Source organism: Medicago sativa, chromosome 1 (assembly GCF_051527215.1).
Source record: "Medicago sativa cultivar Bolivia chromosome 1, Bolivia_mono, whole genome shotgun sequence".
NCBI classification, from domain to species: Eukaryota; Viridiplantae; Streptophyta; class Magnoliopsida; order Fabales; family Fabaceae; genus Medicago; species Medicago sativa.
The window spans coordinates 72,742,572-72,803,519 of NC_140749.1; the positions used below are offsets into that span (position 1 = coordinate 72,742,572).

At 34.2% G+C, this 60,948-nt stretch overlaps 3 protein-coding genes and 1 non-coding gene across 22 annotated transcripts; 3 read left to right on the forward strand and 1 right to left on the reverse strand.

The window, feature by feature from the left end:
- Positions 1-9,016: 9,016 nt before the first annotated feature.
- On the forward strand, positions 9,017-39,362 carry LOC146957155 (ARM repeat superfamily protein). 19 transcript variants are annotated; one of them, XM_085741143.1, is made up of 45 exons: positions 9,017-9,283; positions 9,747-10,026; positions 10,131-10,316; positions 10,664-10,753; positions 13,151-13,224; positions 14,092-14,247; positions 14,477-14,597; positions 14,787-14,842; positions 16,262-16,316; positions 16,427-16,483; positions 16,591-16,692; positions 17,002-17,082; positions 17,185-17,237; positions 18,858-18,927; positions 19,186-19,249; positions 21,465-21,613; positions 21,690-21,817; positions 22,221-22,278; positions 22,364-22,461; positions 22,575-22,662; positions 22,814-22,879; positions 22,962-23,021; positions 23,905-23,991; positions 24,230-24,416; positions 24,597-24,640; positions 24,727-24,858; positions 24,940-25,071; positions 25,166-25,218; positions 25,313-25,361; positions 26,318-26,376; positions 26,603-26,742; positions 26,832-27,001; positions 28,413-28,541; positions 28,627-28,712; positions 29,857-29,972; positions 30,060-30,172; positions 30,308-30,419; positions 30,590-30,711; positions 31,893-32,061; positions 32,161-32,380; positions 34,819-35,140; positions 36,338-36,477; positions 37,078-37,199; positions 37,293-37,500; positions 38,445-39,362. In XM_085741143.1, exons 2-45 carry the CDS (start codon positions 10,015-10,017, stop codon positions 38,536-38,538), a joined length of 4,830 nt encoding a protein of 1,609 aa, XP_085597269.1. In that variant the 5' UTR covers positions 9,017-9,283; positions 9,747-10,014; the 3' UTR covers positions 38,539-39,362. The 19 variants fall into 19 exon arrangements, 16 of the variants coding, with proteins under 16 accessions (XP_085597269.1, XP_085597267.1, XP_085597271.1 ...); XM_085741141.1 differs by having other exon boundaries at positions 9,753-10,026; XM_085741145.1 differs by having other exon boundaries at positions 9,753-10,026; positions 22,578-22,662.
- Positions 39,363-40,878: 1,516 nt separating this feature from the next.
- LOC146957156 (small nucleolar RNA R71) lies at positions 40,879-40,985 on the forward strand. Its single transcript, XR_015025183.1, has one exon. It is a non-coding gene; the product is annotated as a small nucleolar RNA R71 (small nucleolar RNA).
- Positions 40,986-43,760: 2,775 nt separating this feature from the next.
- Positions 43,761-48,368, forward strand: LOC146957157 (SNF2 domain-containing protein CLASSY 1-like). The gene is made up of 5 exons (XM_085750092.1): positions 43,761-43,818; positions 44,293-44,531; positions 44,655-45,659; positions 45,979-46,128; positions 46,420-48,368. Exons 1-5 carry the CDS (start codon positions 43,761-43,763, stop codon positions 48,337-48,339), a joined length of 3,372 nt encoding a protein of 1,123 aa, XP_085606218.1. The 3' UTR covers positions 48,340-48,368.
- Positions 48,369-48,535: 167 nt separating this feature from the next.
- On the reverse strand, positions 48,536-54,637 carry LOC146957158 (late embryogenesis abundant protein D-34-like). Its single transcript, XM_085734516.1, has 3 exons — positions 54,300-54,637; positions 49,026-49,334; positions 48,536-48,820 (listed from the first exon to the last, which is right to left on the reverse strand). Exons 1-3 carry the CDS (start codon positions 54,549-54,551, stop codon positions 48,656-48,658), a joined length of 726 nt encoding a protein of 241 aa, XP_085590642.1. The 5' UTR covers positions 54,552-54,637; the 3' UTR covers positions 48,536-48,655.
- Between the last annotated feature and the right edge of the window lie 6,311 nt (positions 54,638-60,948).

Below are 60,948 nucleotides of genomic sequence, written 5' to 3' on the forward strand. Positions count from 1 at the left end.
CATAAAATATGCAAGGTCCGAGTTCAAACCCCAACCACTACCAAAAAAAAATGAAAATTGTTGTTCACACATTTGAGAAGGCTGGGACACACATGTAAAATACGGTTTTGCCCCCTCGACAGTTAAGTACCGAGGATTTAAAAATCCGGCTGCAGTTAACTGCCGAGGAATTCCTCGGTAGTTAACTGCCGAGGAAAACAATATTATAAAAACCTCGAGGAAAACAGACCCTTCTATTTCTTCTTCTTCTTCTTCCACTTCAATCCCTTTTTTTGTTTTTTTTCTTTCACAACCACAAAAACTGGTTTATATTATAAGCTTGCTTTTGTAGGAGACTAACTCATCTTAGCCTTGGTCAAGTATTGTGTTGTTTCTGCTATCTTCAAGTTATTAATGTCTTCGACGCAAATGGATGATGATGAAGTTTATCAATTTTAGATCCACGTTCACGTTTGTTGTGTTAATTTCACCATGCTTGCTTCGATTAACAACTGCCATTAAGAAAATGAATCTTCATATCATGTTTTTTATAAAAGTAAAAAAAAAAAAATTAAAACAAATTCAACCGTAGAAGTAACGATTTTGTTGTGGTGTAAGCTTATTATTATATATATCTAAATTCTTGTTTGTGTTGAAATGGAATTCACAAGTGATATGGTTGAGAATTAACTTTTAAGCTTTGTGGGGCCTATCATGAATGACCATGCTTGCTTTGAGGGGGAAGAAGATAGCCGAAAAACACCAGTATCATTCCTCGGTAGTTAACTACCGAGGTTTTCCTCGGTAGTTAACTGCAGCCGGATTTTTAATTCCTCGGCAGTTAACTGCCGAGGGGGCAAAATTGTATTTTACATGTGTGTCCCAGCCTTATGCAATGTGTCAACAGCAATTTTCAAAAAAAATTTATTTGAAGTTGGTTAAATTTTTGTTTGTGTAACAAAAAAAAACTTTGTTTGAAGATTTAGACCTTGAAAATAAGAGGGGAGAGTATTGAAATTTAACTACAATTTTGGCTCTCCAAAAAAAAAAAAAACTTCAATTTTAGTTTTATCGAGCTTTCTCTTTTATTTTTTGAATTACAATTCTCTTCGTTCTTATTTCAAAAGTCTAAAACCTTCAAACAATTTTTTTTTAGAACAAATTGATTAATTATAACAACCAGTGCAATTCTCTCAAAAAAAAAAAAACAGTGCAATTGGGAACATTCATCCTTTGTAAAATCCAACATTATATAGTAGATATATTACTCAGCATAGGTTCAAAATTAAGCAAAACTACTACTACCTTCGTCCCGGTATAATTGACCTACTTTGGTTTTTCACACAGATTAAGAAAAGTGTATAAATAAAGGGGAAAGTGGAATATATTGTATTGAGAATGATAAAAGTAGTATTATTTAGTGTTATATTGTATTGGGAATGATGAAAGTTGTATTGAAAATTGAAATGGTTGTTTTAGCCAGATCCCGCTGTTTTAGCCAGATCCCGCTGCCTACCGTCGGAAGTAGTTTTTTGTAATTTTGTTTATAATCCTTCCACAAACCAGTGGCAAATAAGCAAATTTACAAAAAAAATATTCATATAAAAGAAAAAAAGTTCAAAAATGATGATTTTTTGACAAGAGTTCAAAAATGATGATGACAATGTTGATGAGAACCGACTAAAATATTTTTATATTAGAGGCATAGTGTGAATATATTTTGTGATAATTGTTTGGGACCGGCCCAAAAGATCTTTGGCCCATTAACTTAGGCTCAATATCTCCAAAAGCCCAAACTCTATGTTTGGCAACATTGCTCGCAACATACTTCCTCACCGCGAGGGGGTGCACGAAGCAAACGAGACCAGTTCAAAAGAACTCCAACGTCTCTTTGCACATTCTGCACTTTCCCGCAATAAACTCCCTAGCGGTTACACTTCCCACGATTTCGTAACCGCCAGGGCCAGGTGTGCCACCACAACGGCTCTGCAGCCCTCCACCTCTATAAATAGGGGACTCAATGCAGTCCCCAAGGTAGAACTCTCTCTCCCTGAAAAACCCTCACTCTCTGAATCTCTACTGACTTGAGCGTCGGAGTGCCTGCAGGTACACACCCCCCATCCGGTCCAACAAGCATTCCATCGCATTCTACCACCGTAGTAAGCACCGCATCCAGAGCACCGGCAGTCACCTTCTGGTCAGGTACGATCAATAATGATGATGTTTGTAACGCCCTCCTTTTATTTAATTATTTTTATTAAGTTAGAATCTATTTATGTGATTTATTTATATATATGAGATGTTAGTATTTTATTATGTGGCATTATGCTATTATTTATTAGAATATGAGAATTATTAGTGTAAGTAGAATTGGAGGTTAGAATAGAAATAAGAATAAGTTATTGGGCCTAATTAGATTTAGGAAGAGTGATTAGTATTATATATAAGGAAGCTTAGGTTAGAAAGAGTTTTTACATTAAACCGCTTTTTGGAGAAAGAGGAGAACTCAGAGAGAGAGAACCCTAGGAACGAAGAACGCTGCTTTTGATTTCAGAAAAACAATCTAAGGTAAGGGTGAGACTATCTTTCACTAATAATAAGTCTGTGAATCATTAGATTACAATTAACATGATTTAGGATGAGTTTGTAAGGGGGAGTCTCTATTCACCATAAGGGTTGTATGATCACATGAGTAGTGAAGGGTGTTGTCTTCTATTGTTCTGTATGATCTTTTAATAAATTCACATGCTTTACTTTATTGTTGTGAACTTTAATCTTATTATTCTTCCTGATTATCACTTCTTATTGCTGTTGTCGTATTGTATACGAATTCCTAGCTGTTTAATTGAGTTTTTATTGCTAAGAAATTAAAACTTTACCATGCGGATCCAAATCAATTACTTGTCGTTGCCTCTCTGTTTCAATTTTAGTTAAAGAGTTGTTCGATGCTTATTGCCAGCCGTGACCCATATTTGTTGCTTGTTTCTTTCATGCTGGTGTACCATTGCTAGTTCCTTGTTGCCATGCTATTTTATTTAAATTCCATGTAAACCGTATGATATTTTAATTGTTTACTTGATTTTCGTTTTCATATTTCTTTCAATCAATTACGTAACTCCATCTTGGAATTAATTAAAGCATGAATTGATCTATATTACTTTCACTATCATACTTTTGTGAATTAGTTAGATATTAATTGATGAGAAAAGATGATTTATTTGACGATGTGTGATATAAAAGTGTGCTATTTAACGATGTGTGTTATAAAATTATGCTATTTGAAGATGTGTTATATAAAGATGTGCTATTTGAAGATGTGTGATTTAAAGATGTGTTATATAAAGATGTGATATTTGATGATGATGCTATTTAAAGATGTGTAAATGTCGGTTCAAGTCAAAGAGTTTGTTAAGTCGTCGAGTCGTTATGAAGTCATCAAGTTGTTAAGATGTTATGTTGTCAAGATGTTAAGATGTCATAGATGTTCATGAAGTTTCTAAGACGTAAGATGTTGAGTCCATGCATACTCATTTAAAGATGAGGGCTCATGCCCTGGAGCTTTTGCTCAAAACACGACGATGGAGCTTTTGCTCAACCACGACGATGGAGCTTTTGCTCAACCACGACGATGAGGGCTTATACCCTAGGAGTATATTTATGCTCAACCACGACGATGAGGGCTTATGCCCTAAAATGGTACCACATGCATTTGCATTTCATGATGATTCAAGATGGTTTAAGACGTTAAGAGTTGCGTAGTCGAGTTTAGATGCATTGTCAAGTCAAGTTGTTAAGTTGTGATGTTTTAACGAATTACCTTGTGATGTCTTTTAGTATGATGATATGTGACAATGACTGTGACTGCTATATGATGATATTTTGCTAAGATAAATGATGATGTTTATGTGTTTAATTATAGTTGTTAAATTATAAGATGTTTATGTTGTTAAATGTAATTTATGATTTATGAGCTTAATATTATTGTTTGAGAAATCTCACCCCTTCTGCGTATATGTTGCCTCGACCGTGGGTAATGTGCAGGTAATAAAGACTAGCTGTGTTCGTGAGTAGACTCCTCACATTATGTCTAGGTGCTCTGATACGTAATGGGATGGGGATTGCTTTTACTTCTATTCCTTACGTGTCATTTTATGAACTTTTTATGAATAAGTATTGAACCAACCTTATGAGATTTTGATGAGGCCTGCGTGCCAAAGACTATTTTAGATGTTGAATTAATTCCGCTGCGAGATATTAAATAATTTGTTGATTGAATTTGAAGGATAAATATTTATTTATTCCATTTATGATTTTTAAGAAATGTGACATTCCGTTTTGTGAAGAAAAACTCTGATTTTATTAAGAAATTTTTACGTTGGGAAAACGGGGTGTTACAATTGGTATCAGAGCAGGTCGGTCCGTCCGGCCAAGTAGATGAGTCGTTGTGTCGTGTCGTCATGTTTTCTAGTTAGTAGTTATGTTTATTATAAGGTCATGTTTAACTGACTAACTTTGATGTGGTTTTTGTGTTTTATTTGAAGAAGCAATAATTAAATTTATTTTCTCTTGTGCTTTGAATTTCGAGTACGAAATTCTTTTAAGTTGGGGAGAGTTGTAACGCCCTCCTTTTATTTAATTATTTTTATTAAGTTAGAATCTATTTATGTGATTTATTTATATATATGAGATGTTAGTATTTTATTATGTGGCATTATGCTATTATTGATTAGAATATGAGAATTATTAGTGTAAGTAGAATTGGAGGTTAGAATAGAAATAAGAATAAGTTATTGGGCCTAATTAGATTTAGGAAGAGTGATTAGTATTATATATAAGGAAGCTTAGGTTAGAAAGAGTTTTTACATTAAACCGCTTTTTGGAGAAAGAGGAGAACTCAGAGAGAGAGAACCCTAGGAACGAAGAACGCTGCTTTTGATTTCAGAAAAACAATCTAAGGTAAGGGTGAGACTATCTTTCACTAATAATAAGTCTGTGAATCATTAGATTACAATTAACATGATTTAGGATGAGTTTGTAAGGGGGAGTCTCTATTCACCATAAGGGTTGTATGATCACATGAGTAGTGAAGGGTGTTGTCTTCTATTGTTCTGTATGATCTTTTAATAAATTCACATGCTTTACTTTATTGTTGTGAACTTTAATCTTATTATTCTTCCTGATTATCACTTCTTATTGCTGTTGTCGTATTGTATACGAATTCCTAGCTGTTTAATTGAGTTTTTATTGCTAAGAAATTAAAACTTTACCATGCGGATCCAAATCAATTACTTGTCGTTGCCTCTCTGTTTCAATTTTAGTTAAAGAGTTGTTCGATGCTTATTGCCAGCCGTGACCCATATTTGTTGCTTGTTTCTTTCATGCTGGTGTACCATTGCTAGTTCCTTGTTGCCATGCTATTTTATTTAAATTCCATGTAAACCGTATGATATTTTAATTGTTTACTTGATTTTCGTTTTCATATTTCTTTCAATCAATTACGTAACTCCATCTTGGAATTAATTAAAGCATGAATTGATCTATATTACTTTCACTATCATACTTTTGTGAATTAGTTAGATATTAATTGATGAGAAAAGATGATTTATTTGACGATGTGTGATATAAAAGTGTGCTATTTAACGATGTGTGTTATAAAATTATGCTATTTGAAGATGTGTTATATAAAGATGTGCTATTTGAAGATGTGTGATTTAAAGATGTGTTATATAAAGATGTGATATTTGATGATGATGCTATTTAAAGATGTGTAAATGTCGGTTCAAGTCAAAGAGTTTGTTAAGTCGTCGAGTCGTTATGAAGTCATCAAGTTGTTAAGATGTTATGTTGTCAAGATGTTAAGATGTCATAGATGTTCATGAAGTTTCTAAGACGTAAGATGTTGAGTCCATGCATACTCATTTAAAGATGAGGGCTCATGCCCTGGAGCTTTTGCTCAAAACACGACGATGGAGCTTTTGCTCAACCACGACGATGGAGCTTTTGCTCAACCACGACGATGAGGGCTTATACCCTAGGAGTATATTTATGCTCAACCACGACGATGAGGGCTTATGCCCTAAAATGGTACCACATGCATTTGCATTTCATGATGATTCAAGATGGTTTAAGACGTTAAGAGTTGCGTAGTCGAGTTTAGATGCATTGTCAAGTCAAGTTGTTAAGTTGTGATGTTTTAACGAATTACCTTGTGATGTCTTTTAGTATGATGATATGTGACAATGACTGTGACTGCTATATGATGATATTTTGCTAAGATAAATGATGATGTTTATGTGTTTAATTATAGTTGTTAAATTATAAGATGTTTATGTTGTTAAATGTAATTTATGATTTATGAGCTTAATATTATTGTTTGAGAAATCTCACCCCTTCTGCGTATATGTTGCCTCGACCGTGGGTAATGTGCAGGTAATAAAGACTAGCTGTGTTCGTGAGTAGACTCCTCACATTATGTCTAGGTGCTCTGATACGTAATGGGATGGGGATTGCTTTTACTTCTATTCCTTACGTGTCATTTTATGAACTTTTTATGAATAAGTATTGAACCAACCTTATGAGATTTTGATGAGGCCTGCGTGCCAAGACTATTTCTATTGTTAAACTAAATCCGCTGCGAAGTTTTTAAATGTTATGTTGATGAATTTTTGAAGGATAAATTATTATCTATTTTGTTAAGATTTTATGATAAAGAGATGTAGCATTCCGTTTATGTGAATTACTCTGATAATTTATTATGAAATTTTTACGTTGGGAAAACGGGGTGTTACAATGTTTGCATTGAAGTGTCTTATATTTAGTGCAAAAGTTTGTAAATCTCTTTGATAACTCAAAAGAATAAAGAGAACACATTTTGTATTCTACCAAATCAATTGTTCATACAAGAGGACTTGAAATTTTTTACATTAAGCATAATACACTTCAATGCCAACATTTTCGGCAAACTTTCATGAATTTAATTTAAATCCAACATCACGATGATACCACATCCTTTGGGAGAATGTAATGTAACACAACACTTCGTTTATTGTCCGATTTGAACGTAGATGAAATTAAAACTAAATAAATTTTTTGTATTCTATTATTTTGAAATTGATTTTGCATGCTTGTGTATTTTTAGTTAAGATTGACTTTGGAAATGAATGGATTGATCTTTCAAGGACATGTTTATCATTGAACAAATGAATGTTTTTAAAAAATGTAGAGAATGATTGAAAATTAAAAAAAATGAACATAAGATATTATGAATGAATGAATGAATGCGGTAAATGAATGTAGAGATAATCGATTATAGATATTGTAAAAAATACACGTTTAGGGCTTAAAAAAACAACATCTCTATCAAGAAATATTGTTCTATTAGCCTACCTAAAACCAACGATTTTTTTTTAAGGAACCTACAACCAACAGATATTAAGTCACGTTGAAAATCAACATATGTTAACTCACATTGAATACCAACTCAAGTTAACTGAGGCTGGATACTGAGTGAGTGTTGTTAACTCACGCTAAATTGTTTAATACTTTGTTTGGTTGTAAAGAGAAATTGTAAAGAGAGAAATAGGTGAGAGAGAGTATGAGAAGAGAGAAAGATGTAAGAAATAGAGTAGATTTGAGGTGTTGATTGTTATAAGAGAAAGATGAGAGAAATAGAAGAGAAAGAAGTGTTGATTATATATAAAAGTACCAAAATATCCCTAAATTTGAAAAACATCTATCTAAAATAAATTTTGCTCATTTAATAGTTAATATTAATTAAAATAATTAGTGATTTATTTTTTTACAAATGAAATGATTATTTAAAGTAAATAAATTATTTATTTTGATTTAATTAACTAATTAATTCACACACTTTTATGTGTTTTTGGAACGTAACAATGCTATAAACTATTCCTGGGAAAAAAAATGCTATAAAGTAAGTATAGATAAAATGAAAGACGGTGTGAGAGAAAGAGGGGTAACTATGGAAATAACATGGCCTCTCTCCCTTTCTTCGCACATCAGAGGAGACTCAAAAAGTGGGTGGGGCCTACAAATTATAATCTCTCTTCTGCATTTCACTGATGCTCCAAACGATAGAAATAAGCGGATCCGGATTCAGTAACTTTTTGGTGGGAAAAGTTATGTGACTTTGTTTAATATCCACCATTGGTTTAATCTCTTGGTTCTGATTTAAACACATTTTCCAACCTTTTTTTATTAAAAAACAAAGCAAAAATCAAATTGAGAAGTACCCATAAAAAACACAACCCGTAGCCATGATCCATCACCCCCCTTCCACAAACCTCCGCCTTCAAACTGCCGTTGCCGCTGCGCGCCGCCGCTTGCTCGCCGTACTCCGCCCATCTCACCGTCGCCCTGTGCGGTTGTTTACTGGATGAACAACAGAATATGGAGTAAGCTTCCACAAAGAGATTCTACTCTCTTCTCTTTTCCAACTCTTTCCTTGAATATACCTTCAAGTTTCACCTCATTTTCACTTGTTCATCTTTTTCAAACACAACCAGATCAAAGACTCACAAAACCAGATCAAAAACTCACATCTACAAGAACAGCAACAACATCAGTGATGGTACTTCCTTTGAAGGCTACCTCTTTGAATTTTACCCAATAAACAACCGCACAGGACGACGGCGACATCGAGATGGGCGGAGCACGGCGAGAAATCGGTGGATTGAGGGTACCGGGTCGAGGAAGGAGAAATGGGTCACGATATGGGTTTGATGGGTTTCTGATTTCATTTAATTTAATTAAAAGAAAAAAGTTGAATATTTGTCAAGATCTAAAACATAGGATTAATCCTACGGTCATTATTTTCCCAAAGTCATGTAACTTTCCCACCCAAAAGTCACTCAATCCGGATCCAAAATAAGCTATCTCTTTGCTTTTTCTCTCTTCAATATCTCTCTCGCAGCAAACTCTCGCCTACCAAACGAACCGTAAAGGAGCAAAATTCAAAGTGAGAAAAACAATTTTCTCCCTTAAAAAAAAAAAAAAAAGCAATTTTCTAAATCTTCTTACATCGACCCAACTCTTCCACACGTGAGTCACTGCGTTGCGGATCTCTGCATTTCGCTGACTCAAGACAAGATCTACGAGCACCACACTTCCTTCCCCGAGTGGTAAAAACTCATAACAAACTCGATCACCCTGACGAAGAGTCCTCACTCGTTCTTCCGAGATGGCTTTCATGGCGGTCTTGGAATCTGACCTCCGCGCTCTCTCCGCCGAAGCTCGACGTCGCTATCCAGCTGTTAAAGACGGTGCAGAGCATGCTATTCTCAAGGTGCTGGAACTTTTCAATTGCATTTGATTTAGCTTATAACTGAAATTCTTCTGCATTGCGATTGGATTTTTCAATTCGGAACTATGTGCCGAAATGTTTGGCTAGTTTATGAACTGATTTTAATGGAAGAAAAATGCGATTAACTGATTATAGATTTCAATTTTCAACTTCTAAGCTTTTAGATCATATCAATTATTGAAATGTCGTGCGAATGAATTCAATTCTAGGTTTTAGTTTAAATGTAAATGATGATTGAATCAATATTTAGGAAACTGTCAGTGACGGAAAATTCTAAGCTTTTAGATCATCACAATTATTGAAATGCAGGTTCTAGTCTAAAAGAAATTTAGCAATTATAAAATGTTGATGTCAATTGTTGAATGATGCCTGGATCAATATTTAGGGAAGTGTTTGTGAATTGTGACGGAAAATTCATTGCAACGTTCTGAATTTATTATGTTAGATGCAGGAAGTGTGATATTGGAAGCAGTTTTCGAAGTAGCACTTTTGTCCAAATTCATACACGGAAGAAATTCGATTCTATTGATTTCAATTTCAACTTATTTGCTAGTTGATCATCGCAATTATTGAAATGTCGCTTGTTATTGAAATGTCGCTTGATTGAATTGAATTATAGGTTTTAGTGTAAAGTAATGTAATGATGCTTGGATCAATAATATTTAGGAAGGTGCTAGTGACAGAAAATTCATTGGAAACGTTTGGAATTTATTATGCTAGATGCAGTAAGTGAAACAATTATATCAGAAGCAGTTTTTAAAAGTAGTGCTTTGTTCGAATTTTGATGATAAAATGTAAATGATAAAATCTTTACATGTCTTACTTGCAGCTTCGTACATTATCAAGTCCTAGTGAAATTGCGCATAATGACGACATATTACGAATCTTTTTGATGGCATGTGAGGTTCGAACCGTCAAGCTTAGCATTATTGGACTCTCTTGTCTTCAGAAACTGATATCTCATGATGCCATTTCTCCATCTGCTACGAGGGAGATTTTATCGACATTGAAAGACGTAAGCTTGAAACTAGTTAGATTGTGTAATGGTTTTGAAATTTGCACCGTGGCCTTACTTTTGGCCATATCGATTGCGTCATAGTGTTTATTTTTTGGCCTTGCTATGCTTGATTGCTATTCCATCTGGTCTCATGTATAAGAAAACATTGGTCAAAGAAAGTGGATCAAATAGATTAGCTTTCTTTGGCCAAGTTTTGCTTATATTTGAGACCAGAGGGGGTACTTTGATTCGATGGCTGAGTTCAATTATAGAGGATTTATGCAAGAGCCGGAATGTGATATTTAAGTTTATTCAAGTAAGGAGGTTTACTCATGCATTGATAACCTGCTGCTTAACCCTTGCAGCATGCTGAAATGGCGGATGAGGGTGTTCAGCTGAAGACCCTTCAAACAATATCAATAATTTTTCAGTCACGATTACACCCTGAAAACGAGGTTAGTTTCAACAGCATGAACTATGTGTGCTACTGTTTTCTGTTTCTAAACTGTATTATATCTTGGCTGGCCCTGGAATGTAGTAGGTAAGATAATTGTAGATAAACATTGTTCAAAACAAAAGTACTAGATCTAAATAAGGACCATGTATTATTGTGATATGGACTGTTGATACAATTATGACATTCTGAATTCGACAATTTTACGTGGTAGAAGTATTCAACAATGATGTACAAAAAACGTAGGACACCAACTTTGACACACACACACACACACAGAGTATTGAACAATGAAGATCTAGAGGACTTTGAAAGGGAAAGGCTTTGGAAGTTCATTTTTCTTTATAATACAAAATCCTCCCAATTCTCATTGGGTCCAAAGAAGAAAGATTGTTCTAAAAATTCCATTGAGGTTAAAACCACGTCGTTTTTGTCTGTTATCTGCTCGTATTTGCGGTAGTTGATACAATTATGACATTCTGAATTCGACAATTTTACTCAGTAGAAGTATTGAACAATGATGTACAAACTGTTAATGTCAAAAACATAGGACACCAATTTCGACACACACACACACACACACAGAGTATTGAACAATGAAGATCTAGAGGACTTTGAAAGGGAAGGCTTTGGGGATTCATTTTTCTTTATAATACAAAATCCTCCCATTTTGGGGGAACTCAAATTGTATTGGAGGAGGGTTTATATGAATTCTTCAAATTCAATCTATGTTGTTAAAATATTATTAAAATTAAAATTATATTAATCGTAAACAATTATTCATTATTCTCTAGAAAAACACTCTTTCGAAAAATCTGAAAGATTTCTCCATTTTCCTCTGTATTTCTCATCTCCAAAAGCCCTCCCCTCCCCTCAAAACTCCTAAACAAGGCCTTAAGGGGCATGAATTATTTCTTTGTTGCTTATATATGAGACTGGAGGGAGTATATATATTAAATAAAATATTAAATCATGTTCTAAAACGAGATATGTTAGTATTTCACCTTAATCTATCAATTTCCTACCAAAAAATTGAAAATAATGTACTCCCTCCATCCCAGTTTAATTGAGCCAGTTGACCATTTCACACAGATTAAGAAAAGTGTATAAATGAAAGAGAGAGAACAATGGTTTTGAGTGTCTTTGTCAAATATTGGTGCATTCTTCTTTATCATAAATGTAAAGTAGAATATATTGAATTGGAAGTGGTGAAAGTAGTATTAATTAGAGATAATTGGAAAGAAGTAATTAATGTTGTATTGAAAATGAATTGAGTCAATATTCTTGGGACAATATTTTTTTACAAATGGCTTAGTTTTTATGGGACGGAGGGAGTACAATCAAATTTAAGGTTTTTAACCCACTAAGTAATCACCATTCTTGAATACTGTAGAAGGTGAAGATGTTTGAATGTGAAAAAATGTGCACATGCAAGAATTTTTCAAATACCAAACTAATATACTATTATATAACTTTTAAAACCTTTTCTGTTCTTATTTATTTTAGACGCGTCCATTATTACTGTAGATGAGTCTATGGTGTGTCTGAGAAGTGTTGAAGGTGTGTCGAACCAAAGAAAAAAGGAGTTTTTTAGGACACTCCTTTGAGTTATCCGACACTTGTTGTACGAGCGTCATACAAGTGCCGGACACTGACGTGTGTCCAACACTAGGACGCGCCTAATCTGAGGAGTGTCCGTGCTTCATAGATTCAACCTTATCCTATTTTTAAATGACATGTTGGGACTAGTGAGTTAAAGCTGTTTAGCTATGGGTCTCATTAGAATTATTGGTTAAGTCAATACGCACGGTATAGTTATGTACTCCCTCTGGCCTCTGATCGCTGTTATAAGCAAAAATTCACTTTTCAGATAGTACTCTTGAGAAGAGTTTATAAAGAGGAGGCACTCCTCACCTTACAAGCCGGTTTTGTAAGGAGGATAAATACTAATTTGTAAAGCTGAACTAATTAGTATTCATCTTAGCTCTATAGGCTGCCCATACCTTTCACCTAATCCAATTTAAGCATTATATTGAATAGTAATTCACTATTTTTGGTGCAGACTTGTATGCTTCTGTGACTAGAATGAGCAAATCTGATGACCTAACAATATAAAAAATGACTGATTAAATTTTAAGGTTAATTTTTTTATACACTTAGGGCATTTGGGTCATTGGTGTTTGGACAAACCATGTAATACAACATCCAGCCAAATGGCCAAATCATTATGTGATTAATGAAAACACTGATAAAAATGATACAGCAGGCTAGTTTTTTAAATATTATGCAGTCCACGTTTGGTTCAATTTCAATGTTTTCATATATAAAAAGACCGACTGGAATCACCTTTACATGTGTCTGATTTTTTATTTTTATCACTATATCTTGTTAATTTCAGGATACTATGTCTCAAGCTCTTGGCATCTGTCTCAGGCTTCTTGAAAACAGTCGATCTTCTGACAGTGTGCGAAAGTAAGCACACACATGCATACCTATTGTATATACACTTAAGAGGACTTTTTATGTGATAATAGGAGAGTAAATCTCGATGTTTAGATTCTACTATAAATAGTGTTTTTTTTTTTTTTTTTTGAAAAAATTCTACTATAAACAGTTAAAATTAAAAAGTGTGACTTTTTAAGCAGTCAGGTGACTTCCAACCTTGGACCATGTATGATTATGTGACCAAGATCTATTCCTTCCACTCATATAAAAAGACCTCTTATAGGGACTGAATCAAATACACCGAGTATCAAACTCAGGAATTAAATTGAGCACTTCATGTAGAAAATAAATCTTACCAATCTGAATGTTTTATTATGTGATATTATCTCCACCATGATGTATATCAAGTTTCAAATAATGTGGATTCTTCTAAGTGTGTTATCTAATAAAGAACATTTACTTATCTATTAAACAATATAGTATCAATCTAAATATAGTAGTGCGATGAAGTGTCAAATGATTTTTTTATTTGCATGAAGGAAAATTCTTATTTACCCATCAATAAAAGGTGGGTAGAGTTACCCATGCTGAGTTGGCACCAATCAAAATCAGTGATAAATAGTGGAAGGCAAATGACTGATTTTGATTGGTGCCAACTCAACATGGGTAACTCTACCCATTTTATAAATTTGACCTTGATAATAATTCTGAATTCAACAGTCGGTTTGGTAAATTTCACCTCCTACATGAAGTTATTAACTGGTGTAAGTCTCTAAGTCTGACACCTGATGACTGTTATTGTTTGGTCCTGTCTACCATATATATAATGTTACAATCAGCTAGCTTTCGTGTCTTATGTGTGTGTGTGTGTGTATGTGTGCAATTGTTTTGCAGTACTGCTGCAGCTACCTTCAGGCAAGCAGTTGCCTTGGTTTTCGACCAAGTGGTTTTGGCTGAGTCTCTTCCTGCCGGAAAATTTGGTTATGGAGGGCAGCTCTCACGGACTAATTCAGTTACTGGTGATGTTAACCGAAGCATCAATTTGTCTGAGTATGCTTTCCCCTTTTTGAATGCAATTGCAGATCACTATTCCTTCATGGGTTTCATTTTCATGCACTGTCAGTGTAAAAAGCTTTATCCTGTCAGCACATTACAATAAGGGAACCAAAAATGCATTTAAACGTTTTTAATTCTATATAAGACCCGTTTAATAGTGTTTTCTCATGTAGACTATGTAAATATCACGATTTGAAGTTGTATTATGTTAATAATCATGCAGCTCATTAGATCATGAATCTACATTTGGAGGGCCTCATGTGATGAGGGAGACTTTGACTGAAACTGGGAAACTTGGGCTGCGTTTGCTTGAAGACCTGACATCTCTTGCTGCAGGTGGATCTGTATGTGCTTATTTGGAACTTTTTTCTCCCCCTAGCATGATATCCATTTTGTTCAAATTTCTTGTCTGTGTGTGTCTTAAGAAATCCGTTTAAGCACTCATATTTTATTCATTCAATTAGTGGTGATGCTGATACTTCGTTAAGTGCCATTGCTTACTTGATGACATTAGCTTCCTGTCTATTATACAGGCAATTTGGCTGCGCGTAAACATTGTTCAGAGGACGTTTGCACTTGATATTCTTGAGTAAGAAATATTTTGGAACTTGTGCTTTGTGCTATTTTGCAGCTACTTTTTTATTGGAAAAACCAAGTCCCACTTAGATTAAAGATAAGACCTGACTAGAGTTTATTATGAGTGGCACCCCTCACCCTACAAGCTGGTTTTGTAAGAATGTGTTAGGCCCAGTGTAAAATTCTAATATTTTTTGATCAGATATTCTGGTTGAGTTACCTCGATTCAACTACCTGTTCCATTGTTTTCTTGTGCTTAAATGTCACCTGATTGAACCATGAACCCATGATCAGTATTAGTATTCTTTTAATCACAAGAAATATCCAAAGGAGTGTTTATTTATTTTACCATGTCTTTCTTCTTTGGTTGAAAAAATGGAAATTCTTGTATTTCTTATTCACTAAAGCAAAACAAGAATCAAAATGTGTTGCAAGATGGAAATAATTATCTACACTCTTCACCCTTCAAGATGTATTTTCTAACTTGCCAATCTAGTCATATTTTTTTTTTTTGTCAAAAAAGAGAGAGGACACTCTTAGACCTACTTAACACAGACCATGTAGTCCACGTTGGTATCACATTATATTCTAATCTTTTTAAATGATTTTGGTCATTAGAATGTGGCTTAATATAGATAATGTCTGTGGCTTAATATAGATAATGCTCATCATACTCATTATGCATCATTTACTTTTTGGATGATATTTCAAATTATCCAATTTCATATGTATGTATAATTTGATTTGTAAATTAACATTTGAATTTGGTGACTGGAAGCATTAGAGGTGAAAGTTAAATTATTGGTTTATCTGTTGAGTGTTTCTTATTATACAGTGATGACTTTTGAAATTTTTGCGCTGTGATTGCTTTCCAGTTCCCCCCCTTCATAATGGTTTATCATTATCGCAAGCCTCATGCAGATATTAATTCCCTAATAGAAAATGTTCTCGTGTATTTTTTGTATTACGTTATAGTCTACTAATGTATGAGGCTGATTATATTCTTTGGGTCATGTTAACTTGTGCCCTTAGGGCACATGTTAAGCATTAATTTCATTCCATTAATGGTAAGAATTTATTGAAAAATAATTAATATTAAACATTTTGAACAATAAATTAACACAATTTCCAATATATAATTTCCATTAGTGGCATTCTTAACATGTGCCATTAGGGCACAAGTTAACATTTTGTTTTTAAATTTTGAATGTCTAATAAATTGTTTACATTATACATTAATTTGTTTCCACTTACATAGCGTTTCAAGCCATAGACATGTATGTTTTACAAATCAGGTCACCACAGTTCTTTTGAATTTGTTTCACCAGGATGGTGAATTCTATTTAATTGTTCTACTTAAACACTATATTAATCTGCAAGATTCTGCACTGCTCTTCAATCTTCGTGATAATATTCTGAAGGTGTTTTACAGGTTCATTTTGTCCAATTATGTGGCTGTTTTCAGAACCTTGATACCCTACGAACAGGTGAATATGTTTGTTGTAATTCAGAGTGTTGTTGCTGGTCTTTTAATCATACCAGGCACTAGCATTTCTTTTGTTCATTTATTTTAATATATTTGCACAAAACTTGTCAGGCTTTACGACGGCAGATATGTTCAATTCTCATGACTTCACTTCGTACTAATGCTGAGGTACCCTGAACCATGTAGTATGATGATGATATTACTGTTGAGATTCTTTATCCGTAATTTTATGTGTAAATAGAAAACTATTCATAATTTTTTACTATGTCAATCAGCTTGAAGGAGAAGCTGGTGAACCTAGCTTTCGTCGTTTGGTCTTGCGTTCAGTTGCTCATATTATAAGGCTTTATAGTTCTTCCCTTATCACCGAGTGTGAGGTAAGCTTCCATTTCGTTTTTCATCTTGCCACATGGCTCACCAATTAAGTTACAGAAATGGTCGGTGCAATTGTCTTTTTTTGTGTGGGTGTGTGGAGCAGGGGTAGTTGGTAATTGAATGATGTTAATTGTAATGTTCCGTGACTTCTAAGAGTGTATAAAGTCATTCCCCAACCGAGATCTAATTTTAGTTGTAACCTAAGATAAAAAGCTTTTGTTATGTTTGACGTTTATTGTCAACCCCCTTTGAAATATTTTAATAGCATCTCACAGAATTGACAGATGCTAATATTTTCGATTTATGTGCAGGTTTTTCTCAGTATGTTACTGAAGGCTACTTTTCTTGATTTGCCATTATGGCATCGTATTCTTGTTCTTGAGATTTTGAGGGTAATGTAGTTGTGTTGTATTATTTTTTATTTTCTTTTGTATGAGTTGTTGATTTACTCTTAAGTTTTTATTAATCTAACAACCAAAAATGGTGGTGTGTAGGGATTCTGCGTTGAGGCCCGGACATTGCGGATTCTTTTCCATAATTTTGATATGTAAGTTCAATATATATCTGTGTAGGGAAATGCTAATGAATGCCCTTAGGGAACTCTTTAACAACCTTTAAATAGTAAGTTTTTTATAGAAATGGACGCATTCAATGAATTGAAAATTGAATTATTTAACTTTTTCAATAAACATTTTCTTAATTAGGAATCCTTAAAGAGTGCCCTAAGTTAGCAAGACCCATATGTGTATGTGTGTAATAAACTCAACTATATTATGCTCAATGCTAGAGTCTAGAAGGCCTTGGTCTATGTATGTGCGTGTTTATTCTTGAAGCCTTTATGGCGACATGCAGGTTATGCAATTCTTTGGTGCACGTGGCTTGAGTTGAATGCTTGGGGTCTTTAAGGGTGTCTTATTGCCCCAGTACTTGTTATATTGGGAAAAACCCAAGTCCCACATTGGATAGAACTCTTGATAAGAGTTTATAAAGTGTAAGACACTCCTCTCCTTACAAACTGGTTTTGTAATGATGAGTTAGGCCCAATTTCAACATGGTATCTGAGCCTATCGATTTGGGCCACCCACCATTTATGCACGCACCAAGCTCAATAGTGTTGGGTGAGGGGGTGTATTTGGAAAAAACTCAAGTCTCACATTGGATTGATAGGATTCTTGTTAAGAGTTTATAAAGAGGATGCACTCCTCACCTTACAAGCCGGTTTTGTAAGGATGAGTTAGGCCCAATTTCAACATGGCATCGGAGCCTATCGATTTGAGCCACCCACCATTTATACACGCACCAAGCCCAATAGTGTTGGGCATAAGGGTGTATTGGGAAAAACGCAAGTCCCACATTGGATAGATAGAACTCTTGATTAGAGTTTATAAACAGTAAGGCACTCCTCACCTTACAAGCCTGCTTTGTAAGGATGAGTCGGGCCCAATTTCAACATGGTTTCAGAGACTATCGATTCGGGCCACCCACCATTTATACATGCACCAAGCCCAATAGTGCTAGGCGTGAGGGGGTGTATTGGGAAAAACCCAAGTCCCACGTTGGATAGATAGAACTCTTGATAAGAGTTTAAAAAGAGTAAGACACTCCTCACCTTACACGCTGGTTTTGTAAGGATGAGTTAGGCCCAATTTCAACAATGTGCTACAGTATATATACATGATTTCTTTTTGGGTAAAACCCAATTTCAACATGGTTTCAGAGACTATCGATTCGGGCCACCCACCATTTATACATGCACCAAGCCCAATAGTGCTAGGCGTGAGGGGGTGTATTGGGAAAAACCCAAGTCCCACATTGGATAGATAGAACTCTTGATAAGAGTTTATAAAGAGTAAGACACTCCTCACCTTACACGCTGGTTTTGTAAGGATGAGTTAGGCCCAATTTCAACAATGTGCTACAGTATATATACATGATTTCTTTTTGGTGCTCTACCGATGCATATTTTGAAGAAGCTAATTTTCTGATAAGCAGAGAGATCGGGCATCCTAGTTGGTTTCTTTAATTTTTTTTTCCTTCATATTTCTTGTTGTATGATAGAAAACATAGGCCAACAATTTAGAAGGACTCGGGGGTTAAACAGCTTGTCATTAGATATTTTTCACGACAGGATATTATTATCCATTAATTCTATCCATTGGCATTGTAGGCACCCTAAGAACACAAATGTTGTGGAGGGAATGGTCAAAGCTCTTGCTAGGGTTGTTTCAAACGTACAGGTATGATTTGACAGCTTAAAAATTCATTCATTTTCAATGTATTATGGTACAAAGAAAAATTGAATTGCATATATCTGGTTGATTGCTTAGAACACTGCCTACTTTCTTCAGCTGACTTTAATTAATACCATACATCTTCTCATCCTGCCTTTGCATACCATGCATAGACTTGGGGGGACAGGAGTCTGAGTTTCTTCCTTTTGTCAATATTTGAAAATAAAGTTTTTGGTTATTAAAAACTTTGTGTGCATTCTGTAGTTTCAAGAATCAAGTGAGGAGAGCCTGGCAGCTGTTGCAGGAATGTTTAGTAGCAAAGCCAAAGGTATTCATTTTCATATTTTGGTGGAACAATGCGTTGAGTTCTGTCTCTTTTGTGAAGTCAAATATTTGTTATAATTTCCTTTATTTTCTCAGAGGTTCATATTAGCTGAGTGGAAAGTCCGATAGTAATCCTGCTGCGGTGTTTTTGTGTTCAGGCTATTTTGTAATTTGAATGGATGATACTTTGTTGATAATACCAATTCCTGTTTACCGAATTATTTTTTACTATCTTAGATGAAATCGTACACTTTGTTACGTAGGTGTTTTTTTATTGTCCATTTCCATTTTTTTACATCTTTAAAATATCTAGCCGGTAACTCGTTTGCTGACATTGAATGTTTTCTGCTATTTCTATCTTTTGTTGTTTGGCTTTTCAAAATAATGCATTTTTGTCCATTTCTGTGCTATCTTCCCATTCTTTTTTTTTTTTTTTTTTCTTTCCGTTCTTTTTCAAATACTAGTTAAACTATCAACCCCTATTTGACATGATGATTTTAGAGCTCATATCTGGTCACCATTAGTCTTTTATTATTTTTTTGAAGAATTTGATTAGTCTATTTTGCTGGACAGCAGGAGTGATTTTTGTACAAACGGGTCCTTTGTATAAAAGAAAAAATTCATTGAGATGAAAAGAAAGAATTACAAAGTGTGAGGAGGATACGAAATTCAGTAAAACAGAAGAACAAAACAATCAAACACTTGCAAAAGAGAAGATTAATATAATAGTTTCTCAATCTCTCAACGTATCTGTGAAATAGGTCCATGATTCTAGGACATACCCAACGTTGACTGAAAACACCAAATACAGATTGATATATAGAAACAGAAGCAGAACAATTTGATAACAAATTAAGTGCAGATTCTGAGCAAACACAATGCATTGCACACCTATCAGTGGAAGTAGTCTTATGTGGCCTATGAACCTGCAGCATGCCATTAATATTAGTTCTATTATAAAGTACCACACTCCAAATAATATGACCTGACCTTAGAGGGAGATTTCGATATCTTCATTAGTTTGTCATGAAGACAAGTATCCCTACTCCATAGACGACTTTATTTTATCTTTTCAGATTAGAAAGTATCTTATTCAGGGAATGATTGAGGAATTGAAAAAGATTTACATGAAAAATCTCTAGAAAGATCAAGGGATTAACTACTCTTATTGGGGAAAGAAGATAAATGAAGAGTCTAGGTTTCGAGGACGCCCAAAAGGGACTCTGATTCAGAATTTTCCTGTCATTTGAACTTCCATGAAAAAAGGCGCTATAAAATCAGTGTAAGAGATCAATATTGAGAAGAAAGTTGATACAAGCATGGAAAAGCGCAACAAAAAGAAATATCTCCTAATTGCGGGATTGTCAAAATTTGATGAGAATTGTTACTGTCCTTGAAGAAACGCAAAAACTTGAAGGTAGTTTAACCTAGAGCAAGAAATTTCCAAAGACTAAATGAGAGGCTTGGACAACATCGACGGCATCCTATCATATAAACTATGGATTTCCTAGTGCTGAAGGGAGTAATGTTCCAATGAAAACCACCAAATCATTTTAGCAGTCGGAGCAAAATTTTTTACACTAAATTAACTAAGAATCAAAACTCCTACGGGAACAGACTGAAATATATTCCCATTAACATGTAGGGTATGTGGCCAAGAATGGAATAATTATTCCCATCTTTGTTTGTGCTTGGTTAATATCTGAAGGCTGAAGCTTCATGTAACACGATTCATTGTTGTGAATTAGTTTATTTGAAGTCTTCGGTTATCTATATGATCCATGTCTCCTAATTATGGTCTATTTGAATTTTTTAACATATCTAAAAATTATAAATTTTATATGACTTTTCCTCTGCCAAATTTGATCTAAATTCTTGACAAAAAATGAAGTGATGAACAAGAAAGAAATTGTTATTGATGTATATCAGGCTATATTTTGCCAACTGGAAAATGTTCCGTAATTTGAATTAAAATTGGTCTTGCAGTTCTCTGTAAAAAAAATAAAAAAAATTAAAATGTATGACATGAAATATTTGATGTGGTTGTCTATTCATTTGTAACAATTCTGAGCTCTTTCTGGATACTCATAAAAGTTACCTGTCTTCTTCTTCGTGGCTTAATTGTTTTGCACCTAGGGGTTGTTTAAGTTCAGTAGTAGCATGGGACATCATGATATTTGAGTGATATGATAACAAATTATATGCCATTCCTTCTGTAGGGGTTGAATGGAGTCTAGATAATGATGCATCCAATTCTGCAGTCTTGGTTGCCAGTGAAGCACATGCCATAACTTTGGCAGTTGAAGGACTCTTAGGAGTCGTTTTCACTGTTGCGACTTTAACAGATGAAGCCATAGATGTTGGAGAGGTAATTTTACATATTGCCTTCTTTTTTCTTTCTTTTGGTTATGTTGCTTAATGGCCAGTTGTCTGCTTCAATTCAGCTGGAGTCCCCTAGATGTGATAATAATCCACCTGTGAAATGGGCTGGTAAAACTGCAGTTCTCTGCCTCTCAATGGTTGACTCGCTGTGGTTGACGATACTGGATGCATTATCCCTTATTCTATCAAGGTTTGTGTTCTAACATTCATTTTTTATATAAATAAAAATTGATACTGGTGGAATGATCTTACACCGTTTAATAACCTATTATAAAACTGACTTCGTTCTATACAACAACAAGCAAGCCTTATCCCACTAAGTGGGGTCGGCTACATGGATCAAATGACGCCATAGTGTTCTATCAAAAACATGAAGTGTACAGATAGAGTACAAACTTATTCATCCGAAAATTTTGTGTGGACAACATTCATGGTGGCCATATTTAATAGTTTGCTGGATTTTGAGAAACTTGTTCGATAAAATGTTATCTAAGAATTATTTTATACACAGCTGGTTTCAATTTATCCTACTTCTATGTTGTTTTTTATGATTTCAGTATATTCTTGACATCTGACTTGTGGTTAATTTAAAGGTCACAAGGAGAGGCCATTGTATTGGAAATATTGAAGGGATATCAAGCATTCACTCAGGTACCTCCATTTTGGAGTTTTTTAGTGACATCTGAAATCAACTTGGAACTTTTAAAAACGTTATAGGGATTATATGATTTCACAGGCTTGTGGGATTCTTCGAACTGTAGAGCCTTTAAACTCATTTCTTGCATCCCTATGCAAATTTACCATCAATTTTCCCGTTGAAACTGAAAAAAAGAGGTATTGTGTTTAAATGTCGACTTATTTCTTTCTATTTACTATCATTTATTTGGCTGTCTTTAAAGAATTTAAGCTGACAGTACTGAGATTTTGGCTATAATTTGAGATATTAGCAGTGCTTTGCCGTCTCCTGTATCAAAACGGTCAGAACTATCAGTTGACCAGAGGGATAGCATTGTGCTTACGCCCAAGAATGTACAGGTATTCCTTCTGGTTATATGTATGGCAATGTGTATAACTTTCCTTGACTGTAATAATCTTTCTCCAAATAATCTTTCCTAGTGTATATTTGATTGTGTCATTGTAACTACTCATATATATACATCCCTCTGGTTGATTTTGTGAACTATAGGCCCTGAGGACTCTCTTCAACATTGCTCATCGATTGCATAATGTTTTGGGTCCATCCTGGGTTTTGGTACGTTATTATATTTTTCTCCCGTTTTCTGTTAATAAATTTGGTTTTTTACCTAATGAGTGGTCATGATTAATACCGGCAGGTTTTGGAAACTTTAGCAGCTTTAGATCGAGCAATTCATTCCCCACACGCTACTACTCAGGTATTTTTTTGTCCTATTGTTGTCCAGTCAAATGAGCTTCAATTGCCAAACAAGTTTTGCGGAATTCATGGATTAGCATTATTGAAGCAATGACCTTTTTTCTTGTTGGTGATAAGATGTGGTCACTATTATGTAGGGCCATGCTATGGCCATGTAAATGGATAAATGGGCTTGTTGTTTGATTTTGAATTGCTAAAAGATAAAGCACTAAAAGTAGAATACAGAGATAGCTTTTGAGTCCCAATGTAATTATTGTTGTTAGAGATGTAGATCAAAACCATTCATGGTCCTTCTCCTTATAGGTCAAGCGTTCTTGATAACAGCTGTTTTCTACTGATTGCTGCAAAATAGGAGACATAGAAAGCTATCTCTCTCTCTTTTTGTGTATCATGTGACTTTAGCCATGAAATGGTTGCTTGCCTTTTTACATTTTCTTATTGCTCAATCCATCTGGGTCAGTTCCCTAAGCTTAATTTGAAGGGTTTGTACCATAGCTGATGAAAGGCTCTATATTAATACACTATTTATGTTGTTCTTTGGTAGAAAAAATATCTTTCTTGCTAACAACTCTTTTTTAAGACATAATTGTCCTTTCAGCCTTTTTTAGTGCTTGGTAAAGGTTTCTTTTAGTGATTGTTAATAATGCTTTTAAGGATCGGAGCTTTATTGTTTTTGATTTGTTTGATTTTTCCAAGTATCATGTGCCTCTTCTCACTAGGATATCTTATCCTGTTGTACTCTATTCTGTTTACTTCTAAAACGACATTGCATAAAAAGTTTATCAAATTAAGTTTCATACGCGGCATAGTTTTGTTAAATTTCCTTCTGGACTCTGATGTCTTTCAGTAGAAGCTTACAGAGTACATGACCATCAAATCTGCAGGAAGTTTCTACCCCTGTCCCAAAGTTCGCAAGGGAGTTATCAACTCAGTACAGTGACTTCAATATACTCTCTTCTTTGAACTCTCAGGTGAAAATTGCTCAGTAATATTATTCATGTGCTTGCAGTCTTGTTATCGTACAAGTCCCTTAAAAAATATGTTTTCCTTGTTGGAACTCTTTCTTGAAATCCTTTTCACATTCAAAGTTGAGAAATCAAGTCTGATTCTAATTACTGACTAAGCATTCATTTTACTTTTCTGCAGTTTTCCTTCTAGAAAAATTTATAGCCCAGTTGATCTAACCTTGTATTGTTTTCTGTTTGAAAGCTCTTTGAGAGCTCTGCTTTGATGCATATATCTGCTGTAAAATCCCTCCTCTCTGCATTATGTCAACTTTCTCATCAATGCATGTCGAGTACTTCAAGTGGTGTGGGACCAACAACAAGTCAAAAACTCGGAAGTATCAGCTTTTCAGTGGAGAGAATGATATCCATCCTTGTGAATAATGTTCACAGTAAGTAGCTTCAAAGATTATGAACAGTGAATGTTCATTTGTGCTGGATGTTGTTTGTCCTTTACTGTTCACCACTTGTAATATTTAGGATATTCAGCTATTTAGATTTTGTTAATATATATTCACTCTTGAATGTTTTATTAAGGCTTGAATATTTTTGTCATCCTTTTTTCACTGTAGGGGTTGAGCCGTTTTGGGATCAAGTTGTTGGTCACTTTCTTGAGGTTTCCTTCTCTACCTTTTGTTTCTTTGATATGGCATTTGCTAGTTTCATTTTCATCCCTCCTGATATTCTCATGTGATTTTGCAGCTTGCTGATAATCCTAATCCACATTTGAAAAATATGGCACTTGATGCGCTTGATCAATCTATTTCTGCAGTATTAGGTTCCGATCAATTCCAAAACTACAAACAATTCAAGTCTCTAAAAACATCTCAGGAAGTGAGACCTTCTACCATTTTTATAACCAGAACCCCATATTTTATATATGGAGGATTTTTAATGTGTCCGAATGATATGCAGATGGAAGCCAGTCTCGATAGGATGATGTCTCTTGAATGTTCTGTCATATCTCCTCTAAAGGTTCTTTATTTTTCTACCCAAAGTGTAGATGTTCGTCTTGGATCTTTGAAAATTCTTTTGCATGTCTTAGAGGTAATGCTATTGCTTATTGTTCAAGTTTTGTTTTCTTTTTTTGTTTCGTTATTCTTAATTTCTTCAAGTGATGTTATTTTTAAAATTCTTCTAGAGATATGGAGAAAAACTTCATTACAGCTGGCCGAATATACTTGAAATGTTGAGGTTGGCCTTCTAATACCTGCGCTCCTGTTTTATTATTATTATTATTTTTTTGGTAATTCTTTGGTTAATCCCTGTACTTTTGTCTTGCTGTAAGGTATGTAGCAGATGTTCCAGAGAAGGATCTTGTTACTCTTGGTTTCCAGGTATCTTGAGTTAGTTTGCAGCATTTATTGTGACAGGGCTATTGATATATTGATTGATCATTTTTGTGATTTTGACAAAATAAATCCATCCTGTTCTATGTAGATGGAGTCATCTAAGTAAATTAAATGATTCCATAAGGCTATAGACCATTTATTTTAATGGTTTTGTTTTTAAAAAAAATCTCGATTTCTCTCTACCTCTAGCTGTTGTTTATTGGCATTGTCATGCTTTCTGATTCACGTGTGCTTCTAGGCATAAGATACGTATCAATTGTCATTACATTACAACCTACATGTTAATTCTGGGGTATAATTTGAAGTTATTATTACTTATTACAACAACAACCAAGCATTTTCCCACTAAGTGGAGTCGGCTACATAGATCAAATTACGTCATAATGTTCTATCATTAACCATGTTTCTGTCCAACTCATTAATTTCAAATCTTTCCTAATAGTTTCTCTGATAGTTTTTCTAGGTCTTCCTCTATCTCTAGTGATCTAGCTATCCTCCATCTGATCTACTCGCCTTACTACAAAATCTATAGGTCTTCTCTCTACATGTCTAAACCACCTAAACCTTTTTTCCACCATCTTTTCTAATATAGGTGCTACACCAACTCTCTCTCTCTCTCTCTCTCTCTCTCTCTCTCTAGTTTTTATGTATCAATTTGAAGTTTAAATATCTCTTGTTTTAGTTTCTTATAAATGTAGCCCATTCTTTAGGGCTCTTTCTTATTTCAAGTTTTTTGAGCCCTCTTGCTTGTTTAACTAACAGCAACAGCAACCAACCCTTATCCCACTTAGTGCTTGTTTAACTAGCACTTGTTAAATACTTGAACTAAATGATTCACATGTTTCCAAAAAATTGTTACTTTTTTTTTTATTTTTTTAATATATTCCTTTTGCTTTAACATTATAATGTTTTTTAATTTTCCAATTTTTATTTATGCTTAGAACCTACGAGTGATAATGAACGATGGACTGTCCGCCTTACCTAGAGACTGCCTTCAAGTGTGAGATTTCAAATTCAACTTTATTTACACGCATACTGCATTTATGCATAAATATGATTTCTTTTATCTATTGACTATATTTTGGGTTCCAATCGTAACATGTCTTTCTTCATAAATGTTGTATTCATGTTACATGTTCATGTATGCACAACAAACACAACTCGCCCACATATACTATTTCCTGGCAGCCTCTTTCTGTCATCTTATGTGGATACATGTATTACAGGTGTGTTGATGTGACAGGAGCATACAGTGCTCAAAAGACGGAGTTGAACATAAGCTTGACAGCAGTTGGACTTCTGTGGACTATGACTGATTTCATTGCAAAGGGCCTTCTCAATGAATCTTTTGAAGAAAAGGAAACAGGTTTAAATTACATTGTCAAGCCAGCTGTGCCATAAATTGTCATTATTCTGGAATTATACCAAGTGTTCTATAACGGTTATACCTTTCAGGTGTTGGTTCCATAGTCAATCAGATAGACAGCGAAAAGATGGAGGATCAAGCACACAGTGTTCCTAATAATGCGAGAGACCGACCTTATGTAGATGGTGTTGATTATGAGAAGCTTTTATTCTCTGTTTTTTCATTACTTCAAAACCTTGGGGCAGATGAGAGACCAGAGGTATGGTGATTAATTTTTTAATTTTGTTTTACCGTATACTTTTTTCCCCTCCTTTATTAAGTGTACTGGTGATGTTCATATGTATCTGTTAGGATAAATAATAAAGGCAAGTTAGAATAGTTAGAGGATTAGTTTGTTTAGTTTTAGTGTGTTATAAGTAGCAGAAAAAAGGACAGAGGAAACAATTTTGTACATATGATAGTCGTATTGTGAAAGGAGAAATCCTCTGTAAGGGGGAAGACCCTTGGAGGGGAGAACCGTCTCCTATTCTCATTCATTCATTAAATAAAACTATCCTCTTTTCATTTTTTTTCTTTCAATTCTTCTCCGTAGACCTATAGAAATCCATCTGACCACTCTGATCTCCCTAGATGTGCAAGCTTTAAATAGAAGCAACACAAAGGTCAGGCATCGGAGCCAACAAATGAATGTCTTTCTTTTGTGTATCTTTTAGTTTTGTTTCTTAATGTTGAACCTGTCTCAGCTAAGATAGTATCGATGCCAATCTTAGATATATTATTGGGCCGCCTAAATTTATCAACGCTCATGTCTAGGCCTAGGGGTGAAGGGTGGTTGACGGTTGTTAATGGGCCACCCAATTTTGTCGATGCTCCAAATGTCTAGTTTCAGGAACGAGGGTCGTTGATATCGCACATGACTAGAGTAGAGATATGGTCAAAATAATCCTTAAAAGACTTAAATTCTCACCTCTTAAGCTAGGTTGTGAGGTTGAGTTATGTCTAGCCCAAATTCTAAGATCTCTAAACTCCCATTGCTTTGTGCCTATACTTTTCCTGTGCCAATTAGGGAAATTTGGACAATAAAGCAAAACTTATTATATAACAACCTACTATTACTGCTGGACGTCATAGTTGTCAAAGCGGAAACGCGGCGCGGCGCGGCCACCCCAAAAATTGACGCGGCGCGGTAAGCGGTCGCGACGCGGGCGCTTTTACATGACGCGGACACTAAAACTAAATATTATATTATTAATTAAGGACTAAAAAAGTATGAAAAAAATATATTTAGTATTAATATAGATGAGAAAATTTTATTTTGCACATTTAGACTTCATCTTGATCATATTAATTCCTAGATCTCTAGATCTCTAATCAATCTTTCACTTCTTCCCTTTCTTCTTCATTTTGACTGTAAAAAAATGGATGATTAACAGAGAACAGAGATGAGATTTTGTGGTTTCTGATGAGATTTTTTTGTTGACCCACTTTTTGCCCGCATTGACCCGCTTTTTGCCCGCGTTGACCCGCTTTTGCCTAACGCGTGACTCGGTCGCGTTCTGACGCGCTAGGCTGTTTTCAGCCGCTCCGCGCCGCTCCGCGCCGCGTTAAACCGCTATTGACAACAGAGCTGGACGTGAAGGATTTCTAGCACTGAATGTTTTATTTTGCAGGTGAGGAATTCTGCTGTCAGGACACTTTTCCAAACATTAGGAACTCATGGGCAAAAGCTTTCAAAGAGAATGTGGGAAGATTGTCTTTGGAATTATGTATTTCCTACATTAGATCGTGCTTCTTACATGGTAATATGAAACTATTGTAGTTGTATTTTAGAGCTATGTTCAGCACTAGCGGATGTATTTTAAAATTTGGTTATATGGCAAGTAGGTTGCTACTTCATCAAAAGACGAATGGCAAGGGAAAGAACTTGGAACTCGAGGAGGAAAAGCGGTTCACATGCTCATACATCATAGGTATTTGAAGTTTTCGTTGATTTTGTTATACATCTTAGGTATTTGAAATTGTCGTTGACTTTGTTAACTTATTTTATTTATTTGTGGTCTTGGTGATACACATGGTTGAGAGAAAATAGTGAGAATGAGGATTTATCTAGCTAATCCCAGAGCAAAGCTCCGACACAACTCAGAGGATGAGAATGAGGATTTATTAGTAAGTGAGAATGAGGAATCTTACTCTGGCCGTAACAGAAACTTATTCGGTCATATTTTGCAACTCCTAAGAATTTCCCTTTATATATAAAGAGAACATTCTATTATTTAACCCAAATGGGCCTTTTATTATTTAACCCTAATGGGCCACTTACTAATAATCTACCTCACCCTACTTAGCCACCTGCTAATTACTTAAAACAACCTCTCATATTGGGTTCTAATAGACCCTTTAGTTTGGATGTGCCAAAACTACCAAATATTTTTAATTCCACATCCTGTGTTGTTAAATTGTGGCAATGGTGTGAAGGATTTTGTACCAGCCGCCATAGGAAATCTGTTAATTGCCATGGCAGCGCTATGGGTTGCAATCCTACATTTATATCAAGGAGTTATGCCGTCTGGCATAAACCGCCATCTGCCATTGATAACGCTTTTCCTTAAGCTGTAGCCTATGTAAGCCTTTTATTTCTTTTGAGCAAGCCAAAGCTGACAAATGGAAACTTAAAATCAGGTAAAATATAAAGAATTGTGATTTGCAATTTAACATGCAACTCCAGTAACAGCTTGTAACGAACTTCTAACAACTAAGACCAAACTAACAAAAGAAATGGATGAGAAACCACAACTTGCAATGAACAATAGCTCATGTATTAAACCACAAAAAAGACAGGATATAGTCTGATAGTTGGATCCACAAACTGAGTAAAAATTGAAAAAGGAGAGGAAAATGGCTTTAATAGCAAATTAAGGAGCACAGAAACTAAAAAGATAGAGAGAAAGGTAGGTTCGAAAATCTCTTCTTACACCTGTGTTTAAGTTGACACTATGACTGCATAATGCCACTTATATCTTTCACTATAGATGCACTCTAGGTAGCTACTTTGTTAGTTTCATAACCCACTCCACAATATCCTGATATGTACTTACATTCTAATTAATTTTGCAGCCGTAACACTGCTCAGAAGCAGTGGGATGAAACCCTTGTGCTTGTTCTTGGTGGAATAGCACGCATATTGCGATTGTTCTTTCCTTTTTTTACAAGCTTAAGTAACTTTTGGTCTGGTGCGTTTATTACTTAAACTTGATTTATCTGCTAGTTTAATTCGGTGTTATGTACAAGTAGTCCTGATTTAATTTGGTCCTGTGTAGGCTGGGAATCATTGATTCAATTTGTGGAAAATAGTATTTTAAATGGTAGCAAAGAAGTGGCGCTTGCTGCAATTAGTTGTTTGCAGACAAATGTTAACTCCCATTCCTTGAAGGTATTTAAGTAAAAGCTGATATTCTGTTTGTAGATGTAAAGTAGGCTGCCGAAATGAGTCGCTCACTCCTATTCCTTGAATGCAGTGTTAATTGAAATATACTCATTTAAGTACTGACAGAATTTCATGAATTAGGGAAATATGCCGATGCGTTACCTGATTTCAGTGATTGATGTTTACGAGCATGTTCTGAAAAAGCCACCCAGTTACAGCGACAAGGTGAAGCAGGAGATTCTGCATGGTCTTGGTAATGTATTGGTTTTCGTTTTATTATTATGTACGAATTTATTTTTGTATATGTACGTTACTCATAAGAGAATAGTCATGCCTAAGTTTCTATTTGCACCAGTCAAGTTAGTTTCAGATAGTGGTAGTAGCACGAGGCTGATTTCACTTGATATTTTGAACATCTATCAGGAGAGATTTATGTCCAGGCTCAAGGATCATTCAATGATGTCATATACACACAGTTGGTAGCAATCATAGATTTGGTTGTGAAGCAAGCCATGATAACAAATGATAACTTTGAAATGGAATTTGTAAGTCCATATTTTAACACAAATGAGGACAATTTATTGATCCTCACAGCACACAACAATTACCACATGTATATTACTTTTCAGCAATTTAATATTATAAAGTTGTGAAGTTCATGTACTGTTTCCTTGGAAAAGAAAAGCAATTATGCAATCAATTGCTGTTGACACTAATTGTAACTGTTAAGTGTTAACCGATGATTTACTCATCGGTAACAAGGTGTTATCATATTACTATGTATGGATGTTGTTTTTGAATGTATAAATATTATTATATTTTGGTAAAAAGAAGAAAATGAATGTGATGAACTTTTGTTGTTAAATTTTAGGTAATAATAAAAAAATTACAAAAATCATTTTTTTTTTAAAAAAAATGTTATCCAGGGACATCTGTGTATACCCGTGGATATCTCAAAATTCGTGGATAACCCGCTTAACGGATATCCGCGCGGATATGGAGAGGGCACAGATATCATTTTTTATCCAACGGATATCCACGCCCATGGATATCCATTTACATCCCTAGGTGTTAGCAAGGTGTGAAAATTCAGAGGTACCTGAAACGTTCACCAATTGTAAAGGTGGATTGAATAGTTCTTGAGTGTCTTGTTTTGTTCATGGCCCAAGAGAAAGTACGCGAAATTATTTGAAAACTATAATTTGTTAAAAAATGAAAAGGACTTTGGACTGTAAAGATAAAATGCAGCACAAGATGGAATGCTAATTTTATTTTAACATCACTGTTTCTTGTAATAAGTTTATTCATAAATATATTTTTTTGTAAACTTAAGATTGCTTTGTTTTACATTCTAAAATGTTTCCCTTAACTTCATTGACATCCTAATAAGGCTTTATACTCACTTAGTAGCAGAGGTGGTGGTTGTTGTAAAAACAGGAGTTGAAGTTGTAAACTAAGGAATATCATGAGGCATTCTCTATCTTATTTAGTTAATTGCGCAGTTGAAGATAAATAAATTTAATATCCGCTCTGCAGCAATAATAATTTGCTGTGAATTCCATAATTTGTATGAGCATGACCCTATATTTTTAAGTTCCATCATGTTAACTTATTTATGTTCCGAGCGACTTTTTTGTAGTTTTCATGTACGAGACATTGCTTCCTCACATTTTGGTTTTCTTTTTAGAAGAATCCTGTTGTTTATTTCAAAGAACCTATTTTGTAGGGTAATATCCCACCTGTGCTACGGACTATACTGGAAATCTTACCGCTGTTAGGTCCGACTGAACACATTTCTTCCATGTGGCCTGTTCTTCTTCGAGAGTTTCTGCAGTATCTTCCTAGACAGGATACCCATTTCAAGAATGAGGACGGAAAAATAGATCAAGCAAGAGGTTCGGATCTTATCTCAGGGATGGAAATATCTGATTGTATCTGAGCTAGTTCAGTTTTCCCTTTAAGTTAAAATAAAAAATCTATGCTCATCTGTGCAGATTCTCCAGTGAACTATGAAACAACTAATGGCACTATTCCAATATCACGTGATAAAGTATCTGCATCTCCTGGTTCTGAGTCAACTGCTGCTATAAATGCAGGCATTCCTAGTTATATATTTGCAGAAAAGCTAGTTCCTGTGATCATAGATCTATTCCTACAGGCACCCACAGCTGAAAAGTATATTGTATACCCTGAAGTTATTCAAAGCCTGGGAAGGTAGTAATATCTCTTGATTAATTTTTTCTTCTACTACACTGTTAATGGTAGATAGGAATCGGCTAGCTTGCATAAGGTTTGGAGAGTGTTTTTCAAAATTTTAGTTGAAATTTTTTATATAATGTAGCCAGAAAAAGGCTGAGATTGTGTTTTTGTAAAGAGTCAATTCAGGCAGAGTTCATAGTTATTGTAGCTACAAACATCATAGGTTTTATGATGTTTTAATTAGAAACTAGGGCAGAGAAAAATGGCTTGAATTGGGATGAATGTGATAGAAATTGACACCAAAATACAAATTAATATTATGGGTTAATTAAGTAAATGGTCCCTATAATTATTCAGAATTTTGTTTAGTCTCTACAAAATAAAATCACACTTTTAGTCCCTATAAAATTTTTCATAAACATTTTTAGTCCCTATAAAATTTTTCCATCACCATTTTTAGTCCCTGTCAAAAATTTCCATCAACATTTTTGGTCCCTAAAATGCTCAAGGAAAATGTCACAAGGACTAAAAAGTGTGATTTTATTTTGTAGGGACTAAAAACAAAACTGTGAATATTTATAGGGACTAAAAACTTAATTAACCCTAATATTAATAATACAGTAGTTCCCCATGAAATTCGAGAGAGTTGATAGAAACTGATACCAAAATACAAATTAATATAATAATACAGTAGTTCCTCAAGAAATTCGAGAGTCTTGGTTCTCTCCCCTCCATGCATTCGAGAGCTTGGTCTCTCCCTTCCAAGTAACCACTTTCTACTCTTTCAGAATCCACAAAAGCATGTGGCTTCCCTTTTATTCACACACAATACATAACTAACTTAATAACTACTTGTTGCATAATAACTTACACAATAACTGCCATAACTGCTATTATAAAATATAATATTTATTTCATAATAATGAATAGTCTAACAGAATGCTAACAATATAATATATGGGTGAGCGGCAGAGGATTGGAGTTCCCTGGAGGTGCCGAGTCGGGATGTCCAGCGACTCCTTGATGTCTTCCTCACTCTTGATTCAGTTAAAAAAAAAAGAATGCTAACCGTGGAAGTGCATTTATCCTCTGATGAGAAATGTCCTGCTTGCATTTCAGGAAGATGCGTGGTTGCCTAGTTTTCTACTTTTATCTCTTTCTTTTCCTCTACTTTATCACATTTATACTGCACATAATGCTTCAGTCATTATTTTCTTTACTAATAGGTTATTTTCATGAGAAGTCTTGAAATATTAATTATGAAGAGAAGTGTATTCTAGTTTCTTTGCTGGTATTAAAAAATAAAATAAAATGAGAAAGAAACGAATTCTGAATTTGAAGAATGCATATTCTTATTGGTGAATTTGAAGAAGCTGAGAGCACTCAGTTGATACGGACTTGGTTATTATGATATATGGCTTGGTGTTTCACCCTTAATAGCTGGCCGGAGAACCCCGCCTTGAAAGCTAGCTATTAAAGATGAAGAATCATGCCACTTGAATACTCTTCTGAGCATCCCATGTTACTAGATGTGGGGATTGGGCACTTCATACTACCCAAGTCCCTATCATTTCACTGCTCTGGGAGCCGTCATCTCAGCGGCTGCATTCTACGATGCTTTACTCGGCCTTTTAAGTGCACCCCTCTGTAGGTAGCCTTTTACTAGCCACCAACAACCAGCTCTCATCGTTTTGTACTCATAATGATAATTGTAGAAAGGGAATCCAATGTTATAGGGATCGAAACCGGTCCTATTAACTTCATTATAGATGATACATGGAATTAAGGAACATTTAGACAGAAGGAAAATAAGATGTAAATTATCCCGTAAAAACATTTTTTTTCTTTCAAAACTCGGTATCAGGCACAAAGACCGACTAATCCGGTCTGTGGTAGATTAGCAGTGCATGCATTTGCGGATGAAGATTCTTAAGACACATGTGACTCGTGGCCTGTACCAATTGTTTGATTTTGTATGCTAGTCTTTAAGATTGAGAGATAGGAAATAGAATAAAGCTATTATTCCAACCCTTAATCAACAACTTTTGAAATTGTAGCTGTCTTGTAGGATATTTTTTGCTCATGAAAATGAGAGCTGTCAACTTTTTACCACTTGATCAGATCTTCTTTTATGCAACAAAATAGGAGAGGGAAGTTGACCCATATGGCTCTAAGATAGGTGAGGGGGAAGAGGTAAACGTTACTGAAGGATAGTGAGGGAGAGTGCAGCGATCTCTTGAATACCATATTATGTCAGTTTTAGTCTTTTTCCCTTATTACAAGTTTACCCACTATTACTGCTAACATACCGATATCATTATTCACTTGGGAATGACAGTACATTTACCCCTATTGAGTGCTTTAATTCACCTTGTTGGAATGTGCATAATATTTCCCTTTTTCTCTATGGATTTGTGTGTATTGTGTAATTATACCTTTATGTTACTTCTCAGATGTATGACAACAAGACGAGACAATCCAGATAGTGCACTTTGGAGGTTAGCAGTTGAAGCATTCAACCGTGTACTTGTTGACCATGTTACCAAATCAACAGATGGTGCTCAACATTTGGGCATTACTAAACCTGTCAGAACACGTATATGGAAAGAAATTGCTGATGTTTATGAAATATTCCTTGTTGGATACTGTGGACGAGCTCTTTCTTCAAATTCGCTCTCGGTGGTGGCATTAGAGGCTGATGAGTCTCTTGAGATGACTATCTTAAATACTCTTGGTGACATTGTCCTCAAGTTGCCAATTGACACCCCTCTGGATGTAAGTTTTTTACCAATAATATTATGTCATCATATTTTCATGCCAGCAACCCAATATGAATACTTTGGTATTTAACCATACATGGAATTACGTGTTAACAGTTATGTAGATTTATCTACATGGCCAATAGTTTTCAACTTAATGTTAGACCTCCTATTAAGAGGGTGTACATTAGGAAGAGCGATAAGAGGATCAGGGAACCAACCCAACTAATAATGGTGAAACAAATAGGAACTTTCACTGCAGAAATAACAGATGCTTGCATGGAAGGGAGAGAGGTAGAGGGAAGAAATCAGGAAAATGGTGTTATATGTTGGGAAAGAGATAAATGTGGACATGGGGATCTTATCTTGGGGAGGTAGGAAATCATCGAATGAGGATTTGGGAGGGTTTTCTCTAGAATGGCCTGTGGTATCATCTCATTTTCTGTTTTGAGGAATTACAGGGGACTGCTACTGCTTTAAGAAACTTGTCTAGATTGTTCCCTAAATGAATATCTGTTTCTATCAGGTTCCTCAATCACTCACCCATACCCTCAAAATATATATAATTTTTTTTAACTTTTGATTATATCATATATGTATATATAGTTATACACTTATATGCATTCATAACTGTACAACAAGTGAATAAAACTTATCTAAAAGTTTTAAATATTTTATTCGATATCAGTTAATTTATCTCTTCAAATGATAATATATGTGGTGCTTAAAAAGTTTATGCCCATCTAAGAATCGCATTGCTCACACTTCTAAGTTTAATTATGGTTATGATTTAAAATGTGGTTTTAGTCAAATTTGGAATAAACTTCCGAGTCACCAACCATAAAGCTGCAAAGATATGTAAATATTGATACAGCTGATTCCTACTACAGGGAAAAAAAATTCTTTCAGAATTTTTAGAACAACCTATAAGTTTTATTTCGTATAAAATATGACTCTACCTCTCTACAATGGTTATTTAGCATGTAGTACTGCTCCTGAATATGGTAGCTTATCACCGTTTTGGAAAAGTAACATGTAAATTACTGATTATTACGAGTTATTAAGTTTCGTTGTCAGAGTTGGCTCTATGTCAGAGTTTTTTTTAGCTTTTTTTGCCCTTTAGTTCAGATTATATAGACCAATGGAAATGCCATTAGCATGATGTTTCATTGCAAATTTTACTTTTACTTTCTAATACCGTGCGTGTTCTCAGGTTGTCGAGCGGCTGATCTCCACATTGGACCGTTGTGCATCACGTACATGCTCATTACCTGTTGAGACTGTAGAGCTGATGCCTCCACACTGCAGCAGATTTTCCTTGACTTGCTTACAGAAGTTATTTTCTTTGAGCAGGTGCCATCCTTTGAAGGCTTATCATTCATGTTAATTTTCAATTTCTAATATCTGAGCATATAGCATTTTTGTACTTGATTGCAATTAACATGGGGAAGCACTAAATTATCTTATATGAGATAGTGTCGATGTCATGGACTCTTTTGCAATCTAATATTTTTGTGTATTGCTTACAGCGGCCTACTTGGTCTGGGATTTTTTTCTTCTAATGCATCTGTTACTTATGTACCTTAATTAGAAGAGAAATGTTCCTAATCCAATTTTTGATATATTTTATGCATTTTCCTTTTCCATATATCTTAGGCTCCTGGTTAGTAGTTTGAGTAACACCATTGGAGACCCGAATAGAGGCCTCATTCTATTGCCAAATTTTCCATTCATGAGATCTGATCAACTCTCCCTAGCTATAAATACGACTATGACGTCCATTGCAGATTCTCCCTCTTTGCTTTTTTTTTTTTAAACAATGATTTTAACCAGCTTTAATATGAAGTCCTTGTGTCCTCTCTCTTCACCTTTCAGTTTTCACTATATAATCTTAGTAATGTTGATCATCTCATCGTCAAAAAAGGTTGACCGTCTTTTATATAATGTTCTCAGTTATTCTAATGAAGTCAATTGGAATATGACGAGATCTGAAGTCAGCAAAATCTCAATTATGGTGCTTATGAACAGATGTGAATACATCTTGAGCAGGTTTCTGACAGATGAAAATATCTTAGGTGAGCTTCTTCTTTGATGAAAGAGTGTAGCCAACGATAATCTTTATTTCATCTCCCATGGTTTCCTGCTTAATTATTTTCTTTTTCCTGCAGGGGAGTATCCATTACCGAAAGCAAGACTTGAAGAAATTATTTATGTCCTCCAAAAACTAGCACAGCTTCTAATTCATCCAGATGTAGCATCCATTCTCCCTTTACACTCATGCTTGAAAACTGACCTAGCAGAGGACAAGGCGAAGCGTGGGAATCGTTTTCATCTGTTTGTGCTATTACCATCTTTTTGTGAGCTTGTTACATCGAGGTAAAGTTAATATAAAATGGGCGAACTATGTTTTTGGTTCTTGTAAAGTACAATAAATGTTGATTTCAGTTTCTATATAATAGTTCATATTTTTAGTCTTCATGTTTTAAAAAATAATATATTTAGTTCACCACTAGCCCCCATCACTAGGACTAAAGCACAAAGTTCTTGGATTTTTAGGGATTAAAAGTGTATAAATTTTTATATAGGGATTAAAATCTAACATTTTTTCTTTTATTGAGATCAAAAGAACTATGCTTAATATTTGGCATGCACACCTGCAAAAATCTTGAGTGGATTATACTGGGCTGGGTGGATATTAGATTTCATAGTATTCATTAATGTTCTATATTGTTAACCTTAGTATTCATTAAAATAGAAACAGTTTCTATTTTAAAAAGAAATAGCAACAGGGTTCTGGATAAGATATCTTCCAGGAACAGTAAAGGATGGGCAATAAATTAATTTAATGCAAGAAAAGGCATGCATCCACTAAAAAAGACGTGCCTCACCAATGAAAAAACACCCCTGATAATGTCGCAGCCTATATGGATGCCAAGAATAAAAGCTTGTCCACAAGAATCAAAAATCACAAAATCACCTAAACAAGTTCTAGTATCTAACAAATAAATCAGAGATGATCAAACTATTCTAAGGGAGTGAAGCAATCTCAACATTTCCCACATTGAGGCACTAGCTAATCTGAACTCTGAAAAAAATCAGATATATCAAGAAACAATGCATACTTTGGCCTACATTGTCTAACATATCGTTTTTTTTTTTTTTAATCCTATTTAGTTTTCCAATCAAAAGAAAAACTATATATAATCTTAGAATGAATTTAAATTTCTAGCAGAAAGAGATAAAACGTAATTTTTCCTTTTTCATCATCTACTCCTTTCTTCTTCCTTTCTGGTTTCTAAATTTGATATTTTGATGGACAGAGAATTAAGAATACGGGAGCTGGTGCAAGTACTGCTTCGGTTTGTCAGCAAGGAATTGTGTCTGGAAAAGCTCAGCTTAGCATGTGGAAAATAGACAGCCAGATAAGCCCACTATCGAAGTCGATTACTTCAACTTTTTAAGCTTATGCAAAGCTTAGGTTTTTTAACCCCCCCTTCATCTTCTTGGCTGGGACTGTATATTATTTTGTAGACTAGATTACTAGATTAGAATCACCTAGAGGTTTCCCCGGTCTACTCATGCCATATTGCCGTCAGAAATTATGTTCAACTGTTTCTCAGTTCCATCAAGTGTGTGCCCATAATTGGCTTACCTGAAGTTGTTACATGGATCAAAGTTTTCCATACACTCCATTGCTTCCAGCGCAAACACAGCTTATTTGGGGCCAGAACCAAATTGGAAAAACCAGTTGTGCAGGTGACTGAAATATATGTGGTTAAACACCCGGGTGATATATAGACAGGAACAGAGAGTGGAATGGAAAATACCTATTGAAATGATCCTAGTGAGCAGATCCATATTCCCTTGCTTGCCAATTTTGTTGTATCCAATCACACTGTGAAGTATGAAGGGCTTTATTTTTCAGAAAATAACTTAAGCCAGGGCTTTCTCTCTTCTTGTTTTTATATATACCAACAGCTCTTATACTTGCAATGGTCAAAGATATGTAAAAAGTTGGCTTGGTTTTAGACTGACCAACGGACTGACATTACATTACCGAACTCTTGAATTACAAGATAATCTGGTGAGGAATAGTTTGAAACTTTGAATCCCATCCCCACCCTTAACTGCAGTTATTGAGAAAATTCTTGTAGCATGGCTATATTGTATGTGCAGCTCAATTTCATTGTATTGATGGTTTTTTTTTTAATATAAAATTATGATGGTTAGCTGTTGGAGTGTAATCGCAAGTAATTTTAGGAAGGATTTTGCTCATCTCACATAAAAAATTGCTCCATCACACCCTGAAACAAAAACAAAAAAAAAAAACTTAAATTTTAAAAGGGTGATGTCACATATTGATGTAAATGATATTTTTTTCTGAATTGAAAATGTTGCAAATACCTTTGCCAAGTATGTTGATGTTAGCATTTGAAATTCTTGAGTTTGTCAAAACCGCAAATTGATATTTAAATGTTTCAATTGCTTGTCGTATTCTCTTAACTATGCCGATGATTATTGCATCTACATAAAAAAATAAAAAAAAAATAAAAAGGTTTTCAAAGTTAAAATTATTGAAAAACTACTTGGATCGTCAATGTCACAAAAAAAAAAGTTGAATGGTTTAACCATTTTATATATTGATTAAGATATGCTAGAACATATTGATGTAGACATAATTATTAGTGACTTGCTTGGTGGTTTTGGTTTGTAACTTTGGAGTTTGCTCCTCCTTAATTTGGGTGGGTTAGTTAGCTTTATAAAAAAAAATAAAATTATTAATGATTTTGCATGGATTTGCCTCCTCCCATAAAGCGCTTGTTTAAGGTCTTTAGTATGACCTTTGTTTTCTCTCAGAAGTTAGGGTGGACGAAACATCCGACTTGCTTTTCTCGTTAATGAATTTTCCTCCTTTGCAAAATTTTCGTTTCTATAGTGCCACCATTCTAGATTTTTAGTAGTTATAAGTTACCTTGCAAATTTTGAATGGACCATGTCACCTTGATGTAGAATTACCTTGCTAGTGATCTACGAATTTTCCCTTCAATTTGGTTGAACTCTGATCCATTTTGGGATGTGAATCCTATAGAACCTTTCTCAAAAACATGATTCATCAAATCAATCTTCCAACAAGAAGCATTCACAGCTAAGCTTTTCATTAGGTTAGTCGGATTAAATTCAATTGATTCATTTTTCTTTTATAACCTCTCATTAGTTTGTTGGGTTTTTATATTTTCCTCGTCGTCACTCTTTTTCATTTCCTTATTCTTTGCTTCTTCTAATTGTTTTTCAAATCATAGGGAGACAACATTTAGGTGATCTTGGGAGCTAGGGATGGGAGGGACATGTTTTAATCTTGTCATTCTAGATATAATTTCATCAAACTTTTTCATGACACTTTCTTCTAAATTTTTAAACTCAAAGTGAATGGAGGTCATTTGTCTAATAATACTAAGACATTTCTTAATTTCAATACTAAACATAACAACATTCTCACCCATCTTATTAATTTCATGAGATAAAGATTCGACTATAGAAGAAATTTTATTAAAAAAAATATCATCATACTTGTCCCCAATTTCGGGAGTAGATCTTTCATCCAACCATTGGCATTCGTTTTGCTCCATATCGTCAAGGAGGGAGAAGACATCTTCTACGCTTTTATTCAATAAGACGCTTCCGGCCGATGCGTTTACCATCACCTTAGGTGTGTCATGAAGTCCAATATAAAAAGTTTCAATGATCAACCATCTTAATCCATGTGGAGGGCATGACTTATGCATTTCATTGAGACGCTCCCAAGCTTCATATAACGACTCTCCCTCTTTTTGTGAAAAGCTAGTTATTTCTCATCTCAATTTCATAATTTTAGACATGAGGAAATATTTTGCAATGAAAACTTGTCTCAATTCCTTCCAAGTCTGCGGACATATAATGTAGCCAATATCTAGATATGTCCCTTAGTGAGAAAGGGTAGACTCTAAGTCTTATGGCATAATTAGAAATTCCTTTTATTCTAAAAAATTAACAATAATTAACGAAATTGTGGATCATCCGTTGGCAAATCGCAAAATTTACTACTACCTCCGTCCCTAAATATAAGAGTCTTTTGCCAAAATTACGGAGATTAAGAAAGTTGGTTGTAGTATTATATTTGTATATAATTATTATTGTTTTTACAATTTTATCCTTAAGAAAGCGAGTTAATTTATGTTATAATATTTATTGTTGATTGAAGAAAAAGATGCAAAATAAATAAGGGTATGTGAGTAAAGAAATGTACTTGGAAATACCAAAGAGGTCTTATAAAAAAAGACAAAGTTTTTTTTCAAAAGATCTTATAATTAGGGGTGGAGGTAGTATTTTGTATCAAAGAAATCCAATCATGGTTTATTGTCATAGGGAGTAGCATAATATTTCAAACTACAATTTTCAGCCATGTTCAATATTTTTAATTGTTTTCTTTTTGTTGATGAAAGAATCTCTAAATCTCAGAAATTCGTTCCAAACAAGAAAACAATCCAAGAACAGAAAATTAAAAGACAAAAATAGAAAGAAAAAAATTATTAGGAAAAAAATTACCTCAATTTTCAACAAGTTTCCGCCAATGGCACCAAAAACATGATAATGTTGTAAGTGCACAGTTTTATCGATCCCACATGCCCTTGTGAATCTCAAGGCTTTATTTTTTTGTTTAAGTATTTCAATTAAAAAATATTTTTAAATTTTTGAAAGATTGATGACTGACTTTTCATTATTAGAAAGAATTTCCAATCTCAGACCTCTACGTTGCTATGCAAATGAATGTTATAAAATATTTGTTTCACCTTACAGATCTGGTATCCACCTTTGCCTTTTAACAAGGATTGATGCCTAAGAATATGAATTACTATAATGTTATATTTATTCAATTCTTTTACAAAGGTTTGATTATAACTAAATGTTTATTTGATATTGTAATATGTATACCAATTGTCACCTTGATTGCCAGTGCTCAAACATCCATACCCATAATTCATATAAGCATATGATTATTTGGTCTTGTTATGCATTGTCACCTTGTTTGACCAAGCTCAAATAATCATATGCCACAAGGCTTTAGATTTTAGAGTTCCTTGTAGACAAAAATTAACTATAAAGAAAACAAGAAGTATAAAGAAACTAAAATTGATTGAAATTGCAAGAATAAGATAAAATACAAGGAGTTTCTAAATGTAATTGATGATGGGAAAAGCTTAAATTACAAGCCTATAGATAGCCACTAAGGTCACATAATTCGTGCATTATCAATCCACCAATGCATAAGTGCTTTTTATTACATGAAACCAATGGAAATCTAAAAGTGTAATCGAAAAAACTTCGTCAGTTTGGCCATTACGACATTGAGCTTCCGTTACAGGCGACCTGCATGGTTACTGAATAATGTGTGCTTTATAATTTTTTATCTCCATCTTCCGTTGAGTTATTATTTCGGTTATTTATCCAAGTTACACACTTTGGCCGTTTTTATTTGATTTTCCGCTTTCTTTGTATTGAAGAAGTTTCCACAATAACATAAATTGATCTTTTGCCATCAAGACTTCATCAAATGCATTGTTTCCCACTAATTCTTCATCATTTACTCCATTTCTTTTGATATTTTCTATTTATCGGAAAATGAAGAAAAGATAGTAAAATACTTCTAAAAAAATTATAAAAACATCTACTTATTTAAATAAAATATGAGTATAAAATACGTATAAAAAATATGCTATCATGACAGGATGATAGAATAGTCGATTAAATGAGATTGGTGGAAAATTATTTCATGGCTTAAATCTCACATAATCACTAGGAAGTTATGTCAGCGTACCAGAGTCGAATGCATTAAAAAAAAAAACATATTATTGATTGGTGAAATGTAGTCTTGTCATAAGATCTCTCTCTCTCTCTCTCTCTCTCTCTCTCTCTCTCTCTCTCTCTCTCTCTCTCACCACTTCTTTATTATGTCACATATGTTGGAAAATGGTTGTATAGTCTCTGGACTTGTCAAATCTACGTCGCAATATCTTAGACTTTCCGTGAACATCGTCACGACCCTAATAAGACCCTCCAAGTCCATTTGGACTCGGTAGCCATGCTTAATCGTCAATCGGGATTTGATTAAGTTGTTAGTCGATTCTGCACCACATGTCAACCAATTCAGCATTAGCTGATTCTAGAATTAGTTGATTGTGATGCAGATGATAACCAAATTATTCCACTTTAGTCGAATGAGAAATATATGATTTCATTGTTGATCTCTTTGCCTTTGTTGCATCCTCGCGTGTTTATGCCGCCGATCTCTGTTTGATGCTTCAGTTCAAGTTAACATATTACGTTGATCACATCTTGCGATTGATCCACATCGTTTGCTCTTGAAGTTCAAAAATTTGCACAACTTCAATGTAAGTCGATTTGTCAGATAATACTTTCAATTCTAGTATATTGATATTTTTATCTCTGATTTTTTCCAAAAAAAATCCGGTGCAATTGAACGATATTTAATATGTCGTGATTAATTTTAAATTGAAATTTGTGTTTAAATTTTTGCAGACATATCAACCACTGAAGACTCACACATCGAAGGATCTGCTGACTGTTAAAAATCTAATTCAATGCCGCCCGAAAAAAATTATTTGCATCAATCGAAACATCCATTCGATGCTAATTATCGTAAGTTTTCTCTCTTCTTTTTCTTGATTTATTGATTTATTATTATACATGCATGAGAAGAAAAAAAATCAAAAGAATAATATATAAAAAAAAATTATCAATGGATTACAACATTGACTTTGTGATATTGAAAAGATTGTCATACGATAATAGCGCTATAATGGATATTCATGGTGCACATAGTATGATACATGTGTCTAACTCGTTGGATAAATATGATATTTGTATGATATATTTAAGATGCCGGTAATTCATTAACATAAACTCAATCAATAAGAAATTAATCATGATTTTAAATGTCGTTTAACTAGATGTGCTATGCATTGGATTTTCAAGTGTACTTTCATTTCTAACAATGTAATTGACAATCTTGTAGGTACTAATTAGAACAAGTTTTCATTACTCGATGTGCACGTTCATTAATATTTATAGATTATATTATATTTGCTTCCTCTAATTCTTATTTCTAAACAGCATTTGAAGCAGTATTGAATGGCTCATGGGAACCTGTGGAACTCATAAAAATTGATTCTGGGAAAACTACCATACATTTCCTCCATGCACAACAAACTCATAGTAATTTGTCATCAGACATCCGGATAAGATCAAGAAAAGCTACTTCGACTGATTGCTCCAGTTTCCTAAGACCTGGAATTGACATATCTGTGCTATCAAGCTTTCGATACGATAAAAACTCACGTCAATCTAGCCCAGTAAGTTCAATCTTCTTACTTATATATAGTTATTATTAGACTATGTTTCTTACTGTCATCCTTCTGTATACATTTATTTATTATTCTTTAGTTTATTGATATGTATATTTTTGTAAATTGTAGATGTCGACTGATGCTAGAGTGAATTCCATACACAAAAAACCTCACAAATATAACCAATGTTCATGTCGATTTCATGTAAACTTTTATGATGATCAAGGTTCACTTGGCACTGAAATAAAAACTCTGAAGGAAGAGGATAATGTGATTGGAATTGAGAAAATTTTCATCCTCCAAAGACTTCAACGAAATAACTGTGAAGGATCGTTAAGAGAAAATGATTGTTCTGAAGTTAATTCTTTTAGAAGGGATTCATCAGAAGACTGCTCTTCATTGCCACAATCTAGGTTACTTTTCGGGAAGTTTTTGTCTGATCTTTCCTGGTTTGTTACCGCGTCATCTTTAAAGAAGGTTGCATTTGTCATAAGATCGGTTCAAAACAAGCTTGTGCATCAAGTTATGGGAAATGATCCTAATATTAGTAGTCCTATGAATGTTTTGAACTTCAAATCAGAAAACGGATCACTTGAGCATGATTATGACGGAGAAGGTGCAATGCGGCCAATGCCAAGAAGCGAAATTGGAGGTCTACGACGCTCAAAACGTAGGACCATACAACTTGAACATTACGTAGATTGTAATGATGAAAAGTTGGAAGGTGGTGATAATGTTTCTTCGGGACATGTTAATAATTTCTGCACAAAGAAGCTTAAGAGAAGGTGGTTGTTTAAGGAGCATATGGATTTGATAGCTTTATGGGAAGCGATACAATCCAAAGAAGGTGTTCAAAAGAAAACGACAAACAGTATCGATGATCATGAAGAACAGGATCATAGAGGCAGTAGAACGTTAAATGCTGATACCTGCGAGGAAGTAATCGATGCTTACATGGATAATTTTGATAGCCTACCAGAAGATCCAACTATCAGTGAAGAAAGACAGTTTGAGCAGGAGAAAGAAAACGTATCGAAAAGCGGTGATGAGGTAGAAAATCCTGATGATTTGGCTGGCATATGGGAAGAAATGAATACAGCTTTGACATCAAGTTATCTTCTTGATGGAAATGAGGTATATGACTGAAATTTGATTTCCCATCTCGTCTTTTACTTGTCATGTGATATCATATGTTTTTTAGTTTAGTTATGATATCCTATATGTATAAAATGTTTTACATTGTCAACAAAATCATAGTAAGTCATATGATTGACTGTTGAACCATTTATGGTTGAAGTCAAATATGTTTAATGATATGACAATTATGATTTATAGGCGGTGTAAAGAAGTTTTACACTCACAATATATATGATTTAAATACGTTATTTTTTGGTTTTATCGTCTATTTTAAGGCTAAAGGCTGATTATGTTCAACTATTAAATACCATAGCAGGGTGCAAATGCTGATGAGGTTTTAGCTGACACAAATAAAGAATCCAAGGAAACATGTGAACATGATTATCGATTGGATGAACAAATTGGAATATACTGCCGTACATGCGGCTTTGTGAAAACTGAGATACGATACATTTCTGAACCCATTGTACGTCAAGTAAAAAACTTAACAATGATCTATGCATGTTTTAATTAGCAACGAGTTTGGTAAAATCATTGTGCGCCACTGTGATTTTCTGAAAGTTACACTTTGAAACTTCAAGAAAATCATTGTGCAACTGTGATTTTACCAGATCCACCGTGATTTCAAACTTGTAATTATACATGTAAATTAAGTTCCTTATTTGGTTGGATATGTTTTCTATTGATGTTAACTATATTCTCATTTTGTTTGTTACATATTTTCTCTATTGGTTGTCTAATTTATATCCAATGGTAGGTGACAAGGCTAAAATGGTACGAACAGAAGAAACAATGCAGTGAAGATACGGAACAAGTTGATGAAGATGATAATAATGATACGTTCTCAACTGATGCTACTGATCTTGGTGAACCTATATCCAAAGAAAATGATAGTGTTTGGGAATTGATTCCTGAACTCAAAGAAAACATGCATGCACACCAGAAAAAAGCTTTCGAGTTTCTTTGGAAAAACATTGCAGGGTCTATGGATCAATCACTCATGAAAGAGAAATCTGACACAAGTGGTGGCTGTGTTATATCTCATGCTCCTGGAGCTGGAAAAACCTTTCTCATCATCTCTTTTCTTGTAAGCTATTTGAAATTATTTCCACAGAAAAGACCATTAGTCCTAGCTCCAAAGACCACACTCTACACATGGCAAAAAGAGTTCGAAAAATGGAATATTCCCGTGCCGGTGTATCTTATCCACAGCTGTCGAAGCCAGATACATTCAACGACACCAAAATCAATGGTTCTGCCTGGAGTTCCAAATTCTAATGGTGTCAAGCATGATTTGGATTGTCTAGAAAAGATCAAAAGCTGGAATTCACACCCTAGTGTTCTTGTCATGGGTTATTCTTCATTTTTAGCCTTAATGAGAACAGAAGATAAGAAAAATTCACACAGAAAGCGCATGGCTAAAGCATTGAGGGAAAGTCCTGGACTCTTGATACTTGATGAGGGACACAATCCTAGAAGTACCACATCAAAGTTGAGGAAGTGCTTAATGGATCTACCAGCAGCATTGAGAATTTTACTTTCTGGCACTTTGTTTCAAAACAATTTTGGGGAATACTTCAACACTCTCTGTTTAGCCAGACCAAAATTTATTCACGAAGTTCTGGAAGAGTTAGATTCTAAGTACAGAAGAGGCAAACTAGAGGAGGAAGCGCCTCATTTACTAGAGGCACGCGCGAGAAAATTCTTCTTGGAGAACATTGAAAAGAAAATGAACTCAAATATTGATGCGGAAAAAATGAAGGGTGTAGATGTGCTTCGAAAAATCACAAATGGTTTTATAGATGTTTATGACAGTGCAAGTTCTTCTGATACTCTTCCTGGTTTGCAAATCTATACATTGCTCGTGAATGCATCCGATGAACAACACGAGATTGTGCAGAAACTGCAAAAGAAAATGGCGGGCTGTACCGGTTACTCTCTTGAGGTTGAGCTTTTGATAACACTCGGGTCAATACACCCATGGTTGATCAAAACAGCAGAAACATGTGCAGCTAAGTTTTTCTCCGGTGAAGAGTTGAAAAAACTAGACGAAAACAAATTTGCTTTGAGAAAAGGTTCCAAAGTAAGATTTGTTTTGAGCCTAATCTCACGTGTGATGAGCAAGGAAAAGGTTCTTATCTTCTGTCACAACCTTGCACCAGTGAGGTTTTTAATAGAGTTATTTGAGAATCATTTTCAGTGGAAAAATGGTAAAGAGATTCTGCAACTAACTGGTGAACAAGACTTCTTAGAAAGAACGAATGTGATAGATAAATTTGAAGATCGTTGTGGCGATTCAAAGATACTTCTTGCTTCAATCAATGCTTGTTCTGAAGGTATCAGTTTAACATCAGCTTCAAGAGTGATTTTCTTGGATTCTGAGTGGAATCCTTCAAAAACAAAGCAAGCTATTGCACGCGCTTTTCGACCTGGTCAAGAGAAAATGGTTTATGTATATCACTTGTTGATGACTGGATCCATGGAGGAAGATAAATATAGAAGAACTACTTGGAAAGAGTGGGTTTCTTGTATGATTTTCAGTGAGGAGCTTGTTGAAGATCCTTCCGAATGGCAAGCTGAGAAGATTGAAGATGAAATACTCAGGGAGATGGTTGAAGAGGACAAGTCTAAACTCATTCATATGATTATGAAGAATGAAAAGACTTCAACAAGCTAATCAAAGGTAACAAATATAATTGATATTCACCATTCTATTTTTTTTTTTTCTTGGGTGAAACTTTTTGATTTGCTCAAACTTTTTATCACACCTAATGCTATTGTCTATACTATTTCTATCTTAAGGACTATTTAAGTACATGATATATAAATATCAAATTAAAAGTATATGTAATAAGCTAAAGGAACACAACAGATGGAGTAATAACCAACATGCAAACTCTCCTATATTAGAGAAAGTAAACATAAGCATAAGCAGAAGAGCATAACCATTAATATACATATATAAGGTAGCTAACTACTTAGGTAGGTAGCAACTAAGTATTGTTTTTTTGGTTAAGCCTAGCTGCGGCTGCCACTGATGCAGACACTCCTCCAGGATGAGTAGTGAGATATGGATCATTTCTCATTTCTGCACCCGTCACCCCTTCAGCGTCTCTCCTCGTCGCTGCTCTATCCGCCGGTAACTTGGTAGTCGCATCCTGCACCATTATAACAATTCAAATTATATATTAGCAACCTAAAATTTTTGAGTGCAAATAGTAAAAAACAACTACAAAGATGTTTGATATGTTGGAGCGCGGATTTGAATCTGCATCCACAATTCTGTACTTTCAAGTATTTAGTGTGCATGACTTTCGTCGCAAGACTCTTTGAAAGAAAAAAAATGTTGGGTTGGGTATGTACCGCAAGAATATCACCCAGTTTAGTCTTGTCCTCTTCCTTTGTGGTTCGAGCATTAAGAGTTGCTGCTGATTGAGCTGCCGCGGCAACACCTCCAGGGACGATGTTAGTGCGCCCTGTGGCTCTGACTTCTGCTGCTTGAATAGCAGCTGCATCGCTCCACTCAACGGGTTTCTGTCCTGCTGTCAAAGCAGTGGCTTCAAGTGCTTCCCCTATGGTTACCCCTCCATCAGCTCCAGCGTTCATTTCTTTAACTAGAGAAGCTGGTGTCATCGTATTCATTGGTGCATTTTGACTTAACTGCTCTACCACCTGTTGTTAGTAATAGTAATCAATTCCTATTTTATAAATTAATCAATAATAAAACACAATTTGAGTTGTAAACAAGATCGATCAAATTGTAAAACTATCAACATTTTCATTGCTTTATGGCATGCATTCACCCACTTTCTTGTTACACAACACAGGTTTTAGATAATTTGCAATATATTTTAAATGTAGCCCTTGCAGCCTTAATTTCATTAATTGTGACTTTCAGCACCATCAAAAACCTTATATCACAGTCTGAATTCTAATCTACAAATTTTCTGTAGGTAGCTATATATGTTGCACATCTTTGTGCATAGGCTAGTTTATCTGGTGATGGCAGTCTGAGTGGCCTGGGAGCATTTTAATGGTCTGCTGCTGAGGGAATATTTTTTCTGGTTTGGATTTCTGCTTAGTCTTGTGAGCAAGTTTTGGAACGTTAGCAAGCTTGTTGGTTTATTATACCGTTGGTTGATTACTTTGTTTGGTTGCATTTTATTTGTATCACTCTTCATTGTATGGCTAGTGTATTCTTGGTGATCTGGTTTGATTTGGGTGGCATCGATCTACTCTGTTATTTATTTAGCAGTGTATTAAACTTTTTAATTCAAAAAAATGTTATTTATTTTGGCGTAAAGAAGGGTCATCCATATATATCTTGTGCTAATAATAATATTAATCAACGATAAAAAAAATTGACAAAATGAACCAATGATAATTATTTTGGTATAAGATACTTAATGAAATTATTTTGGTCCCTGCCATATAAATTTGTAATACAATATTATTTTTAAAGTCAAAATATGTTAAAAAAATACTATTATGAGACAGTATGCAGACATAAAATATGACTTGTTGTTGTTATGTTGTATTATATTATACATCTTTCAAAAGAGAATTTACTTTTTTACTTCAATCTTTCAACAAAAGAAAAAAATTTGTTGAAAAAAATTCATTATTTTGCTGCAATCTTCAAACCTCATTAATAACAAAATAAATCAATACTCTTTTGTAACCTTCATTCATTAATCAATGCTCTTTTACAACCTTTAAACTCACATTCAAAATACAAACACACAAGTTCACCGGATAGAAGAAAAGCAAGCAAAGATTTGAGGTATCCAGAACTTCAAACCATGTATCTAGTTTGAATCTTTGTTGTGAAAGTGACTCAAAATTGGAGTTTGGAGGCCAATTGATGTTTGCTGAAAGTACAAATCGGTGGCCGATTTGGAAAATCGGTGGCCGATTTTGGCTGCCTTTTGGGAGGCTTTCTGTTCGGGAAAAATCGGTGGCCGATTTGGAAAATCGGTGGCCGATTTCGCATGCTGTTATTTTTCAGAAACGTATTTTTGGGCCAGATTTGTTACAATTTTATGAGAGTTTCTTTTACTATAAATATAGGCCTTGTATCAGACTATTTTGAGAGAGATAGAGGGGGCTGAAACAAGGGTTTAGAAATCAAACTAGGGTTTGTATAGAGTTTGTCTCTTGGCAACAAACTAGGGTTTGAAGGTTGATTCACCTTGGGAAACACTATTAGGATTGAGTCTCTTGGTTACGGGAAGAGGCTGGGATTTGGGTAGAATTAGGCGGGAGACTTATTCTTGTAACCCATTGAAATCTCTTTTGTAACGTTACTCATCATATAGTGGAACGGAGGGCTGCTCTCTCCCCCAGACTAGGTCAATTTGGACCGAACTGGGTAAACAGATTCTTTGTGTTCTCTCTTCCTTTTTTTCTCGCTGTTGTTTTCTACTTTTGGCTTGTGTTAATTGTTCCATACACTTTGATTTTGGTTGCTTAATTATCCCTTGCTCCACACATCAAGTTGTTATTGGTGTGAGTTTTTCATCGAATTCGCAACAATTGGCGCCCACCGTGGGGCAAAGGTCAAAGGATAATCAAGTATCATGGGTTCAAAGTGGGATATTGAGAAGTTTACCGCAGATAACGATTTTGGGTTATGGAAGGTAAAGATGGAAGCGGTGTTGATACAGCAAAAGTGTGAGAAAGCTTTGAAGGGTGAAGGTTCGTTACCGGTCACCATGACACGAGCGGAGAAGACCGAGATGGTGGACAAGGCCAGGAGTGCCATTGTCTTGTGCCTCGGAGATAAAGTTTTGAGAGAAGTAGCAAAGGAACCAACCGCGGCATCGATGTGGGCAAAGTTGGAATCTTTGTATATGACAAAGTCTTTGGCTCATCGGCAATTCCTAAAGCAACAACTCTACTCATTCAAGATGGTGGAGTCAAAGGCCATCATGGAGCAACTTACGGAGTTCAACAAAATCCTTGATGACTTGGAGAATATTGAAGTGAATCTTGAGGATGAAGATAAAGCTATACTCTTGTTGTGTGCTCTACCTAGATCTTTTGAATCGTTTAAAGATACCATGCTCTATGGAAAAGAAGGCACTGTTACCTTGGAAGAAGTTCAAGCAGCTTTGAGAACCAAGGAGTTGACTAAGTCGAAGGACTTGAGAGTTGATGAAAACGGGGAAGGCCTAAGTGTTTCAAGAGGGAATGGTGGAGGTAGAGGTAACCGGGGAAAGAGTAGTAACAAGACAAAGTTTAAATGCTTTAAGTGTAACAAGATGGGTCACTTCAAGAAGGATTGTCCGGAGATTAATGGTAATTCCGTACAAATTGTCTCTGAGGGTTATGAGGATGCAGGTGCTTTGATGGTGTGCTGTTTAGAGGATGAAGGTGATGTTTCTCACCTTGGGGGTGATGCCTGGTAGAGCGGTGATCGTCTGGAGAGACGTTAAACACTCAACATCAGCCTGGAGAGGCGGTGGTAAGAATACTCATGATCTACCGGTTGAGGTGGAGGTTCAAGGAAGACATAGTGGGATGTACTCATTTGCTAGTTGAGAGGTTGGAAGCTCAGCTTTAGGTGGAGTTGAACACACCGGGAGTGGTACGACTATGGAGGACCTTGGGTGCTATGCTCTAGTGGTGAGCAAGGGTTTTCTTCATGAAGACGGAAGGCATTCCGGAGGTTGAAGAATGTATAGCATGGCTTGTGGAATTACCCTAAAAGTCCAAGGGTGATTGGATGCAAGGTGATCTTCAAGGAAGCGGGAGATGTCTCGTATTGAAGAGGTACGGTGTAGTCTTGTAGAACTACCTGAAATTCCTAGTGTAGTTTGGATACAAGGATCTTCGAGAAGGCGGAAGACATTCCGATGGCTGAAGAGGTTAAGGTGTGTACTTGTGGAACTACCTAAAATTCCTTGAGTAGTTTGGACACAAGGATCTTCAAAGGGGCGGAAGGCATTCCGATGATTGAAGAGATTAAGGTGTAAACTTGTGGAGCTACTCGGCGTAGTGGGAAGCAAGGGAAAGAGCAGCAAGGTGTTGATGTTAAATGGGCATCATCACTAATTTGGAGTCAAGGTGGAGATTGTTGTGAAAGTGACTCAAAATTGGAGTTTGGAGGCCAAAATTGATGTTTGCTGAAAGTACAAATCGGTGGCCGATTTGGAAAATCGGTGGCCGATTTTGGCTGCCTTTTGGGAGGCTTTCTGTTCGGGAAAAATCGGTGGCCGATTTGGAAAATCGGTGGCCGATTTCACGTGCTGTTATTTTTCAGAAACGTATTTTTGGGCCAGATTTGTTACAATTTTATGGGAGTTTCTTTTACTATAAATATAGGCCTTGTATCAGACTATTTTGAGAGAGATAGAGGGGGCTGAAACAAGGGTTTAGAAATCAAACTAGGGTTTGTATAGAGTTTGTCTCTTGGCAACAAACTAGGGTTTGAAGGTTGATTCACCTTGGGAAACACTATTAGGATTGAGTCTCTTGGTTACGGGAAGAGGCTGGGATTTGGGTAGAATTAGGCGGGAGACTTATTCTTGTAACCCATTGAAATCTCTTTTGTAACGTTACTCATCATATAGTGGAACGGAGGGCTGCTCTCTCCCCCAGACTAGGTCAATTTGGACCGAACTGGGTAAACAGATTCTTTGTGTTCTCTCTTCCTTTTTTTCTCGCTGTTGTTTTCTACTTTTGGCTTGTGTTAATTGTTCCATACACTTTGATTTTGGTTGCTTAATTATCCCTTGCTCCACACATCAAGTTGTTATTGGTGTGAGTTTTTCATCGAATTCGCAACAATCTTATTTAAATATTTTCAAAACCAAAATATGTTAAAAAAGACTATTCTAATACAATATGCACAAATAATATTGTTCTATTGTATTAAGAGAATAAGAATTATTATTGTTCGGTTGTATTCTACAACTTCCAAAAGAGAATTCACTCTTATCTTTCAAGCAAAGAAAACAAAAAATCACCATTCTACTTCAATCTTCAATTTTTTTTTATAATTTTCAAACTTACATTCAAAATACAAACAAACACACAAGTTCACGGGATAGAAAAAAATCAAGCAAACATTTGAGGTAATGAACATAGGAGCACGAGATTCAAACCATGTGTCTTTGCCCTAGTTTGAAGTTTGAATCCTATTTAAATCTTTTTGCTTTTTCAAAAAATAAAATAACAAATTTTCTTTTCTTTTCTTCTAGTTTGTGAAGGCCGTAGCCTTCGTAAGGCTGACAGCATCATACAATCTCAAAATTTTGAGGGCCAAAGTTCTCCCAAAAACTTTAAATAAAAATGTTTTAAGGGTTAAATTTTAATCAAATTTGAAATTGTGAAGATAATAATATCAATAAATTCTAAAGTTTGAAGATCTCAAAGTGTTCATTAAGGAAAACAATTTCTGCATACACTAACTTTTGATGTCTAAAACTTCAGATATTAATTACAATTATAAGATTTAAACAAGACCTCCAAAATATTGAAGATTATCCAAATTAAACAAAATTTATTTTCCTTTTCTTCATCTTTTTTAGTTTGGTCAAGACCTTTCCTTTTCTTCTAATTAATCAACTAATGAAAATTATAAACAACATTATAAAATAAAATAAAAAATCAGTCTCAGTTATTTATACTTACACCACCGTCAGCAGCATTTTCACTCATATCATTATGCCCTACAATTCCATCTCTCTCATTTTTCATTGCCGCCGATTGCATGGAAGCAGCGGTGCCACCCTTTTGTGTCTTCCCATGCATCTGATTCTCCGCCTTCTGCATCATCGCCGTATCCACCGGCGCCACCGTCCTACTTCCAATATCTCCCTCTACGTTGAATACATCTCCGTATTTTATTCCTGATTCTTCCCTCTGAGGTTGCTCTTGACTCATCTTTTTGGAACACAAACTCAAAAAATCGAGATTATGACTAATTGTTTTGTTTGTTTTGTGATTGTGATTGTGATGTGAAGTTAGATTTGGTAACTATGGAATGGAAGTTGAGATTATTATATACGTGCATGGAGAACCATGCATTGACGGTGTTGACACGTGGCAGAGGGTTGAGAGAAACACGGATGAATATGTGAAGAACACTTGGAGGAAAAGTAGGAGTTGTTTTTGTGTGTCAGCCGTTGGTTATTTGAAAGCAAAGTCATGTGTCCTCTAGAGCGTCCTCGACGTGACTCATACAATCATATTATACTTTTTCAGTCACTAGACAGGCACATGCATTGTTGCATTGTTAGATGCAGGGTCGGATTTAAACCCCAGATACCCAAATATTCACCTTAAAAAAAGGTGAAATCTAGCCACTAACTATTTAACCAAAAAATAAAAAATATTGGATCCGATACAAAACTTATCGAAAATTTAATTTAATTTTCAAATCAGTTAACCCACTTGGGTTGGCTTAGTGGTATTGGCTTGGGACCTGGGAATGTGCTCATCCTCAAGGTCTCAGGTTCGATTCTCCCTAATGCAAATTTAGGTGGGATAATTCCCTAATGCAAATTTAGGTGGGATAATTTAGCTTCTTCAAAAATTTCATGGATACATTGTGTTCATTTTATAAAAATCATTTTATAAGTACTTTTTAGTTGGAGATTCTACAGCTACATTTGAAGTTCTAAAGAGCATTTGAAGTAGTATTGACTCGCTCATGCATTGAGCCAGGAAAAACAACCTTACGGTTCATCCATACTTAACAAATTTAAAGTCATCACTTGCCATTAGATGTTCATATAATATCAAGAAAAACTACTTCAACTAATTGCTTCTTAAGACTTGGAATTGACAAATATGTTTTATTAGGCTTTCAATACAACAAATTCAGATCGATATAGCTCTATTCTAGTAAGTTAAATCTTTTTAATTATATATAGTTGTTATTAAAATACATTTCTTAATCTTATTCTCTCATATGCATTTATTTGTTTTTTTTGGAAGGAATATGCATTTATTTGTTATTATTTAGTTTCTTGATATTTATATTTTTTTTATAAATCATAGATAACTTATGCTATAATGAATTTCATGCACAAACAACCTCACAATTCTGGTCATGGTTCTTGTCAATTTCGTTTCAATTTATATGATGATTAAGACAAGGTTCATTTGGTAAAAAAAAAAAAATAGCGTAATTGAGATGGATCAAGTTTTCATCCTCCATAGATTTCAACAAGTACTTAAAGATTGTTAAGAAAAATGATAGTTCTAAATTGTCAAAAAAATAATGATAATTCTGAAGTCCTGCCCTATAAGTGAGATTCATCAAAAGATTGCACTTCATTATCACAATCTATATTATTTTTTAGGAAATTTTTATTTGATCTTGGTGGTTTGTTACCACATCTTTCTTAAAAGGTTTCATTCGATATAAGATTTGTGTAAAACATTGTGTCTCAAGTTAATTAATGGAAATGAAGTGGATATTATTGGTCGTTGTCTTATGAATTTAGTGAACTTCGAATAAATAAAAGGATCACTAGTACCTATTGTTTCTCAATTTGATGTTTCTCGTGATTATGACGAAGAAGATGAAGCACGGACCGTGTCAATTAACGATATTGTAGGTTTACGTAGGTTGCAGTGTCGAGAAGTTGGAAGTTGGTAATTTTAGAACAAACTCAAAGAAATACTTGGTTAAACACAACACTAAATATTACTACTTGTTAGGCATACACACATGGAATTCTAAAAATTAAAAAGAAAAGGATTAAAGTGATATTAAATGATGTGACTATTTTATTTATCTTTTAATTTTTTTTATTTATGTGTGTGTCTAAATTCTGTGTCTAAATACTTGTGGCTATGTAAGACTATCTCACCAACCCATACAAGATGGATTATTTGAGTGATAATATCTCTAAAGAAAAGAAGATCGTGTGTTTAATTATGATGTGTGTGTGGGTGGGATGGGGTGTGGGGGGACTACTTCATTTTAGAACCTATATAAACGTTGCATTACAAATCTTAATATATAATACTAAGGTTCACAATGCATGCTCATTGTGAAACCCTAAACCTAAACCTAATCCTGCCTTTTTTCGAGGTTTAAAAAACTGAAAAAAGTCTTTGCAGGGAGTTGAACTCGCAACCAATAGCCTCCATCCAAACACTTAAACCACTTGACCAGTAGCTGTTTTCATGTTATAATTTCGCTTCCACTAATACATATATCACTAGTAACATACCCGTGCATCCGCACGGGTGCGGGTTGGTCGGGGACGAATTTGTGCAGTATAAACTTGACATTAAGTATTTGTAAACAATTTTTTTTAAAAAGAAAGAATTTGTAAACAGTTGAAATGTATACATATTAAACAAATAACAAAAATGATTATTAAAAATAGGTTTTTCTATCATGTGCAAATTTTTTATATAATGATTTATATTATAATATCGAAATTTTTTATATGCAAATTGAAACAATAATATTATAAACTTATATGATTTTTCTCTTAAAAAAATATCGATTAATATAATTTTAAAATATGTTTATCAAATTGCCATGCGTATAATAATCATTTTAAAAATTTATCAATGACAACATGTCTCGTGTATACTTATTATTTTAATTTTTTAATCAATGACAATATGACACGTGTATTATAATTACTTTAAGTTTTTAATTAATGAGAACATGTCTCGTATATAGTGACGACTCGTCCCATGTTTAATAATTATTTTAAAAATTTATATCAATGACAACATGACTCGTGTATTATAATTACTTTAAGTTTTTATCAATGAAAACATGTCTCTTGTATTAGTGACGACTTATCTTGTGTATAAAGATAATTTTTATATTTTTAACAGCAACAATTTTTCAAGTATAAAATAATCATTTTAAAAATTTATTTGTGACAACCTGTCATGAGTATAATAATCATTTTAAAACATGATCTGACGGCGTATTCCATGTATAATTATTATTTTTAACTCTTTAGCAGTAACAACTTATCCCTTTCTTATATGGCGCAGACTTTTTTACATTGTATAGAATTTTAGCAACGGCAATATTATAAATAGCAGGAATATTTTTTTATAAATAACAGTCGGTTTTCTGCATCAAGATTAGTTTAGTCAGCGACAACTTATCCCGTGCATTTACATTGCTTTTGGAAATTTTAGTCAATCCTCACTTCTTCCAAGTATTTCAACTTATCCCTTTCTTATATTGTGGAGACTTTTTTACATTGTATAGAATTTTAGCAACGACAACTATTTAAGTGTATAATAATTTTCGACTTAAAATTTTTTATAATATGTTTGCCAACTTCTCGTGTGTATTAGTGATGACTTGTCCCAGGTATAATAATTATTTAAAAATTTATATCAATGACAACATGACTCGTGTATTATAATTACTTTAAGTTTTTATCAATGAAAACATGTCTCTTGTATTAGTGACGACTTATCTCGTGTATAAAGATAATTTTTATATTTTTAACAGCAACAATTTTTCAAGTATAAAATAATCATTTTAAAAATTTATTTGTGACAACCTGTCATGAGTATAATAATCATTTTAAAACATGATCTGACGGCGTATTCCATGTATAATTATTATTTTTAACTCTTTAGCAGTAACAACTTATCCCTTTCTTATATGGCGCAGACTTTTTTACATTGTATAGAATTTTAGCAACGACAATATTATAAATAGCAGGAATAGTTTTTTATAAATAACAGTCGGTTTTCTGCATCAAGGTTAGTTTAGTCAGCGACAACTTATCCCGTGCATTTACATTGCTTTTGGAAATTTTAGTCAATCCTCACTTCTTCCAAGTATTTCAACTTATCCCTTTCTTATATTGTGGAGACTTTTTTACATTGTATAGAATTTTAGCAACGACAATTATTTAAGTGTATAATAATTTTCGACTTATAAAATTTTATAATATGTTTGCCAACTTCTCGTGTGTATTAGTGAGGACTTGTCCAAGGTATAATAATTATTTAAAAATTTATATCAATGACAACATGACTCGTGTATTATAATTACTTTAAGTTTTTATCAATGAAAACATGACTCTTGTATTAGTGACGACTTATCTCGTGTATAAAGATAATTTTTATATTTTTAACAGCAACAATTTTTCAAGTATAAAATAATAATTTTAAAAATTTATTTGTGACAACCTGTCATGAGTATAATAATCATTTTAAAACATGATCTGACGGCGTATTCCATGTATAATTATTATTTTTAACTCTTTAGCAGTAACAACTTATCCCTTTCTTATATGGCGCAGACTTTTTTACATTGTATAGAATTTTAGCAACGACAATATTATAAATAGCAGGAATATTTTTTTATAAATAACAGTCGGTTTTCTGCATCAAGGTTAGTTTAGTCAGCGACAACTTATCCCGTGCATTTACATTGCTTTTGGAAATTTTAGTCAATCCTCACTTCTTCCAAGTATTTCAACTTATCCCTTTCTTATATTGTGGAGACTTTTTTACATTGTATAGAATTTTAGCAACGACAATTATTTAAGTGTATAATAATTTTCGACTTATAAAATTTTATAATATGTTTGCCAACTTCTCGTGTGTATTAGTGATGACTTGTCCCAGGTATAATAATTATTTAAAAATTTATATCAATGACAACATGACTCGTGTATTATAATTACTTTAAGTTTTTATCAATGAAAACATGACTCTTGTATTAGTGACGACTTATCTCGTGTATAAAGATAATTTTTATATTTTTAACAGCAACAATTTTTCAAGTATAAAATAATAATTTTAAAAATTTATTTGTGACAACCTGTCATGAGTATAATAATCATTTTAAAACATGATCTGACGGCGTATTCCATGTATAATTATTATTTTTAACTCTTTAGCAGTAACAACTTATCCCTTTCTTATATGGCGCAGACTTTTTTACATTGTATAGAATTTTAGCAACGACAATATTATAAATAGCAGGAATATTTTTTTATAAATAACAGTCGGTTTTCTGCATCAAGGTTAGTTTAGTCAGCGACAACTTATCCCGTGCATTTACATTGCTTTTGGAAATTTTAGTCAATCCTCACTTCTTCCAAGTATTTCAACTTATCCCTTTCTTATATTGTGGAGACTTTTTTACATTGTATAGAATTTTAGCAACGACAATTATTTAAGTGTATAATAATTTTCGACTTATAAAATTTTATAATATGTTTGCCAACTTCTCGTGTGTATTAGTGATGACTTGTCCCAGGTATAATAATTATTTAAAAATTTATATCAATGACAACATGACTCGTGTATTATAATTACTTTAAGTTTTTATCAATGAAAACATGTCTCTTGTATTAGTGACGACTTATCTTGTGTATAAAGATAATTTTTATATTTTTAACAGCAACAATTTTTCAAGTATAAAATAATCATTTTAAAAATTTATTTGTGACAACCTGTCATGAGTATAATAATCATTTTAAAACATGATCTGACGGCGTATTCCATGTATAATTATTATTTTTAACTCTTTAGCAGTAACAACTTATCCCTTTCTTATATGGGGCAGACTTTTTTACATTGTATAGAATTTTAGCAACGACAATATTATAAATAGCAGGAATAGTTTTTTATAAATAACAGTCGGTTTTCTGCATCAAGGTTAGTTTAGTCAGCGACAACTTATCCCGTGCATTTACATTGCTTTTGGAAATTTTAGTCAATCCTCACTTCTTCCAAGTATTTCAACTTATCCCTTTCTTATATTGTGGAGACTTTTTTACATTGTATAGAATTTTAGCAACGACAATTATTTAAGTGTATAATAATTTTCGACTTATAAAATTTTATAATATGTTTGCCAACTTCTCGTGTGTATTAGTGAGGACTTGTCCAAGGTATAATAATTATTTAAAAATTTATATCAATGACAACATGACTCGTGTATTATAATTACTTTAAGTTTTTATCAATGAAAACATGACTCTTGTATTAGTGACGACTTATCTCGTGTATAAAGATAATTTTTATATTTTTAACAGCAACAATTTTTCAAGTATAAAATAATAATTTTAAAAATTTATTTGTGACAACCTGTCATGAGTATAATAATCATTTTAAAACATGATCTGACGGCGTATTCCATGTATAATTATTATTTTTAACTCTTTAGCAGTAACAACTTATCCCTTTCTTATATGGCGCAGACTTTTTTACATTGTATAGAATTTTAGCAACGACAATATTATAAATAGCAGGAATAGTTTTTTATAAATAACAGTCGGTTTTCTGCATCAAGGTTAGTTTAGTCAGCGACAACTTATCC

Bases quoted from the DNA above. Each gene is read 5' to 3' on its own strand.
- LOC146957158 (XM_085734516.1), bottom strand. From the start codon at position 54,551: ATGAGTCAAGAGCAACCTCAGAGGGAAGAATCAGGAATAAAATACGGA. The intron at 49,335-54,299 runs GTAAGTATAAAT...TACTAACAACAG, and splicing joins AAAATGCTGCTGACGGTGGT to GTGGTAGAGCAGTTAAGTCA. The intron at 48,821-49,025 runs GTACATACCCAA...ATAATGGTGCAG, and splicing joins AACTGGGTGATATTCTTGCG to GATGCGACTACCAAGTTACC.
- LOC146957155 (XM_085741132.1), top strand. From the start codon at position 9,179: ATGGCTTTCATGGCGGTCTTGGAATCTGACCTCCGCGCTCTCTCCGCC. The intron at 17,238-18,857 runs GTAAGTTCAATA...TTGGCATTGTAG, and splicing joins CTTTTCCATAATTTTGATAT to GCACCCTAAGAACACAAATG. The intron at 26,743-26,831 runs GTTTAAATTACA...TATACCTTTCAG, and splicing joins TTTTGAAGAAAAGGAAACAG to GTGTTGGTTCCATAGTCAAT.
- LOC146957157 (XM_085750092.1), top strand. From the start codon at position 43,761: ATGCCGCCCGAAAAAAATTATTTGCATCAATCGAAACATCCATTCGAT. The intron at 43,819-44,292 runs GTAAGTTTTCTC...ATTTCTAAACAG, and splicing joins TCCATTCGATGCTAATTATC to CATTTGAAGCAGTATTGAAT. The intron at 46,129-46,419 runs GTACGTCAAGTA...ATCCAATGGTAG, and splicing joins GATACATTTCTGAACCCATT to GTGACAAGGCTAAAATGGTA.